Genomic DNA, 64,874 nt, shown 5'->3' on the forward strand with positions numbered 1-64,874 from the left:
GTAAAGTGTTAAGTTCTATAAAGGGTTAAATGTTTTGAAAAAAACATGATTAAAATTACGAACCATATTTAAATACAAAAGAAGTACTTGAAACTCTCTGAGACCCATATATAGTAAGAATTTCTTTGACATACCGAAGTTTTCCTTAGGTATGTTAACAGGCCTTAGTACACCCAGGTACTATGGCACCTTGTTCTGCAGCTCTAGATTAAGCGAGTTATTACATGTCAAGCACCTAGACCATTGCCAAATGCAAAAACTACCCAGTGTCTGCAGGACTGAAGTTAGTAGTTCTATGGATGACCACACAAGAGATACAATAGTTCCGGGCATCTGAAAAAGCAAGGGACATGCTCAGAATAACCAACTATTATTCTCAGAAAAGACCAAAGGCCTTGGTGGGTGGGGAACAAACCATGAAGGAATCTTGAAAATCAGAAAAGGTCAAGACAGGGAGTCTCACAAAATATAATATGGTCATGAAATAGATTCTGGAACAGAAAATACTAGAAAGGTAAAACTGTCACAAAGCCACAGATTAACGGAATGAAGTCATGAATATCCCGACTCTGATCACAGCAGTGTGGCTATGCAAAGGGTTATGTCTGTGGAACACGGGGCTTCAACTTTCCTCACTGTTTTCCCTTCTTTCCTATTATTCTACAACCATTTCAAAAGGAAAAAAAAGGCTGAGAACACAGAGGAGCCGCCTAAATAGAAAAGGAATAGGAAGAAAGCAGATACTCAGTGACATGACGGTCAAGTGGCCACGGCGTCCCCAAATCTGAGGGTTTGGTGAGCAAAGAACAGCAGAGAAATATCTGAAAAGTGATTCGGAAAAAAACAAAACAAAACACCAAAAAATGATTTCTAAATCTGACAACTATAAACCCCAAATTAGCAAACAAGCACCAAGTAGCCACCTGAACAGTCAGCTAGCTGCAACCACTCTGGAACAAACGTGACAGGAGAGCGAGCCAGTGCAGGTGTCCCCTCAGTGACAGTCACAAGCCACGTGACAGTGGTGCTGGGGACGAAAGGCACTGGTACTCTACCTGGGCTAACCAAGAAAGGGAAAATGATACAAATTGCCATCTGAGACAGGCGAGGGTAACACACACCATGGGCAACGTGTGTCAGAAAGTTGACAATTCTAAAAGATGTCACTAGTCAAACACAATTAGACTCACGGGCCACAAAATGGAAGGTGGTGAGAAGGCAGAAGAGTCTGTGTGAAGGAAAGACAAAGAATGTATTGGAGCAAGGGAGGGAGAGGGTGGGCATAATCCAAACCATTATATGCAGGGATAGAAGCCGGGTCCCAGTTATAACTAACGTATTCTAATAGGAAGGTCAAATTACTAAAACTGGCACACACACACACTTTCATAGTACTATGAAAATTAAAATGTAATTAAAGACTTTTTCAGAAATTCCTGGCCCAGCAGTCACTAGTGAATTCTAATATATAAGGAGAAACAAAACATTTCCTCAAATTCCTTCTGAAGACAAGTTATTAAAAAGTGTTTTTTTGGGCTCTTCCAGATGTCTGGAAATGTAAGCAAAATAAAACGTTCCCTCCTGCTCTGTCAGAGTCATACAGATGCAGCTGAGCACGCTTGCAGCTAACCATTGGACTGAACTCGGGTACCCCAATGAAGGTGGTAAAGAAAGGACTGAAGGAGCTGGAAGGGGTCACAACCTCATGGGAAGAACAACATTATCAACCAACCAAACCCTCCACAACTCCCATGGACTAAAATACCAACCACTGAGCACACATTGAGGGATCTATGGCTCCAGTTGCATATGTAGCTGAAGATGGCAGTGTCTGGCATCAATGTGAGAAGAGGCCTTTGGTCCAGGGATGGAACGTTTTCCCAGTGTAGGGGAATGCCAAGGAAATGGGGTGGAGAGAGTGATTGGGAGCTAGTGCACCTTTGTGAAGACAAATGGAGGGTGATGGGAGCAGGGTGGGGGAAAGGGATAACATCTCAAATGTAAATACAGAGTATCTAATAAAAAATAAAATTATAAAGATTGTCCACCAGAAAAAAAAAAAAAAAAAACAAACAAGCCTCCCCTCCCTAAGCTGTACCCTAAATCATAGCATTTTTATCATAGTAATAGAAGGCAAACTAAGACAGGCCAGTTTTATATCCTAACAAAGGGCAGATAAGCGCATCATATGTAAAGAAAACTAGTTGGTATCCCTCATGAACAGGAATATAAAACTCTGTATCAGTGTTAGAAAGTAAGACCCAGTACTGTGTGTAGAAAAAACAAATACAATCTAATCAGTCTAATCCTAGGAATGCAAGGAGGTTTTAACCTTTTCAATCCTTATAACTTTGATACTGAGGTATTTCTGTTAAAAGAAATTTCATGATCACACCAAAAGATACAAAATTTGATAAAATTTAACAGTTGTTAAGGACTTAAAGCACTAGGACTAGAAGAAAGCCTTTTCAACCCAACAGGGGATCTACAAAGATGAATATACATGTCCCGGTTCTCACTTAGAAATATGGGTAAGTTAGAAGTGTGTGCCCACTGTATACAGAGCGAATCGGTCCTAGATACAGACACTAACCAGCCACAGCCGTAACACTGGGCTCACCTTCTGTCTGGACAGCAGTTTCTAATTCCTCTGGGGAAAGGCTGAGCCAGAGTGATGTAGCCAAAGACGCTGTCTGCGGACAGAAGCAGTGGTGATGACCCGCACACTGCAGAGGCAGGAGAGTGGGCTGCAGGCAGCCCGTGAAGTGCCACATCCACAAAGAAAGCCAGGTGTGGGTGCACACATCTGTTGTCCTTGCACTAGAGCTGGGAGGGGGCAACAGGTGAGCCCTAGAGCTCGCTGCTCGAACAGCCCAGCCATACCAGTGAGCTCAAGTTTTAGTGGGAGTCCTGGTGTGAGAGGGCAAGACATGGGTAGAGGAGGATGCCTGATACCAACTCTGAACCTCCACAAACCCAAACACATGTGCAGCATATATACACACCCACAAACACAGGCACATACCTCTCTCTCTCTTTATCTCTCTCTCTCTCTCTCTCTCTCTCTCTCTCTCCTTCCCTCCCTCCCTCCCCCCCCACCAAGAGCAAGCTTGAAGGGTCTCTCACTGGCCCTTCTGGAACAAATGAACATCAGAGTTAAGAATATAAACCATTGGAAAGATAGGAAAATATAACGTCATGGGTAAAATTGGAGAGGATAAGTAAAAAGACATGTGTTAAACAAAACAGAACCAAACAGTAGATTCTCAAACTAGCTCATGCAACATAATGGAATAGATGCTTACAAAGTCCAGGGATATTTACCTGCAACTTACTTATTAATCAAAATGAATGCTGATAATAATTCACAGTGGGAAGCTTCTGGCTATCACCCTAAGTGACCGAAGAAAAAGAACAATTCTCTCTATGACAAAGACTATTGGTTTATGTGAAGATGTTCAACATTGTTATTTATTAAGACAATGTTTGTTAAAACCTTACTAAGGGCTGGTCAGTGGGGAAAGCTCTGGAGTTCAGATCCTCAGACCCATGGGATACAGAGTAGCCAACTCCTGTAACCCAGTGCTCGGCTGACAAGGCAGGAAGCAAAGCAGAAGGCGCTCAGGCCACCCAGCCTGGTGTACTCAGCAGGGAACAAAAAGGATCCTGTCTCAAATAGGGTAAAGTGTGGACCAGCGTACATCTGAGGTTTCCTCTAAACTCCACAAGTGTGTTGTGGTACATCTGTGCTAGAACTCATATATACATACACATACACAAAAATAAACCCTTTTGTGAAATGTGTTTCCACAAGTATATATACAAATTACACACACACACACACACACACACACACACACACACACACACACACAACTATTTTAACCAGTAAGCCTACATTTCAAAAACTACTTTTAAAAAGTAATAGAAGATGTGGACATATTTACATCTACTATGACATTTCAAAAAAACTGAAGGTTTAGAAAGTAAAGTTTTAAAAAACATTTTTTGTAATTAAATTATAACTGTATAATTTCCCCCTCCCTTCAGCCACAGCCATGCACCCCTCCTTGCTCTTTTAAATTCATGACCTCTTTTTCTTTACACACATACCCATTCCTAAGTCTCTAAACCAACCTGCTCAGTTGGTATCACCTTACTCGAACTCGTGTTCTCAGGGCTGACCAACTCGTAATAAATCGCCAGCTGTGCTCTTCCTTGGAAAAGACTTTCCCCAGCTCCCAGCTTTCCTGGACTCTCTAAGGCTGAGTGCCCGCTTCCCTCTCCACCATAGCACTGCTGTTGCCTTGTTTAGGTAGCTGTCTGAGGGTTTTACTGCTGTGAGCAGACACCGTGACCAAGGCAACTATTGTAAGGACAACATTGCATTGGGGCTGGCTTACAGGTTCAGAGGTTCAGGCCAGTATCATCAATGTGGGAACATGGCGGCATCAGACAGGCACAGTGTAGAAGGAGCTGAGAGTTCTACATTTTCATCTGAAGGCTGCTAGTGGAAGACTGACTTCCAGGTAGCTAGGATGAGAGTCTTAAAGCCCACTCCCACAGTGACACACCTACTCCAACAGGGCCACACCTCCTGATAATGCCACTCCCTGGGCCAAGCATATACAAACCAACATGGCAGCCATGCTGGTGAGACTTCATGGTGAAGCTCCCCTGTCATTTCTGTAAGACACAGGCTCAAGGCAGAGTCCTGCTCTTGGCTCTTACAACCCTTCTGCCTCTTCTTTCTCATAACACCTGAGCCTTAAGTGCAGGAGTTGTATAGGAAAAATGGTCATTCAATAATTAAATATCCAAATACTTAATAAAATTATACTGTAATTTTAAAAATCATTCGTGTATTTATTTTTAGCAGTACTGGAGACTGAATGTAGGACCTTAAGCATGAAAGGTAAGTGTCCCACACCCTCCCTATCTGAGCTGTAGCCCAGGCCTTCACAAGTCTGTCAGTGAACTTCCCAGACGCTGGGAAAAATGCTCACAAAATGACAGTCTAGAAAAAGCAACAAAACTGTGATTAGCATTCTTGAAAATATTTTTATTTTAAGTAATGGAAAGGTGAGAGATTGCTATTTTGTTTTACTGATGTTTTTAACAAAGAACATGAATTCATACAAAGATATGACTAATTATAAAATTCACCAAAATGCAGTTTAGCTGTCCAGCTCATTTCATCTGAGGCTATGTAGGACAGAGCAGGGAATAGCTGGGCACCAGTCACACCTCCCGGGGGAGCTGTGACTCTGTGACCTGTTCACTTGATGACTTTTCATTACAGCAAATGTTCCAAAGGCCCCGGACAATGGCTCACACAATCACTTTCCCACAGCGATTGTGTGTCAGACACAAAGTCACAGCCTGGCAAGTGTCGGCGGGATGTGAAAACACCTCGGTTCTCAGCGGAGTGACTTAGGGTTGGGGGCAGCAGCAAGAGACACGACAGAATAGGCAAGAGGCAAACTTCCGTTTCTGCTTCTCTGAGCTTTATTTTCAATGCTTCAAATCTTTCCAGATTTTTTATTTTTTGCACCAAAGAAAGCATCAATGCTTTTCATTCCGCTCTTGTCGACTTTAGCCAAAGCCTTCTGAGCTGCCGTCATTTTGCTATTTTTCTGTTAATAAAAATAAAGAGAGATTTGCAATATTTGTAAATCACCATACACGCAAATCACACGAGCCCGAGTCTGGGTTCAAGAGCACAAACAAACCTGCTACCCACTCGGAATCCAGACTTGAGAATGGGGTGCAGAGGAAAAGTACCCCATTCCGAGGAGCTGGGTGCTCCAAGGATGGTCCCCTCCGGGGATCATTTTGGGGGTGCACTAAACGTACAGACATGGCAGCAATGGTGACCGTCCGCGTTAGTGATGAATAATTCACAATGGCTTTGTAAATCATTCTGTGAATTCACAGAATGCTGGGAGAAAGCTATTTAGGCAAAATGTAAATTTAGGCTACCAAAGTCCAAGGGATAAAATTGAAAAAAAAAAACAACAACAAAAATTATATAAGAACCAAGCATTGTTAAATCTAAGTGGGAGTTAATGTGCCTTGAGAAGGACGAACATGAAGAAAAATGGGAAAATCATAAAAAAATGCAAACTGTACACCTAAACTCAGAAATAAAAGAATTAAAACCGTAAAAAAAAAAAAATCATGCAAAATGGCTAAGAATATGCTGGCAATTTTCTTGTGCCCTGAATGTGCCATGAGAACAGCTACAAGCCTTCATTTTGGAGAAATTCTCCCAGACCAACAGAAAAGCATTGCTTTCAACAGAGACAGGCGAGGGTCACAGCTGCGGTTTATACAGATGCAAGGGGACAGTGAACAAGCCGGAAGACAGAGCTTTCCACTTAAGGAAATGGCTCTCCTGGCAAGCAAAACTTTCAAAAACAAAAGCAGCACCCAGGACAGACACGGACGCAGGGAGGACGCACTGGCGGCACCCAGGAAGGCTTCCCTGCTTTCTAGGAAGCATCTTTGCAGTCTGTCTATTTCAGTTGCCTCAAGCTCGGACTCAGCCTCTTTCACGGTGGGTGATAAAGTGGTCAGAGCAGACAGCCGTGGTCACTAACCTGCATGCCCGACACAGGAAGTGGTAAGACTGCATGACTGCGTGCCATGCCCTACCCCCAGGTAGTGAGGGAGGTTTAGTGGCTAAACGTACAGAATTCTACAAGGGCAGAGCCACGGCATAGGTTATAAATGCATCTCATGACTCGTGACACACGTGTAACACAACCCAGCAAGGAAAGTTACTGAGTAGACAGCTGCAGGGGGATGCTGAGCGGTGAACTGAGACGTTTCTTATTTACTCTCATTCCTGAGAACCTTCTTGGCAGGAGGACTGCAGAAAATCTCCTGGAAGAGTTGCTTCCCTCGTATCCCCTGCTCTATGAACACACGGCAAAATTCAGGCCGGGTCTGTACGGACATGGTTTGTCTTGGATTGGAAAATCTAACATGTTCACTATTGTGAACAATTCTAAATTAATTCCAATGTCAGAAATGCAAGTTAACCATTTCTCCTGGTCAGAAGTGTAAGTGAACCAACCGTACAACCACCCTTGGAGACACGCCGCCACTGGGCTGTCTGCGTGCCTCAACGCCTGCACACGTACCTTGCCGGTCTTCAAGTCTTTAGAGTTAAACTTAGTGTAATCTTCTTGTGCTTCTACCGGCTCAGCTGATAACTTTAGTTTCTGCAATGTTAGAGCATGGAAGCACATCAGACCCATCCCCTCACCATCCTTTCAGAACAAGCACACCCCGGGACCCACGCTCTGCAAACGCCTTTACTTTCTGACGTGCCCCTCAAGAACTAAGCCACACATCTCTTCCAAGAAGCAGCCTTGGTGATGACCGGCCACACCTGAGTAGGTACAGACTCGGTTCCTGCAGCCCTTCACTGATATAAAACCCACTTCGTATGTGTCAGGCACTGTGGGCTAGTCTGTGGTTCGACTGAGTGGGTACAGTCAGGGGGCCGAATAAAAGGCACAGAAGTTGGAGACAAAATGCCCCACGGAGGCCCTGTGCCAGGCCCTGGCCTGCTCTGGTGTCCACTACTGAACACAGGCAGCATTAGTGTGTCTCCAGCTTTGCACAGCCTCCTGCCTTGCTTTCTCCTTTCCGTTCGGCTGCTTCCCCATTCATCCGCACAGAAACCACACAGCAGGCATCGCAGGACAGGGAGCCTGAACAAACACTCCAGGTGGAAACGGAATGGAGTTAGATCTCAAGTAAACTCTGACACCAGAAGAAACCTAATCAAAGTACATTTATTTATTTGTTCACTTATGTGTATGTGCAGGCACATACATGACATGACACATGTGTGAAAGACAAAGGACAACTTGAGGATCTTGGCTCTCTGCTTTTATTACATAAATCCCAAAGATCAAACTCAGGGCTGGCAGCGAGCCTCCTTATTTCCTGAGCCCTCTCGCTGCCCTGTTTCATATCTCTTTCTAAAATGACATCTACATACACGTTTAAATGACACACATATATATATATATACATACATATCTATGCGTGTGCATCTATGTATGTGTTAATCTGAGTCTTTGCACACGCATCCTGTCTATTAAGCCCAGTGCGGTCAAATCTTCACATATTTTTCACCCCTCACCAGGCCCCTTTGCACCAATGCATGTGAGACTTCTGTGACTAGCTGGGCTATGCCCTTAATATCAGGCGATCACAGTGTAGGAGGAAGCCCCACCACAGTCTATGCAGGGAAAGCACAGCAGGGTGGTCGGGCCTTGCTGCTGTGCAGAGGGCAGACTGCATGGTAGTCACACTTGGATTTGCCCAGACCCTCAGCTCTTCTGGAACTCCACACACATCAGCCCTGTTCCCTGAGAATGCAGACTCTTCCCCGTTCCTTCCTCCACAGCCCCCGGGACACCAGATAGAGACCCAGGACTTCTGAAATTCCTTGCCATAAAGAACAGAAAGAGGGATTTTCTTGGCCACAGAGAAGTCTCTAGCAGAGGAATTTTCAAAGCAAAGGTAGGCTCACTGTACAATAATGACCGACCAGCACAAAGTAAATGGCTGCACCCCAGGTGTGGTGGCACATGCCCGCAATCCTGGAGGCTGAGGCATGTGGACTGCCATGAGTTCAAGGTCAACCTGGACCACAGACTGAGCTGCAGTCCACTTCAACTCTTGACTCAGACTCTGTCTCAAAAGATAAAACAAAAGAAAACACCTTCCCAGGTAAGGAATGGAGGTGCACATGAACCAAAAGAGCTGGGCTGGCGGCTGGCAATATTCAGACTGAGCATGAAGTCATGAAGATGGCTGTGTCCCTTCTCTATGGCAAGTATTTCTCTATCGACTCAGGGTGTCCAGCTGCTCAGAGACCTGGCAGAGGCTGCAAAAGCCAAGAACATGTCAGAGATGACTCTAGATTAGGGCTGCCCTTCACCTTGACCAAAGAACCTTCTCCTTAAAGTAATCATGGTTAATGCAGAGTCATGGTTCTGAGTCGAGGTTCTGAGAACACACGGCTATGGAGTGTTCAGCCTTCTGTGAGGCACCCACATTCCTCTAAGGCTCAGAGAACATCACTGAAAGGGGAACAAAAAGAAGGAAGAGCCTGTCTACCAGGGAAGACCGTGAACCGCTGCCTCACATGCAGGAGACTGTCACTCAGAGGAGCAGCACAGCTCACAAAGGGACTGGAGAAGATGGAGCCAGTAAGGTTCAGTCACAGAGTGGGGCTTGTAGGTCCCAGTCCCACCTAGGCCAACTAATGGCAGTTGGGGACTTTGAGGAGAGAGTAAATTATTGTCATTGCTTAATGTGCAACTGGTGAGCTACCTAGGTTCCAGGGGACAGCACCCCGCCCATGCCCACAACACTGGGGAGTGCAGGTGGGGGAAGGAAGTGGTTAAATCCGGCAGGCCACAAAGTAATGCCAAAACCAAAGTAAAAGGACAGGAGAGTGGGGTGGGGATTGGTAGCAATGGGGGAGGCAGAGAGGCTGAAGGAGTGCCAGCAGAATATATTACATACATGCATATTAACTATACACATGCAAATTAATTTTAAAATGTATCACAGAAAGATGGCATCACAAAGCACTTGACATGCCTCATTCCACCAGAAAGCCAAACACAGAAATCTACTGCTCACTGATGGCGCACTTAGGTACAGTACCAAGGACACGTCGTACAAATGTTCAACATGCAGTAAGAGGAAGAAGTTCCCATCCACAGGAACGAGTTAAAGTATCTAAAGGGGACAGGAAAAGAAGAGGAAAGGATGGGAGGGAAGCAAAGTGGAGGGCAGTAGGGGGAGGGGAGGGGAGTGATGGGAAGACACAGAGAGAGGTATCTTCTGCATGTGACAGTTATTAGCTAATTCTGGAATAACTCTTCTAGATACACTAGGAAATCAGAGAGTGTGGGATTTCTGTTATTTTGGTAAAAGTCTGAATCAGCATGGGCTGTGCAGTTGCTTCAGGAGAACCGAACAAGTGGACCAGAAGGCCATACAAAGAGCAAAGAACTTGACTGAGCAAGTATGTTCCAGGAAGAGAAGGAGGCAGTGGTCCCTAGACCAATGTTCTCTGGCCTTCAGCCCTTACAGCACAGATGTTACGTTCTATACGTCCCTTTGTAACCACATGCGCAGACTCATATCTTATTAAAACCAGACAACTCTTGGACACAAATAGGAAAGTCAGCAGCCAGAGACAGCCGGTGCTGTTTAATGTTCTTTAGGGGGTGTGATGGGGCTGGAGGTGGTCCGGACAGGGTTTCTCTCTGTAACCCTGGCTGTCCTCAGACTCACAGAGATCCACCTGCCTCTGCCTCCTTAGTGCTAGGATTAAAGGCATGAGCCACCATGCCTAGCCGTGTTACACACAGTATGTCCTCCAGTACAGGGTGCCCCCTGAACACTGGAATCCCTGGGACACACCAAGTAGGTGACAACAATCTAGAGACTGAGGCTCAGAAGCACGAGATGCTGAGATTTAAATATTTTGGCAAACTAAGGCCCACAAGCCAAATCCAGCCAGTCCTGGGTTTTATGGAGGAAATGTTCTTGGAGCACAGCCTTGCTGTGTGTCACAGGGGTTGTGCTCTCACCGACACCAAAGCCGGGTAGTCTCACCACGGTATAAAACAGTAGGTCTCAACCTGTGTGGGTCCAGACCCTGTGGGGGTTGACCAACCCTTTGACAAGGGCTGCCTAAGACCATCAGAAAGCACAGACAGGGTCACAGCATCAGGAAGGTTGGGGACCACTGCCCTAGACTAACACTGACACATTTCTACCTTCCCGGTGGAATGCTTCTAAAGCTGCCACCGCCCTGGCCCAGCAACCAGGCCATGGAAAGGTTCTGAGCATGCTGGCGATCCTGAAGGCCAGAACAGTGAACACAGGGGAGTTGTTAACCACAGCATGCCATCCCCAAGGAACCTCTGCTGTCGGTTTAGACACTGAAGGGTGTACACTTGTTCCCATCTTGGAGTGGCACACAGGGACCTAAGATGTGGCCAGCTGTGAGGCAGGCTGCAGTTCTAACCAAGCATAGATGACACCTAGCGTCTCCACTTGGATCTGGGAAATTAACACTAGAGGTGGGAGGAGTCAGGGTAGCAATTCTGAGAGTATCTGGAAAAACGGAAATAAATGCTTGCCATGCTAATAAGAGAACCGGAGCTCTCTAGCCCCTCATAACCGTGGATATAGTGACTTATGCTTGGAATCCTAACATGGGGATGGGGGGCGTGGGTGGGAAATAGAGGCAGGCAGATCCCCTGAGTTCGGAGGGCCAGCCTGGCCTATTTGATAGGCTCCAGTCCAAGAAGACACAGCAAACAAGTAGGAAAACATAGTGGGTGGCGCTTCCTAAAACACTGTCCCTTGGCCTTCGCAGGCATGTGTGTACGTGTTCGAGAACACCCTGTGTACTCGTGAACACAAACACAAAGAATTCCTATTAGTAGAAGACAATCATACACAAGAGTCCAGGCCGTCCTTTCTTCAAAGGGGTCTTTATGTTAGAAAAATCATGCTCTGTGCCCCTTTGTGCCAATGACAGTTACATTTGGCAAAGTGACTTTCATGTAGAGTCAATGCAAAAAGATTTCAGTCAGCATGGTTGACAGACACTAATAATCCAGACCTGAGAGGCTGCGGCAGGACTAAGACTGAGGCCAGCTGGAGACACATGGTGAGAGTCTATCTCAAGGAACAAAAATAATGATGATGATGATAAATCTGTAATATATTTTAAGACTTATTTTATTTTTATTTATGTGCATGTGCATGTATACAAGGGTGTGTGCCAAAAAGGGCATCAAACCCTCTTGGGCTGGTTAGGTGGTTGTAAGCTACCTATCATAGGTGCTGGGGACTGAACTCTGGTTCTCTGCACAAGGGGCAAGCACCTCAGTTTTTGAGCCTCCGCCTAAGTATGTTAATAGAGGTACCTTGCAAAAATCAACTTGGTTTTCACCATCCAGGAAAAACACACACATGAAGACAGTCATACAAGCCAGAGTTCAAGTGATACCCTGTCATGTGAAGTACGATACTACACACTTTAAAACAGATGGAGAAGCTGAAGTAATGGGTAAATGTAGCGTTTTTCTAAATCCCTAAAGATATCTTAGTCCCAGTGTCGTGTCTTACCTTTGATGGAGGGTTCGGCGATGAAGCTGGGAGTTCCGGAAGCCTAAGGAAGTTAGAAATAAGAATCATGCTCACGGGTTCTCAGAAACAACAGAGAAGCTGGGCCAAGGCATAAGGACTCTCAACTGGTGGAGAGTTCTGACCTGCACACTGCCTGCTCACCCCAGTGAAGACGGAGTCTCACTGATGGACAGACGGAGGTGTCTAAGAGACATCGGGAACCCACCATTGGACTGAGCTGCCTTGCCTTTTCCACCATGAGTGCATTTGGCAGAAGGGCATTTTTTCTTCATAAATAACAATGCTATCATTTATTTAAAAGTGGAAAGTATTTAACTGTTGGGAAAGCCACATGAACGCCTTCCTTTCTCTACCAAAAAAGTGTTTATTTTGCATTATCTTTCAAACAAAATATCTGACTCAAATTTTGGTGGAAAGAAAAGATCAATGCAAAGAATGGAGAGGAAACAGCAGCCTTGACAAGACGTGGGAATCCAGAGAAACATCAGGCAGAAAGTTGGAAAAGACGGCTAGAAAAGCAAGCGTTTCACACCTGTAACTCGTAGAGATTATGGAGTAAAGAAAAAGGATTTAATCAGGATCAGGAAGCATACATCAGCACACATAAAACCAACTACTAATCCTTGAAAATTAACAAGAAAACGTCTTTAGAACATGTTAAAAATATTTTGAAGGAAGATACAAAGCACATCATCCCGAGACCAGCTACCCATGAGCACTCAGCACCGTGAAGGTACTTGGTAAAGATCCTGTAACTGTCAACTCTGACATGCATTTTTAAAACTATTACCATCCATCTTTCCCGTCCCATCTCTCTTAAAATGACCACAAAGAACCAAATTAACTGTCATAGGGATAAAACTTCAACACATGGCTTTTTTCTAAAACTGCACAAAATAATAATTTTAATGTCAAATTTAAGTTGCTACAGTCAGTTTCTACTTAATCAAATCATTCTACTTAATGTCCATTAGGAAAATTTCCGGCTCACACAGTATGAGACAGCCCATGGTTAACAGCTCATCGCAACCTGCCATACCACGCCGTGCCACAGAGAAACTTCCTGTCAGAAAGAGGCACAGAGGAGCTCGTGAATTAGGACTGAAGATGAATGATACTTACTTCAAGAACCTTGACAAAGCATCACTTAATTCTTTAGGGATGTAATCAGAGATCAGACCATGGGCATATCGGACATAATCTTCTGTAAGAAACAGGGTAGGAAATGAATGAAAGATCATTAGTAATAATTATGGTGGCTTGAGTCAAACCGAGTCAAACTCAAATTCTTGCTCTAGGCAGCTTTGGAAAGTCACCTAAACTTTAGTTTCAGTTTCTGCACTGGAGAAACGGGTACTAAGACCTGCCCGTTAGTGAGGGAGACATACAGTAGATGAGAGGCAATGGGACACTGCCACAGATGGGTGGGCCTAAAACCACTACACATGTGAAACATGCCCACAGCTTGCTTAGCTGAAGTCCCACAGGTAAGCAGTCTGGTCTTTAATCAGAGTTCAGTTGATGCAGAACTGAACATTTTCATCAGACTCTCTTTAGAACGTGCTGTGATTCTGGGCAGCTCACTTGCTGCCTCTAACGCTGTGCTGTTGGGCTGCAGCCGGAGGTGTCCATAGGCTCACGTTCTGGGTTCTTGTTTGGAGAGTGGACGGTATTCGTCTGAAGGCAGAGGAGGGCTTTGAAAGAAATGCCTGCTCTTGGTTCTGGCTTCACTCAGCTTCCTATTTGTACCATGTGGCACGAGTCCCTGCCATTGTGGATGGATTTTCCCCATCACAACCTTTCTCGTCACGACGGCACACAGGTAACAGATGCACATAAAGGGGCAGGGACTGGAGCAGCACAAGGCATAAGGCAGCTTCATGGTGGAAGAGTGAGAACAGGCCAGCCAGAGCCTCTGCTGGGGAGGCAGCTGCCAGCTCTGCGCTCAGCGAGACTTGTCAGCCAGGAGAAGTCGCCTACCTCTCTAGGACCACCATTTTTAAAAATTAGATCCAGCTCAATAAATTTTAACATCCCTCCTTTTTTTTTAACCATCCTGTCTTCTTAAAAAAATATAATTTACTAATTGATTGATCTATCCATCCATCAACCAATTTGACTCAGTCTTCTGTCTGACTTGGCTTTCTTAGACACTAAAGGTACTGTCTACTGGTATACTGAGTCCAGCTAGCATGCTGGCCACAGCAAGGTGCTGGAAAACTGACAACTTCTCGCAAGCGCTGTTTCTTGTGCTGTCTCGTGCACTGACTTCTTAGTTTCACACAGTGCCTGGGGACTCCTCCCAGGGCTTGTGTGTAGGCAACACCTGACTTGTGAGCTACATCCCCAGCCCATGGGCCCACTTTGTTTATGGCTGATATGAAAATTATAACTCAGAACAAGTAAATGCTGACTTGGATTTAAGGTCGGAAGAATGTGAACCACATCACATAACTGTTTGTATTTAACTGCATGTAAAAAGACAAGGGGTTTCTACGCTGGAAAAAGCAAACAAATGCTCCTCACTAATCTATAAGAAAATGTGTTTCTAATGAGATAGAAGGAACGGTGAGGATGCAGGGCAGGGGTGGAGTCTGCCCAGCATGCTTGAACTCTAGGTTCAGTTCTGATGGATACAGGAAAGGAAGGGAAGGAGGAAAAGACAGAAATAGAAACCCCCCCACCCCAATTTGCCAAGTGAGTTAATTTTCATACAAAGAACCCTCTCAGGAGACTTGAGATACTGGGAATGTAAAGAGCCACTTTCCACTGTGGCCCTGAGGCAGGATGACCTTCAGGCCAAAGGCCAAAGGCTTTACTGTTTGCTAGCTAGGAATTTGGCACAGCCTTACCTCTTATGACATGCCTGGTACACCTGTCATGTTATAAACACTTTGAAAGGTGTTCAGAGACACCACCCCATCAGTATAAAACACTATTCACCAAATAAGTGATTCAAGAATTTGGTCACGTTTAGGTGTCTGAGATTAGAGGACCTGCCCACATCTGTGAGTCCACAGGAGAACAGGAAGCTCCTGCAGTTTGAAACCATCGGAGAGCAGACACGGGTAAGTTGGTGGCAACCTGTTGCTTACCTTCCTTGTCCTTGGAAGCCTGAGCACCAGGGAAATATGCAGAGGACTGTACCCGGGCTCCAACACTGACATCATTGGCTTTTAGTGCTGCCACAGTTTGCTTGACCTAGGAGGCAAAGACATTTTGGAATGCTGTGGCTTTTCAGAGTCCACCTGATAACCAGGAAACATTTAAATACCTAGATCTTTGCCAGCTATGGTAGTTTAAATAAGAATGACCCCCACGGATGAAAGCTTAGTCACCAAGCAGTGAAACTCTTGGAGAGAATTAGGAAGATTGGGAGCCATGGCCTTGTTGGAGTAGGTATGGTCTTGCTGGAAGAAGTACGGTTTCAAAAGCGCATGTCAGGCTTGCTCTCTATTTCTCTCTGTGTGTGGATCAGGATGTAGTTCACAACCACTGCTCCAGCGCCATGGTCACCACCGTGATGATAACGGACTAAACCTCTGAAACTGTCAGCCAGCCTCCAGTGATAAGAGTTGCCTTGGTCACGGTGCCTCTTCACAGCAAGAGAACAGTGACTGAGACACCAGCTGTCAGAGGGTAAAATGGCTGTACAGTTAAAGAAGGGGAGCCGAGCGCTGAATGGTCAACACAAGGTCCTGAGACTACACCTCCCAATGGGGCTTGCTGTGAGAATGGAGAGAAACAACTTTACAGTTAACCTGCCCCACTCTGCTTATGTGAGCAACATGTAACAGTAAGAGCTGCTGGCACTCAGGGACGGGGCTATGCACTCAAAGAGAACCGGGTTCTGCTCAGCCGTGGCTCTCTACAGGCATTTCTCCTGCATGTTCGAGGCGGTCCTGGATCTGGTTTTATTGTTAGTTTGCAAAGCCACACACCTTCTTCTCCAGCCACTCCAGTGTCCTCTCTGGGCTGTACTTATAGTACCTCTTGCTGTTCACCTCTGCATTAAATTAAACGAGAAAAGTAAGAACCTCAGTATAACAGATTAAACTAACACACACCATAAACTTCTAACACAAGTACGTACACAAGTCAGTAACCTAGACATCTCACAGTGTGTGTTATTCAAAAACTCAAGATATAAACTTGAACACATGCTTGAGATAGTTTAAAAAAAAAAAAAAAAAAAAAATCCCAAGCACAGTTGGCTGTCTCGGAAATCAGCCACCATCAATCGAGCAGGAACTAAAGGATTCCTCAACTCAGACACACAACCGGAAGAGAACAAATTTTTAAAAGGCAGCCCCAACTAACATGCTAAGTAATCTTAATTTTTTATGAACAACTCACTTCAATATTTTCAATAAAACACATCCCTTTTCAATAAGAATGGAAACCCCAAGGTTTGGGTGGGAACCAAAGCCAGACAGGCAGCCGGGAAAGTCACTGTATAGATTTAAAGGGTAAAAGAATCTTCATGGCTGCTGATGCTTCCCTGGTGGGAATAGTGGTGCCTAAAAGCAGACACATCTGCCTCTTGATGGATTACCAATATAATCAGGGGATTCAGACTCATGGTGACCTCAGCGTGGTCCTGGACAGAGATGAAAATTCTACCTCTTATAAATGATACTTCCTTTCTAACCAAAGCACCTGGCTTTATCCTCTGAGTCGTTAAACCAGGACCTCCCGTGTGACACACTGTATATTAGGCTCTCTTCTTCCTCCCCCTGGGCCTTCTCTGTAGCCATGTAGGAGCCATGTTTATAACTACTGGGAAGCCTGTGGCCAGCGCAGACTTCACGGGGAGCCGCACTTCTGGCTCTGGGCCTTAGGAAATAGAAACTGCTTTTCCAAGGTAGTTTACTGAAGTCTATTAAATGATCCTGAGCCTCATGTCAGTGTGTCTCCTCCCTGGTGCAGCGTGTGGTCGACGGCATGAAGGACCAGGGCTACTGGCCTGGACTACACTCCTCGGAGGCCATCTCTCGCCCTGTACACAAGTCAGACACTGAGCCCTCAGCCACTCAACAAAGGCATAGGTTAGTGACTTGTTAGAAGCTCCACTCACGCCCTAAGAGACTTTGCAGAGACCCTCAGTGTTGAAGACTCTCATGAAAGACCCGCCTGTGCTGTTCACTTCTTTTGTCCTGACTTCCAGTATCCTAGAAGAACCTTCACAGACTATATTAAAAGAAGAGAGAAGAAAAGACAATGGCAGCCGAGAGCAGCAGCAGTGGGAACGACATGCTTTATATCTTCCCTGAGGCAAGCGCCTGCTGTGTAGGGGAGCTGACACCTGACCTCCCGAAGGGGTCGAGGAGAACCACTGCTCTAGAGCTCACAGAAGTGGGTCACAGAGCACGCTCACAGTCTCTGAGAGGTATATGCACGCTGGGGCCTGCGGCAGCTCCTTCCTGAGGGTACTGGCTATGACAACTACCTGTACTGACCCACCAGAATGAGCCACTTTTTCTCCATTTGGGCCTTTTTGGGATGGTCGATATTTAAAACAAAACAGAGCAGAAAGGTCACGCCCCTTCTTTAATTTTGTACTGACACACATTTTAATATGCCTAGAAAAAATGAACGAGGAGAACTACTGAGTCACATAAAACTGTCAAGTGTCATAACTGTGCCCTAAGAAATATTTACTAGATGAAAGACAAGATAGACTTTAAAATGGTGGTTCTGTGTCTTAAGAAATACTGGAGTTCTTCAGGATTATACAACCTTTTGTCCTTTTTCTTCTAGAAGTTAAATCACTTTTACTTTTGCATTTAACTCAACAGGGTACTTTGAGTTTCTATCAATGTCCATTATTTTCATATAGACATATGGTTCAAAAGCCCTCTCACACTGAACTTCATAGCACACACACATACACACACACACACACACACACACACACACCCCTAACCCCCACACTCACACATACTCACATAGACACACACACCCATACACACCTACACAGACACACACACACACACACACTCATACACACTCACACACACACACACATACACACACACACACACACACACACACACACACACACCCCTAACCCCCCACACTCACACATACTCACACAGACACATACACACCCATACACACCTACACAGATACAGACACACACACACTCACACACACACACACGTTATCCATAAGTGGCCATGCATCCCAACACCTTGCTTACTCTAAGTCCTGCTGCTTTGTGGGTCCCTTCAGGTTTGTACACACACAATACTGTCTACAAGGAAAGACACATTCCCAGTGGCTCTTCAAGGACCTGCCTCTTCCTCATATGACTACTGAACCTTCTAGACTTCTGTCAAGATGAAAACAGATGGAATTATCAAACTGGTCTACAGGAGAAGGTATGTTCGGTCTTTTACCGGATGGTGTAAGGGTGTGTCACAGACATCTTTATCAGAGTGAGACAGTTCACGTCCGTACTTCACAACTGCATCTGCCAGTTACCTTTTCTGTAATCATGACTGCAGCTTTTCTTTTACGATATACGACTATGTGAATTACCCAAACTTTCTAATGTCCATCAAACTTTATATTCCTAATCTATTTATTTATTTTCATATTCTGTTAGGCTTTTTCAGTCTGCGGTGGCCAAAGGCATTCGCCTAATTTTCTTTTTATAACAACTTTGATTTTGGTATTGGGGCCATTTCTGATCTCATAAAATTTTAGTTTCATAGATTTCCGTCCTCATCTATTTGCTGAAAATGTCTGAGCAAATCTTCTTGTTCTGAGTATTATTTCTACAGCAAAATACAATTTACCATGAAGCCAACTAGTCTCTCTATCTAGAAAGATTTTACCTCATAAATGTAGAGGTTAAATTCCTGCGATAGGCTATCCAATCCCAAGGTATTGATTGGTCTTCAACACATAAACATATTAGCAACATCAAAGGCCTCAACTGGCCATATTCACTATTCATAAGTGTATGTGCATATACATATAAAAGAGGAGGATGCTATGCATTTGAGAGGAGAGGAGAGTGTTGGGTAAAATAAATACAGTACTCATGTATGAAAATCCAAAAAACAAAAAAGAAAGAATAATAATAAAAAACAACAACGCATGCACGTACATCCTAAACTTAAGCCTCACGAGTCAGTGAGTGACAACAGTTGCATATGGTAGAAGGGCTTTGACCGGTCTGAAGCATCTTGAGAGACTGAGTTTACAGAACAAAAATGAAAACAGTAAGTTCTGATGATGTAACACATTCAGTACAGTGTGCAAACCTGAATCCCCCAGTGGTTTACTGAACAAACTGCCTAGGGCACACCTTCATTTCTACTTTCTCAAGGTTTCTCACAGCCAAGACGCTCACAGGCCCTTCCCTCCCGGGTTAGAGCCTCAGTAGTTGTGTGCTCTGTTTCCAGTGTCTGCTGCCATCCCATGCCCAGCACAGGGCAGCTCTGGCTTGTTCTGTGAAAGGCTGAGTCCACGACCCTATTAGTCCTTCCCCGTGTCCTCACTGAGCTTTCTATTATGTAAATTCACAGGCTATGTCATTACAGGGGGGTTGGTTAGTAAGAAACCCCCAAGTATTCTCTGTAAATGACATCACGGAGGATCTGTACTGGGATGATTCTGACAATCTTGGTACCACATACCTCTCAGAGCCAAAATGGATCCTAAATGTGGCCACATAGGGATTAGCAGACCCCTCGGATGTAACAGTTAGTGCCCCTCCCCCCACGTGGATGCTTATTCATCACTTTCTTGGTTCCAGAGGAGCTGTCACAGTTGCCAGACCATCTGTAACCCTACACTGCCAATCAGCATGTTCTGTCTGGTACCCACACTTTTTTTTTCTTAGCTCTGAAACCATTAGGGTGATTTTTGAGATACTGACACCAAGTTTGCATAGTGCTTCTAATTCATGAAAACACATTCACAGAAGAAAATGAAAACATGGTGTACCAGAAACTGGGGGATCCAATAAAAGCAGCTAGAGGGAAGTTTATAGCTAAACATGCTTATGTTACAACCAACCAGCCAACAAAAAACAACCCCACCCAGATCTCAAGTACATAACTCAATGGGGTACCTCATGTCCTGAAAAAAGAGCAAGCCAAAATTAAAATCATTAGACAGAAAGGCAGAATAAAGACAAGGGCAGGAACCAGCTAGATACAATGAAAAGAGCCATATAGAGGACCAAGGAAAGAACTGGCCTGAAACAACAAGATGATGAGCAGAGCCTTAGCCAAACTAACTAAAGGAAACGAAGAGCCAAAGCAATAGAATTAGAGAAAATACTGCAACTGCACCAAGGAAATTCAAAAGATGGCCACTTGGAAAACCTATATCCCAGCGCACTGGAAAATCCTAAAGAAATAAATTTTTAGATCTGCAGGACTTTCCAAAATTAAACCAAGATAACAGATCTACAAGTAAAAATTAATTTATTAGCAAGAAATTGCAGCAATAATAAAATGTCTCCCAACTGAAATGCCCAGACGATGGATCAGTTGCTGAATTCTCCTGCAGGGCTGAGGAAGTAGCTTCACTGCCCCTCACATTACTGCAGAAGACTGAAAGGAGAGACAGTACCAAAGTCACTTCATGAAGCCAGCACCTGCACCCAAACTGAATAGGAAATACAACAGAAAGTTACCAAACAGCCATGAGCGAGGGCCTAACAATTCTCAATGAAACACTTGTGAACCAACAGCATATTAAAGGCACCATTCTCATGGCCAAGTTAGCTTCATTCCACATGCGAGCTTTATTAAACATGCGGATCGGTAAGTTTAATACCAACATATAAATAGACTCAAGACTAGAAACCACGTGATCTTCTCAACAGATGCAGAAAGGGTCTCTGACAAATGCAGCGTCTTTCCATGAGGGATAAAGAAGAATCTAGAGACGGGACATATTCCAGCACAGAAGACGTGCACGGAAGACGACAGACAGCCAGTATTTCCTCGGGTGGGAGTGAGGTGAGGGGGGAGTGAGGTGAGGGGGGAGTGAGGTGAGGGTGGGAGTGAGGTGAGGGGGGAGTGAGGTGAGGGGGGAGTGAGGTGAGGGGGGAGTGAGGTGAGGGGGGAGTGAGGTGAGGGAGGAGTGAGGTGAGGGGGGAGTGAGGTGAGGGAGGAGTGAGGTGAGGGGGGAGTGAGGTGAGGGGGGAGTGAGGTGAGGGGGGAGTGAGGTGAGGGGGGAGTGAGGTGAGGGGGGAGTGAGGCGAGGGGGGAGTGAGGCGAGGGGGGAGTGAGGTGAGGGAGGAGTGAGGTGAGGGGGGGAGTGAGGTGAGGGGGGAGTGAGATGAGGGTGGGAGTGAGGTGAGGGGGGAGTGAGGTGAGGGAGGAGTGAGGTGAGGGGAGAGTGAGGTGAGGGGGGAGTGAGGTGAGGGGGGAGTGAGGTGAGGGGAGAGTGAGGTGAGGGGGGGAATGAGGTGAGGGGGGAGTGAGGTGGGGGGAGTGAGATGAGGGTGGGAGTGAGGTGAGGGTGGGAGTGAGATGAGGGTGGGAGTGAGGTGAGGGGGGAGTGAGGTGAGGGTGTCTACTCTCTCTTCTTAACACAGTGCTTGTGTCTCAAAGTGCATGACACACGTGAGTGGAAATCACCTGTGACAGGACCTAGACCTATGCCTCCAGCCTGCTTCTCGGGTCCACATTCTGTCTCCTGGAAGCCACTGGTGTCTGTTTCCTGGGCTAGGCTGAGGCTCAAGTCCAGAGTCATCCTTGACTCTCACCCTCATGTGAGCACCAGTATATCACCAGATGCAGATGGCTCTCCGTCAAAGCAGCTTCCCCCCTCTCGCTCCCCCCCACCCCCCAAGCTCGGTGCAGTCTTCCAACCTTAGCTTCTTTAGAACATACTCCATTCCTCAACTCACCCTATTGGAAACCTCACAGGTCCACTCGACCCCAGCCTGATTTCAAAGGCCTGTATGCCATACCTTTTTCCTCCGTCACATGCCGAAGGGACTTCTCAAGCCCAGGAAATCTCAGTAGCAAGGTGCAGTCTGGAAACATGTCATCCACTACAACCTGATCCAAGGGCTGATACTTCCCCTGAAAGGAACATCTGTGTCAGTCAGGTGGCCGACAGCCCACACAGAATCTTCACATAGAACCCGAGCCCCTCATTCCACTGAAGAGCCTCTAAACTGGGAATGGTTCAAGGGTCAGGACTGAGCTCCTCTTGTGAGGAGGGGGTTCCAAACAGCAAGCATACCCCCTTGATGGTATGGTCGCTGTGTGGAAAAACAAATCCCAGGAAAACAGAGAGAGAGAGGATGGAAAAGATGGTGGGGACATCTGAGGATGGTCCAGCTATTCCACATAAAAAAGAGCCAGCTGAGGACTCATAGCAGAAGCTTAATACAGGCCTAGAACAAGCTCAGACCAGACTCAGAATATACATCTGCTTCCCTGTCTCCACTCCAGGGCCAATGAAGGAAAAAAAAGACTCTCTATCCCAAAAAGAGTATTTCCCGAAGTGAATCCATCCCTCTGAGAGCCGTCAGCTGAGGCTTCCAAACTAGACAGTTGAGACCTAGGTACCAGGAAGGCGCAGGCAGGCTAAGACAGGCCAGACAGACAAGCTGACACAGCCTGGCTGTTAGGAGCCGCACAGACATTCTCAGGTGCGGTTTCTTGGAACTTCACCAGTGGCAGAGGAAAGAACATGTGATGAGAACAGTCTGATTAGGGAGCCAGGCTTAGGAGCGCGAGCACTGTCTGCCCAGCTCTCTCTCTGCCTCTCCGTTTCCCAGACCAAACTCCTGGAGACAGACGTTTGGTTTTTCTCTGGCTTTCAAGGCCAATCCTCTTCCTTCACAGTACATGTGATAGCTTGTTACAGTTAGGCTAAAAGGCCAGAAATGCCTGACCGCCATCTTCTGCCATCTAACCCAGGTCCCGGAGTGACATTCTTTAAGTCACTACTTGAAAGTTTGTTTCCCATGACCAACCAGCATCTTTACACTTAGCGGCTCTAAATAAATAATACTGTAGTATATTCTCCATCGAAGTTTCATTATTGCTGCTATAGTCTTATTTTCTTTGCCACATATTCATGAAAGAGTAAAGCAAATTTGTTCTAAATATAAAGTTAATGAGAGTTTGTGAATTGAGAATTTAATATATAAACCTACCATGAAAAGCAAAAAAAAAAAAAAAAAAAAATTGGTTTAAGGATCAAATTGGTCCCCAAGTTGAAATCTATATTCATAATGACTCTGAGAGGCTATTTGCAGCCCCATCATGTTGACATGATTCTGGTACCTGAAATGATGCTGAGCAAGATCGGGCTCTTGAGCTGGAGTTAAGGCAGTGACACCAAAGTGCCCCAGCTTATGCCGTGTTCTGTTTTTTTTTTTTTTTTTTTTTTTTTTCATTAGAGATTTTCTTTACTTACATTCCAAATGTTATCCCCTCTCCTGGTTTCCCCTCCAGAACTCACCTCCCCCTCTACCCCTCCCCCTGCGTTTATGAGTGCTCACCCACCCACCTACTCCCTCCCACCTCCTTGCCCTGACACTCCCCTACATTGGGGCATCAAGACTTCACAGGACCAAGGGCCTCTCTTCCCGTTGATGGCTCATAAGTCCATCCTCTGCTACATATGCAGCTGGAGCCATGGGTCCCTCCATGTGTACTCTTTGGTTGGTGGTTTAGTCTCTGGGAGCTCTGGGGGCGTCTGGTTGGTTGATATTGCTGTTCTTCCTATGGGGAAACCTCTTGGCTCCTTCAGTCCTTTCTCTAACTCCTCCATTGGGGACTCAGTCCAATGGTTGGCTGAGAACTGCCAGTTTCACTTGAGATATCCCTGCTCCGTGGGGCTAGAGAGATGCTCAGAGGTCAAGAACATTTGCTGATCTTGCAGAGGACCAGAACGATGTGGGAGCTAACAGTTGCCTATGGCTCCAGTTCCCAGAGCAGTGATGCTCTCTTCTGGCATCCATGGGTACCAGGCACACATACACATAAAAGACATCTACTTAAAAATCCACACAAACAAAGACAAGAAACAACTAACCAAACGAGTAAAACACTCGATGTCCTAGTAAAAGCAATGAGTTGTACTTAACTCTGGACCCTGAATGCAGGGTCTTCACTGCTCTGTGTGAGGAAGTACACATACCAAGATTGTGCTGTACCACCTCAGGCACAGACATCGTCAAGGACAGCCCTAGACTGAGTGCTGAGAGAAAGGAGCTTTTGCTCTGGGTCCTCAAGTCCCGACCGCACACACACGTACGTTAATTAGTCAGCATTTACTAGGCAGAACCCAGTTTACCTACTTCTCAGATGCACACCTAAGAAGGTAAATCCTTCCTTCCTAGCCACATTCTTAACAGTCACAGCTAAGCACTTAGTGATAGGTTTTCATTGCTATGCTCGGCTACTCTGAGGCACAGAGTGGCAAGCTAGGCCACTGAGGTCACAGGAACCCAAGCCTGATGATCATCAGGGTGCTGCTTCTTGGGGACGGCAGGGTACCCTGGCACTCTCTGATATATGTGGGGCACCTAGTCTGTGACTGAAGCACACCTTAAAAAAGAGAAGAGGTCTGCTTCTCCCCTCCCCCCCCCCACAAATGCCCCTAGTGGGAAGCTCACCTCTTTGCCAGCCTTAATGAGATAGTGAAGGAACAGAAATAAAGGATCCATGGGTGTTGCAAAGTGGAGAAGGCCCCCTGCAGGAGAAAAGGAACAAAAGAGAGGTGTATGCCTTACAAGGACCACTGGGTCATCTCACCCCTTGGGTGAGCTGTACCTGAAACCCCACCCTCAGACATTCCTCTTGCTCTTGCCCGTGACATCTGCTCCTGTGGCAGCACATGTAGCAGCTTGTGCTTTGCATTAGCAAACTCTGGTGTCAAGAAATATCGTGGTCCAAGAGCTCTCATGTCCCGCAGTTAGACTGCCTTTAGACTAGACCCCCAGGAGCTTTTACTTTAAATGGCTTCAAATCCCCAAGTGACGAGAGCTAAAATGGCTTTTCATTTCAACATTACAGTCATTTTCTACAGGTCTCACTGGAGAGTAGAAGTGTGGGGGCACACATGCGGGGAGCATGGAGAACTGTGAACCAGAGAGCGCAGAGGGCCATGTCAGTCTGTGAAACTACAGAGCCACCACCTCCCGCGAGGGTGAAGCCCTGGGAAGGCCCGGGATGCCCTGGAGCGTCTGCTGTGGCCACGGCTGTGGACTGCAGGTAATGAGCCAGGCTCCCTGTAGAGAGTCCACCCACATGACGCCCTGCCTCAAGAGACAGAGTGAGCTACACAGGCCAAGCAAGAACCCCTCCTCTCTCAGCCACAGAGCCCTCCTTCCCACACCCCTAAGGAAAGGTTTGGGCACTAATGCAGCTCTAAGCAGTTCTCTTGCCTTCCCCAACCTTTTAATTTTGGTTTTAGAAAGACACATGCTTATCTTTAATATCTAGCAAAGCAACCTGTCTACACAGGTAAGAAATCCTAACCTAAGTTGTGTTGGGGTGCAGTAAGCAGATAATTAATGTTATGAGAGCATTTGACTGCTCTGAAAAGCTGGCCGGCCAACAACCCATCAGACTCTGAGCTCATTTCAAGTGACACCTCCATTATCTGCAGGAAGTGGACCCAATTTCTGATCTGAGTAACAACCTCCTGGTAGCCTGGACTAACAAAATGAAATGAGACGGTCTTTAAACGTCGCTGAGAAAGAGTGGTCTGTGAGCCAGACTGCCTCGGCTCCACCACTGCCTCCCTCGTTGTCCAGCCAAGGCCGCTAAGTGTGCAGGGGCAGGAGCTGGCGCTCTCATGCACTGCCTCAGAGTAGGCACAGCTCCAACAACGGAGAGGGACAGTGTACTTCCCACCTCCAGAGCTATGTGCAAACCACACATCCAAAAAAATTAGGTTTTTCCTTTATTTTTATTTATGTCTCTGTGTGTGCGTGCACACCCATGCATGTACACTTGAATACACGTACCCATAGGGGTTCAAGAGGGCAGCATTAGATCCCTTGGAGAGGGAGGGACCATGCCCCCCCCTTGGTCCTTAGCCACAAAGTGAGTGGTTTTGCTACACGGTGCCACCATTAATTCATACCACAAAACCAACTGGCACAAAGAACTGTAGACTAAAACCTCCAAACTGTGAGCCACAGAGCAACTTCTCTCCTGATGAGTGGGTAGTCTAAGGTGTGAGTTTATTATACAACAGTGACAGGAAGACTGGTTAAAAGAAGGCACCCAGCCTACAGAAGAAACCATACTTAAAAAGTTGTTACATTCTAGCATGTTTTAGAAATTGTATCAGTTTGCTCAAGAAGATAATATGTTAAAAATTCCTCTAAAGGAAGTGTTTCCGATCAACCCAGCCTGCATTCAATGGCACACACACGCCATCTGGCTCCTGCAGAGGATGTGTTGGTGTTTTAGGAGATAAATCAGAATTGTCCATTTAACATGTGACAATCTGACTCAAGCTTCACTTGATCCAAACCCTGTCTGATACCCAGGAAGGCTCCCATTTCCACAGTCCAAGGGGAGACGAGAAGTATGTGTTTAGTTAATGGTTGGGGGGAAATATATAATATATATATATATATATGTATGTATGTATGTATAGTTACGTACCTGACTGAACGGACTGATTGATAAACCAAGAATGGTGTTTTTCCTTGAAAACCTTTATTTCAAACAGCTGCTGTAGACACATATCAATTAAGTAAGTGGCTCCTTCCCCTGTAACACAGGTGAATTTAGTATTCATCACTTTTCACACCTACACACACACACACACACACACACACACACACACAGAGAGAGAGAGAGAGAGAGAGAGAGAGAGAGAGAGAGAGAAGATGCACATCAAAAATCTATCCAGCAGTTCCAAGGAATGTTGCAAACAGGAACTAAACACAGAGTCAAGCTCTCTGCCCGCAGTGTGCCCAGCAAGCCGATGAACATTAGGCGCAGACACTGAATTCAGCTCTATAACCCTTACTGACCTTAAACCATCAAAGTGAAAGGCACAAGTCTGCTACTGGTTCAGACACGTGTGGGAGCTAGTGCCTGCGTCTGTCCTATGCCAGCATGTAACTACCTACACAGGAGAAAGACTGGGAAAAACCCTCAGATGTCACCAGCCACTCTACTGAGAAAGGGAAGGACGCTCTTCAAGTTTAGTGAACTGGATGGGATTTTCCATTTTATTCTTTTGAAACTGGGGAGGGGAGGGAATAGGGGTCAGCTCAGTTACCGGGAGAGCACTTGCCCAGCATGTGCCAGGTCTGGGCTTCAATCCTCAGCAAATCAGCTGTGTGGGAACAGGAGGGGTGAAGCCTGTGCATGTCTGAGGACTTACCCCTAACTCAGAGCTCACGTCTGCTAACCACAGAGCCAGCCATCTCTGGAATCTCAGCATCCCATGCTGAGTGTGACGTGAGAAGTTACGGAACCCTTATTACACCTCTGCTGCTGGTCTGTATGTGGAGCAATCCTGAGTTTGCCCCAGAGGGGTTTTGTGAGGACTGAGGAAAATGAAAATAGCCTGCATCTCTCAGAGCACTACCCACGGCAGTCAGTGTTCAGCCCAGCCCGTGTCTGTGGGCATCTCCATGGGATCCGGGATGCAGGCGCAGCTTCTCTGGCTAAGAGCTTTAGAATGGGATCACCCAGAGCTCCTCCCAAACCCCTCCTCCCAGCTCCAGCTCCAGCCCTGCAGCTCAGCAGGCAGACTCAGTTTCACTTTGAAGAAAAATGCTAGAGGAAGGGGCAGTGTGTTTGGCTTTCTTCTGTTGTTTCACTTTCTCTGCTTTCCATATCTTTCCAATACTGCCTCATTCACTGTGAGGTCACACAGTCACGGGGGGGGGGGGGGGGCAGCTGTGATTTAGTGGCAGCAGGGGTTTACTCAGATCCGTACAGGTCAACGGAAGTGGAATCCTTTGTTACCACATGGCTGAGTGCACTGTAATACTTTCGCCTTGGAATTCGAAAACACAACTGAAAATCTGCTGAATATAAAACTAAAATGAACTTACCTACCAATAAAACATAAAGCTTTCCAATATGCAATGACTTGAATAATGGGGGTGGGGTAGGGACGTCCTCTTTTGGTCAGAGTGAAAGAACAGCTAAAAAGGAAGCAGCCAGAGCAGTGACATGTCAAAGGCCACCTTCTGCGCTTGTCCCTCGGGCTCTTCACTGCACGCCACGGCGTGAACACAATAAGTGCAGGCTAGTGTTGGGTGAGCACCCCTAGAGAAGCTGGCTTGAGAAAGCCAAGGAAAATGAACCCATTCCCAGGAAGGACACAAACACGCCGCGTTTCTAAGTCACCAGCGTTTCTAACGACAACATTCTGTGGATGAAAACCAGAAAAAAGATATTCTTTGCAGTGTTTAGCGTGATTTATCTTGGGAAATGCATCCCTGGTGTGTTTCCCTGCAGGAGGCCGCCGTAAGCTAACCCACAGGCACACAAGCAGGTGAGCACTCCACGGTCTGCGTGGTGCTGGAACCGCTGGAAGCCAGTGGGGAGGACAGAGGGGAGGAGACCCACCTGAGTGCGGGTTGGCCAGCTTTACGAACAGGAGGCCGCTCTTCTTCTTCTTTGAGGCATCTTTTAAATATTCTGAAAGTAAACGGTGAGTGGAAAGTTTAAAGGCAGCTTTATCCTGTTTTTCACTGTTCCGCTAATTCAATTTTTCCTTCTAAAAACTTTGCTTTATCATTTATGAGCCATGTGATCCTCAGTAGACAACTGTTTCAATGTCAGCTACAGTGAAACTTGAAGTAGGTTTGATTTTCCTCTAGGGGAAGGGATGAGGGGCTGTCTCTAGAGTCAGCAGTCCTAAGCTTTGTTACCTCAGCCAGTGCCCTCCTCTCATGTCTTAATCTCCTTTTAGAAGATGCTGATGACACTATCTTTTTCTCTTTACACTTAAGCCAAGTAGTCACAGGCACTCAACATAACCAAAGAGAAATACAGAATAAACCCTACATATCAGTATGAATATTTAAAATCTCTAGGTTTAATTCCCGGGGCCAGTTAATCTCATCCCTTGTCACCTCAGCGGTGCTGTCATTTAAGAACACGTCCTTTATCCGCGAGACAGTGACGTACTTCAGCTCTACCTTATTCCCACTCTCAATATGGAGAGTCTCCCTGTAACGGCCATGTGTGTGCTGTGTGCCATACTTCAGGACGCCTCTTCCTCGAACATATGTGTGTTCTTGTATTTTCTGTGGATGTGTTCAATTTATATCTAGGCAATTCAGAATATACTCGGGGGATAATGGACTGTTAATAAATCTAACTAGTTTTCAGTGGGCTGGTCATCTGCATTGAAACTCACCGAGTGGAAACCTTCACAGTAGCCACTCGGAGAGAGACTGTAGACATTCTACGCGGATCCACTCATCTGTCTGTCATCCTGCCAGACCTCAGGACTTTAGTTACAATGGATTTACCTTACTCTGTGGAATCAGGTCGCTGCACTGTTTCCTCTACAGCATGTGACTGTCAAAGTCTTAATTACATAGATGAAAACATGAAAACTAAGATGATGCCACCTTCCATAGACCGAGCAGCACAGTCAAAGCTCAACACAGACACCAAAGAAACCAGCGACACCAGGCAGCCAAGGAACACAACCCATCTACACAAGAGCACCCCAGGAACATAGTCTCGGGGCACACCTCGCCTACACAAGTGCACCCCAGGAAGGTGGTCAAGGCACAAGCCCATCTACAGAAGAGCACCCAGAGGTCTTGGTGAGGAACTGAGCCTCCTCCCTTTGTCCCTTCTGTATGCACACAGACACTGCAAGCACGTTCCAGCACTGGCTTAGCCAGAAACAGAACACAGCTTCTTCTTGAGCTAACAGGAGAGGGCTCACTGAGAATGTTCCGGGGCCCTGGGGCAGACGAGCGAGGCAAAGTCTGGCTGCCTTGGAGCAGACACGAGAGAGCAGAGAGCTCCAAAGACGGGAGGGTGATGGAGTCCACGTGGAACAAGGGTGAGAAACCTCAGACCAAGCGTGTGCAGCAGGGCTTCTCTGAGTAGTCCTTGGGAAACTGCGCTGAACTTTCCCACGCACAGGAGACGCTCTCCACAGAAAACAGAGATCCCAACACACACCCATTTCCCCTTTCTTCATGATCCCAGGGCATTAAATGGTAGGACATTCAACAGGTACTTGGAAGGAAGCAAGGACTAGTCGTGACTGACAGCTGCTACGATCTTGTCACGGGGAAGACTTTTAAATGATCTCAGTTGAAATGCTAGAGAAGCAAAGCCCAAAAGAAAGAACGAATGGCAGAAGATACATGAACGTGAAGATCTGGTAACAAAAATGCTCCGAAAGCATAACAACAAACAATTCAAACCCAATAATAAAAAGAAAAATCTTAAAGCAACCCAGGGAGGTGGTGTGTGTGTGTGTGTGTGTGTGTGTGTGTGTGTGTGTGCATCATAGCATGCACAGAGAGGCAAGGCCAAGGATGACAGCTAAGCACGTGAAAACGACACACGCCAGAAGAGAGTCCAGAGACATCCATAAAGTCAGCCAACATAGTTGTAAAGAAACTAGAAAAGGAGGGTGGAAAATGAAACTTCAGACACACAAGAGCTGAAAGGAATATCCAGGAACACACACGTGCACGCACACACGCACTCACCACAAGGAATGCTAAGGGAGGTCCTGGTGCAGAAGGACCAGATGCAGGAATCTAAAGAGGAATCTGTGTGACCCAATAAGGGGAGTGTTCTTCTCCCTTTACACTTTCTAAGGACTGTCGACTGTTTGTTCGGGTAATTCAGAGTGCTGACACCACATGGACATAGGAAATGCATGACATCAGCTTAAGTCCAGAAGAGATGAAAGGACAATATCTGCGAGTTCCTTATGCCATTTGAGAGGTGGTAAGGTAGCCACACCAATTAAATATGGACAAGAAAACCCATTGCAGTCACTAAAATTACAAAACCCCGAAATTGTCGCAAATAAGACAATAAAGGAGATAAAACAGAATTGTAAAAAAGTCCTTTAACTAAAAGGAGGTTGGATAGTCACAAAGAACACACATGATAAACTAGAAGCAGCAGGACAGACCCAACCCCAGCTACACCAGCAGTCACATGCACGTGTCGATGGGTGTGACTGCCAGGTCCCAGTGATAAGCAGGAACCCAGACGGAATCAAATAGCCAGAGGAAAACTGTTTGCTGCCCACAGGAAGCACTTGTGGACATAAAGATGGGAAAAGAGCAGTAATAAAGAAAAGCAGATGCTAACAGACCTCACCAGGGAACTTAAAGTCACTCTGACAACGGAAGGGTCACTTAACTAAGAAGGCGGGACTTTCCCAAATGCTTCCTCACCAAACACAGCAGCGGAACAGGAAAGCACACGTGGACAGGAACCTCTGGACACTTCATCCTGGCAGGAGCTGACCCGCCCCCAGCTCCCTGAGTCTGTTGTAAGAATATCACAGAAAGAGAGGGGCGCAGGTTCACCTGTCAGAACTGGGTATGATTCTTTCTGGAAGGACACCTCTAGACTGAAATGTAAATTAGAAAGTTTGGTCGTGTTAGAACTTTCTAAAATACCAAAGTGTCTCCTATCCCATGTTTCTTGCCTAGCGAGTACGACTCTCTGTCCTGTGTCTGAGGCACGGGAAGCTGACAGCCTCCCCACACAGCTCCCTCACGCCTCGGCACAAGGGCAGACCCTTCACTGGGGACTTGAAGTATTTTGACTACTTATTTTTATCATGAGAAAACTGTATTGAGTGTTTCTCTTCGAGCTTCCCCATTCCTCCAGAGCCCCAAATAATTAAACATTAGAATGCCAAGTCAACTAAACAAAACCATTTCTAGAAGCTCTCCGAAGGCAACAATGTCTTTATCTTTGAAGATCTTCGGGACATCTGCAGCTATGCCACCCCCACATGCTGACATTCTTTCTGAACAAAGCTGGGCCGCACAAAGATGTCTAGTTGGTGGGGGGAATGATATTTCTTCACACAACAACTGGCTGCTGGACTGAATCAACATGAAATTAACTCCAAATGGGCTAAATGTTCAAAGGTGAGATTACCAGAAGAAAATACCTGTGTTTGGGGCTGATTAAAGACACTCTGGGGTCTAATTCCAAAAGAACAAAGGCCAAGTTAACAGGTGGGATTACATCACACAAAAGCTTCTCCACAGCAATCAGAGAGATCAAAAGAAGAGACCAGCAGTCCAAGGAGATGTTAATTGTGTGTTCCCAAAAGAACTCAGATGCTGATATAAAAATGAAGTTCTTTTATGTACTACAGAGGTTTCAAAGATAAATTTGAAAAAAATCAGGCAATGATTTTTTTTTTCCTGACCAAAAATCCTAACAACAAATTTCCAATGACAAATGCCACCAGGACCCAGCCTCTTTGGCTCCCTTTAGCATCCTAATGGGACAGTACCAACCGCCTACTGGGCCTCCTCATTTATAGACTGCATGCAGGTACAGCAGCAGGAACACCAGCCCTCAGTCCTGAGCCACATCTTCCTCAGCTCTTCTTTGTTCTCTCTTGCGCTGGTTCCCGCTGGGAATGACACACAAAGCTTTCCCCCAGCACATGCTTGTCCCTTGTCTACTTCTCAACTTCTGCCCATCCGTCCCTCTGGTCCCTCACCCTGTTATCCTCTAGTCCCCGATGGCCCGTGAAGGACTCTCCTGCTACAATCTGGCGGCCCTGGCACAGAACTGCATTATCCAAAGGAAATGGAGAGCATTCCATACATTTATTTTCCTTAAGCACAGGTAAAATAAACTTATTTGGCATACATTATTTACCCAAAATACTTCCACTGCACCACACACATAAGAAACACGCTGCCACAATGTCGTCTGTGGCTTTTTATCAGACGGAGACAGTTCCCTGTTCTTAAACTGCTGAGGACGTCGTGCACGAAAGGGTGTTAGACTTTCTAAAATGCTCTTCCTGTGGCTGAAATGATTGGTCTTTATCAGCAGGACATATTTTACAATTTGACTCAGCCCTTTCTGAATAAATTCTACTTGCTCATATATATTTTTTCCTCCTGGATCTATTTGCTATTTGTTTAGGATTCTTGCATTTATGTGCATCAACTATAAACTGACTTTCCCTGTAATGCCTTTGCCTGCTTTTCAGGGTAATACTAGTCTCACGGACTAAACCGGAAGTGTGCCTTCTTTTCCTGTTTTGAAAAGCCCTTACAGTACTGACCTTACTTTTCAGTGTCTAATAGAATTCTCCAATGAAGTGAAGCTGTCAGGAATCAGGCTTTTTCTGCAGAACACAGGCTAATTTAACCTCTTCACTGTGGTCTCTTGAGATCTCTTTCCTGAGACCTGATTCTGTAATTGTTCTATCCAGGAATCTGTTGGTCGCATTTACAATACATACACCATTCCTATAGTCCCTTCCCATTTCTGTGAGGTCAGTAGCAATGTCCCCTCTTTCACTGCTGTCTTAGACTCCTTTCCCAACCCTGGTCAGTTTGCCTAACAGTCTGCTAACTGTTTTCCATCTTTGGAAAGGAGCTAACTTCTGCTATGCTGATGTTCCCGTGTCTGACTCTCCTTTTCTTTCCTGTGCCCATATTTACTTCCTCCCTTTGCTTTGCTGTGGGGCTAGTGAGCTCCCCTATGGTGGGAGGTGAGGTTCCCTATGGTGGGAGGTGAGGTTCCCTATGGTGGGAGGTGAGGTTCCCTATGGTGGGAGGTGAGGTTCCCTATGGTGGGAGGTGAGCTCCCCTATGGTGGGAGGTGAGGTTCCCTATGGTGGGAGGTGAGGTACCCTATGGTGGGAGGTGAGGTTCCCTATGGTGGGAGGTGAGGTTCCTGGCCCTGAGGTCTTTCTACTTTATTAATTTCATAATGTTTAGCTCTGTATCTGTCTAAGCACTGTCATGGGCATTTCATAAGTCTGTGTTTTATTTTTTTTTTCCTCAAAGTTGTTTTTTTAGTTTCCCTCATATTTTCTCCCTTGGATTCATTGGTTGTGAATGTTTAATTTCTGCATATTTGTGAACCCCCCAGATTTCCTTCTGTAATTGTCTTCTATTTTCACTGTTCCTACAGAATGTATTTGGTATATTTTTGATCATCTGAAATGTGTTTTAGGACCTGTTAGGTAGGATTGACTTACAGTGCTGGCTAAGTCTTCTTTGGGGGAAAGCTGGGAGATCTTCATGTCTGATCCCTTATGAACACCTCTGTGTGAGGTTTCAGTTATGTCTTCACTATTCAGACGGTTTGCTTAGTTCTCAGGATAAATTCCTGAGTTCTGATTAAAACCTTGGTAGAATAAACTCGGCCTCCTCTAGGGCCGGCTCATCAACTGCTTGGCTCACCCTCAGGACATAATTTCTGTTAATGCACATCTTGTGTTTTTAAAATAACTAACATTATGTTAGATAAAATATAGTAAACGTGGCAGTTCTGGACATTATCTTGTCCTCCCCTAACTCCTGAGAACTGTTGCTGGTTTTAAGTCACCTCAGTGACTGTCCAGTCTGTGTTCTCTGCAGCCAGTTAAGATGGCTCTGTTCAGCTACTTCCGTGGTTAGCACTGAGCTCCAGTAAGTCTTTGCTAAGGCACCTAGTTCTCCACATGTTCCCTATAAGGTTTTGTCCAGGCTGTTTGCTGGACTTGTATAGTCCTTGCAGAAACTATGATGATTTTACAAATGACCTAGGGACTAGGACTTTTCCCAGAGAGCAAGCTCTGAGCACCAATCAGGTCAGATAGTAACAGCGTCCTGAAGGGGAGTATTTTCAGGAAGCCACAACAAAGGTCAGATAAGAACAACGCTCTCCAAGTACGGTTTTGTCCTCTCTTTTCTTTTCAGCTTCAAACCACAGCTGGCCTGTTCCTTTATTACAAGGCTGCTGGTTTTCCCTGCAGACTGGGGAGATGGGAACAATTTCCAGCTGTCTAATGAGACTCAGCTGGGAGAGCCTGAAAGGGCATTTGTTGTCCCACCTGCGCTTCTTCCTAGCTTCCAGGAGGCTGGCTGTCACTGCAGGTGATCTGACTAGGTAGGGCCCCACAGCCTCCTGCGTTTGAATGCTTGGCCCATAGGGGGCACTATTAGGCCTTGTTGGAGTGGGTGTGGCTTTGTTAGAGGAAGTGTGTCACTGTGTAGGTGAGCTTTGACGTCTCCTATGCTCAAGCTACGCCTAGTGTGGACATAGTCTCCTTCTGCTGCCTGTAGATCAAAATGCAGAACCCTCAGCTCCTTCCTTAGCACCATGTCTTCCTGTAGGCCTGCAGGCCGCCATGTTGATAATGGACTGAAGCTCTGAGACTGTCAGCCAGCCCCAACTAAATGTTGTCCTTCATAAGAGTTGTCATGGTCAAGGTGTCTCTTCACAGCAATAGAAACCCCAAGGAAGACACTGCACCTCAAAGGCCAGGCATGACAAAGACCTATACTGGTGCACATCCCTTATGTCTGGAAGTCTCACCTTGAATCCCACAGAGAAAACTGCTTCTGCCTGCAGATGAAAGGCTCTATCACACCTAAGGAGTTTTTGTTTAAATCTGGAAAACCCTAAGTCATGCCACAGCTGGTTCTTTGTCTACCAGACTTGGAAGCGCCTTGTTTTTCTCTTAAACTTCTCTTTTACTTGTATCCAGAAAGATGAAAAACATGTAAATTGATAAAGAAAAAAAAATAAAAGCCCACAAGTACACTAAAGGACTGACTTTTAGTGCAGAGGGATATGGTGAGCAAAAGGGCTCTGCAGAGCCCCAACTGTTTCTCCAATGATGTCAGCAGAGAACATGGGGCCTGGACTCATAAATGTCCAAGGTCAGTCTCAGACCTTCTCATCACCAAGTAGTGTGGCCTTGGGCAACATAGTGAACCTGCCTGTGTCTCAACTGGTTAACAATGAAATGGGTGTAACAATTCATTTAGAGGCATTTGTCAGGCCAACATATGTGTGTGTGTGTGTGTGTGTGTGTGTGTAAGTTAAAAGCCACAACTTCCAGAGAGCTACTTGGCCTAGAAAAGGTTAAGTCGGAACCAGGTGGGTCTTGTTAGACTATGTAAAACCGAAGATAATGTAGTTTCTTGCACACATTCTCAGTAGATCTAGTGTGCACTCTTCAGGTTTAGAAAAAGCTCAGTAAGAAATAGCAAGAGCAAGTTTTCATACTTAAAGTCAAACCTCACTTTTCTAGAAACTGTCACCGTGTGAAACGCCTCCCACCAGGATTAGGAAGAGCGGACGCCACTTCTGCTTCTGGGCCTAGAGCTGCTGTGCTAACGGAAGGTGGGTCTGATACAATGCAGGACTGACGCTGCAGGGCAGTGGTAGCTACGACTTCACTCCTGTCCATGATCGAAATAACTAAAATGCCACAGGCTGAAGCTTGTTTCTCCTGTAAGTGTCAAGTTGTCTGTCTCCCTCTTGTCATGCCACGCCAGTAGATCAATACCAGGAACGGCAGAGGAGAGGAACTTCCAGGAAAGCGGGAAGGAAATGAGTCAAGATCAAATGATACCTTAGGAAGATGGCGGCAGTCTGCTCTGTGACGTAAGAAACATCTAAAAACAGTCAAGTTTCACTGATAAGAAAACCAGTGTCTATTAGGAATTCTATTCTCATCTACAGAAACTCCGAGTTACCTGAGGCACTTGGAGAGAGCATGGTAGGCTCCGACACAGATGTCAGCGCCCCATGACACCGGGTATGTGACACAAACCAGTGTCATACTCCAGGGTCTTGCAGCTTTCAAGACACTAACTTCAAACGTAACTGTATGCTCTTCTTCCCAAGATGCCAGGACTACCATCGGCAAGACCAAGCCCAGGCTCCTGGCCTTGAAGCCGTTTCTTCACAGGCTAATGAAGAGCAAAGGTACATTCCCAGAGGATGCTTCCCACTGATGGGCTTCTCTGAATAGAACATCCCCGAGGAGCTTCGGAGACAAAAGGAAAACCAGCCTCCGCCAAGACCACAGCAAACCAAGGCTGTGGTTCATCAGCAGCAATGTTTCTAGGACTGGCCGGTCGAAGGAGAGGAAGCTGGTAAAGAATTCAGGTCCACAGCTGGCTCGGAGCCATCGAGACCAGCGACATGTACAGCAGGAACTTGAGGTATGTGGGATACAGGACAATTCTGGAGAAGATGGGGCAGATCTGACTAAGGTGGCTCCAGAAGAGAGTGTTCTCTGGTCATCAAACAGAGCAGAGGGAATCCTGTCCCCACCCGCCACCTCTCTTGTGAAGCTGCAATGCCACCATGCAGGCAGAAAGGCCTTGGGCAAAGCAAAGGCCCTGGAGAAGAGCTTTCGGGAGGTGACAGTCTGTGCCACTCAAAGCCTATTTGTTGACCAGATGATTTGACTGTTGAGTTTTGGTTTCTCAATATGTACGGCAGCGATAATAAGGCTTTATTTAAACTGTTGCCTAAGGTCATTGTGAAGGTCAAATACCCTAACATGTAAAAGTATGTTGTAAAGTTGCAAGGGCGTTTTCTAAATATGGTGTGATCCCTGAGAAGATGAGGGTGAATTAAAATGAGTTCTTTGGGTCCACACACTCTGTACAGATAGGAAATATCCGGGAGAAGACTGCACATGTTAGAGTGTGTGGGTTTGCTTCCTTGTCATTATCCTCTAAGCAGTACAATGTAAAATGAAGCTACACACCCTTCGTACTTTGTTGTGTGATAATAATCAAGAGATGAATTAAAGCATATAGGTGGATTCTGTAGGTTATGCAAATGCATAAAGGATTTGAGTTTGGTGTCTACAGGGCCTCTGGAACCAAGTCTCCTACTCATCCTGAAAGACAACTCTGACTTACTACCACAACCCTATTCTCCATACAAATAAAGCTCTGGCACCCTTACAGGAACCAGAAAGACTACCCCTCACAGACATTCAAAGGACAGGCCACATGGGGTGTTGGGGCGTCAAGGTTTCTGGTGACAGTGGTGCCAGTGGCTACTTCTGGAGCTATCTCTACAAGCACCCCTCCTTCTAGGAGAGCCCACACACACTTAAGTCCACCATCTTGAACCAGAGTTGCTGTCTCCTAGCTACTGCCATGGGTGGTGGGAGGTGGGATCACAGAGACCCTTGGGGTTAATCAGACGACTGTCTTAGAAAATGACAAGATGGTGGTACCCTGCTGCTCTAGTTGAAGAAGGGGTGGACTTGGTTTAAGAAGTTATTAATGCTCAGAGAAGCAGAAAACCAAGGCTACCTGTTGCTATAGCACCCAAGTGCGGTTCATCCTCACCTGCTCTATTCAGCTGCCCTGCCACAACACAGGGCTGGCCCCACCTGGGGAAATATGAAGCTGCCAGGAGGCCCCAGAGAAGTTCGTGTCTAACGTTGCACCATGGCAGAAAACAGATGTTTCCATACAAGGCAGGCTCAGACCATTCGGACTAGTACCCTGCTCGTGCCAAGAGCAGAGGGAAGTTCGTGCAGGCGGCTGATCTCACATTCAACATGTTTTGAAGGCTCTCACACATCGGGCCTATCACAGTTCTGTGCACTTACACCTTTCTTGCAGAGATCTGATTTTCCATCTTTCTATTTCAGAGATAATGCACCCACAATGCGTACGGTCTTCTGGATGAAATGCTCCTTGCTTGTTATAATACAAACCACGCCCCTCACCACCAAAGCATAACTTGTAAAGTATGAGCTTTGTTTATCTCATGTACCACCACACGGGTGAAACAACAGGGCTTTCTCTGTTCCCTCACAACCTCAGAGGCCCTGAGAGAGTGTGAAGAGTGAAGGAAAGACAAACAGGAAAAGAAGAAAGTATTCATTTTGTGATCTATACAACAAAAAGACTGGAAGGAGAACTCCCAATAGTTCCTGGCTGACAGAATCACAAACACCGCATTTCTGTCTTATTTTCCTTTTCACTGCTAAAATGCCTGTACTAGCTATACACTGTTCTTAGTTTTTAAGTTATTTTTTTTAAAGCGTAAAAATTGTAACTGAAAGTTAAGGATAAAAATGAGATTAAGGAGTTAAAACAACAAAGTCAACTTTACAGTCAGTGAAGTAGCCAGGCCTGGAGGAGCACCAGAGAAAGACAACACCAGAGCTGTCATGAGCCTGTCTGGGCTACAGTGTGAGGCCTTGTCTACTGACTCCCCCACAATAAAAAAATGTAATCAGAATAAAACAATTCAGTGGGCAACCCCACAGTCTTAGCAAACCGAGGCCTTCAAGAGGGTTTGCTCTCCTTGGCATCAGCCAGCTACTTCCTCATGGAAGGCGCACGGGAGGACTGGGTGCCATGCAGCTCCGACTTCCTCACCTGCCCATCTCTTTCTTCTTCAGCACGAGGCATCCAATGGAGTCACAAAAAGTCTGAACAACTTAAAGCAGCTTCTGCCTTTCAGAGGCTGAGACAAAGGTCACTGCTGACGAGCTGATGGCTATCGAGGAAGAACATGTCTGGATTCCCTGCAGCTCCTGGATTGCTCAACACCTAGTTATTTATACAAAACTGGTAATCACACGCATGGCTGGCAGAAAAGGTACCACTAATGGGAAAGGCCCAATGAGGAGGCGTCCGTGTAGAGGTTACCTAGAAGATGGGTTTCAAGAGTGCCCTAAGCAGAGAGAGTGGAGATAGGATTGCAGGCAAACAAAAAGCCACCAACATTCAGAGAAAGAAAAGTTGGGCTGGAACACATAGCTTGGCCTTGTGGGAAAAAAAGTTGAACCTTGAATCCAGAGTAGAATCTGACCCAAGAGCGAAGACGGTGTTAGGGAAAACAGCACAGGAAGAAATAGAACTAAGGTGTTTTCTGAGTGAAAAACCTACTCAGTCTCTGGCCCTGCTAAAGGTGGACAGAGTGTGGGCATTAACACTAGCCCACCACCAACCAGCCCACTGCAGAAATGAGGAAGACAGACTACATGAGAGCAGCAATGTGTCCGAGGACACAAAACGGACAAAGCACACAGGCCACACACACCTGACAGTGTTGTTCATGATAGCCAGGCTCAGGCAGCACTGACTGAGCAGTCGCCCAACATCCCCGATAAAGCTCATGGCAAATCTCATAACAAAGCTCATGAAAAACCTTTGCTGTCCCTAGGATGCTATTCAAATTTTAAGACTGTGGCTTGCTTTCTTTTATGATTTTAAATTCTGCCCTGGAGGACAAATCTGTGGGAACCATAGTTGTTACTTGATGTCCCTGTCTCTTGGAACAATCACTAAGAGGACAAGATTACACCAACAGATTACCAACTGCCTGATTCCATCCATCACTTCTCCAGTCAGAAGCAGATCCGGCAGTCATCTGAGAAAGATCAGTGGGGCCTCATCAAGAAATGCTGTATAAAGACAAAGCCAGATTCGTGTGGAAGATGTTAAATGTGCTCTGTGCTAGACAGCCTAGAAACTGCCTGCAGGAAATGATGCGCAATCTTCCAAGATATGGATGGGCTATGTCCTCTACTACCTGCCAAGGGAAGGGCAGCTCTCACCACAGGCCTCATTCTAAATGCAAATGTGCATGCACACAAAAGGAGAGAAACTTACTTCCACTGCTATCCTGAGTTCATGTGCCAACCCTTAGGAAAGAGGAGAAAGTCATTGGTTTCCTGGGGTCCCTGACAAAGCCTTCCTTTATCCTGTATTTCACTCTTCTCTTCCTTTCTTGCCTCCAACCCACAACAAAGATATGTTTATACTAAAGTCTCTCCATCATTAAACAGGAAAATTAGCTCTCCCTTCTATGTCAGGTTTTTAGAAAATCTTTTACTGAGAACATCATTCTAAAATGAGAACCCTTACAATGGTTTTAATTCTTGTTTTGTTTTACATTTAGATGTCCTTTGTGGTCATCATGGCACCCCAACTAAAAAGCTACTGTCCACGAATGGCCAGGAAGGCAGGCCTGGGATTCCCCAAAAGGCTACTTGTCCTGTAGCCTCCAAAAGAACTGGTCATTACGCCTGTACTGCCTTGGAAATGACAAACAAGGATGCTTCCTTTGGAGCTTTGTAGTATCCCAAGGAAACTCAACAGAACTGAGGATTGGCTCTAAAGCCCCAGTTTGATCTGGGGACTTCTTCACTCAGAGGTGGGAGGATGGGGTGGAGGTGGGGGTGGGTGGCACTGATTAAGGACGGTTTTACTAAAGCTATGTGGACCTATATACAAGAGTCCTACATGATTTTCATTCTTCTCCCCCGCCACTCCCATAGTACCCTAGAGTTTCTCTATCTGTAGACATTTCCTGGGAGGTGAATCCTGCTAACAGTCCCCCATAACAGCCATAGGCAGTCTCCTGCCTACTCTATAGTCTGCGGATGTGCTCCTGGTTAACATTCACATCTGACCCAGCTCAGTAGAACTGACAGGTGAACAAAAGTTTGACAACAAGCACTGAGACTGTGGCCTACCATTTACCTTCTCTTTTGGCACAGGAGGGAACCTGAATGTAAATTAAATGTCAAGGGAGCATCATTACAGGTTAGTTGGCTGTGCCCTGAATGATGAATACAACACTCTGCTCACTTTCAGAACAGTGAACCCTCAAATAGTAACACCTCAGGCAGACACCACAGCAGCTATCAAATGTGTTTCCACCCTTAGAGCCTGCAGGTGGCATTAAAGGCCATCTGGAAGAACAGAGGACAGGAAAGGGTGAGAGGGTAAAAACAGGAGAGAGGACACCTTGGCTTTAAAGAGAAACCAGGCAACAATGAATGCCTCTCACCCCACCCCCAGTAGATTTAGCATGCCTATCACTTTGAGGGAGGCATGCAATATTGAGTTTTTCCAGTTTTGTGTCTGCTATGATTGTGACACACTTTAAGAATGAAATTGTCAATGAAACAGCCAAGAAAACAACAACAAAACACAAGTTTTGACCAACTACTGTTTGTATCTATATAGTATCAACATATTAAACTGCAGAAGACTGATTAAGGCTCCTACTATGAAAATCAATTATACTGATGTAACAGAAGGGTGAAAGGAGGCTCTCCCCTCCCCCATCTAAAATAAGGTGCTCAGCTAGCCTTCTGATAGATCACCGAAACCATGAACTCTAACTAGCTGCTTGGCTAAACACCTTCAGTGAGGAGGGTGCAGCTTAACTGGAACTCTTCATGGGCAGCTGGAGTCAGTCTGAATCAGTATCAACGGCTTCAGAAAACCATTCTCAGTACTAAAGCTCAACCAACGAGCAGCTTCACCCCAGGATACAGGCTCTGAAGAAATGAATGTCTATGCCCCCCAAAGGCCTCAAAAGAACACCGCCAGAGGTGTAACCCCAATAGCTGCAAACCAGAAACACCTAATGTCACCCATCCTCAGAACAGAAGTGGCATACATCGAACCAGAAGCGATTTAAAAAAGCAACCAACAAAACCCACGGTACTGACGACATGGACAGATCTGGTAGCCATGATACGGAGGGAAGACAGACAGACGAAAGACACAGAGGGCCAAACAAGCGAAACAAATCTGCTGACAGAAAGCCTGGGGTTCTCTAGAAGAGATATGTATGGGCGGTTAGCTTGAAAGCTACTCTACCTGACCAGTAGCATACCAGGCTCACCCAAAGTCCATACACTTGACTGTGTTTAACGCTGTACACAGAAGAGAAGCTATGCATTCAAAGTACATGTCAGGTTGCTACATCAGGATTATAAAACTCTTCATCATTGGATAGCTGTACCCTGGTGACGTGTATCTGCCGTAAAAATGCCCTGTGTTTGCTGAGCTAAAACTCAAAATTGAAGTGACTGTGGATCTTTCCTCTTCACCCATATTGTAACATCAAACGCATCATCTATAAAATGACAGAATGTTTCTGGTTTGCATTCCTTAACCTAAACTTATTTCACTTGCCCTCCTCCTAAGGCACCGGCTGTCCCATGTCCCCCACATGGCCTGATAGCTGGTCACTATCTGCAGGGATACAGAACGGCTTGGCTCTGGGATCTTGACTGTCACTACATTCTGTTATTGCTTTAAACCACGCTCAGCTCGACCCCATGCAGGCTCCCTTCCGCCTGGCTCCAAGGCCTTTTCCGAGCAGCAGAGCTGCTCAGCGCGGGACTACAGGACCTCCGGTCTGGGGCCGACGCTGAGCAGCAGATACCCAGTAACTTCCCGGAGTAGCAGAACCCCGGAGCTCCGCCGCCCTCCGCAGGCCGGGTGCCTAGACCCGCCCCAGGGACTCGGCGCAAACTTTCCTCCGCTTCCGGGTTTGGAGTTTCCCGCGTGCTGGGACACGTGACCAGGATGCGGAGCAAAGTGCGGGGCACCGAATCCCCGCCCGCCGGGAACTCGCGGGCGGCTGCAGACCTGCGCAAAAACCCCGCGCCACCGCCGCCACGGGCGCTCTCGGCCCACGCGCCCACCGCCTTTACCTGGAAGTAGGAACACTAGCTGCCTGGCAGCCAAGTCCCCGCGGTCCCGGCCTCCGGCCATGTCGCACGCCGCCGGAAGTGGCGCGGAGGGACCCGTCAGCCGGGGCCACCAGCCTGCCTTCGTTTCCGGGCCCGCCCGCTCGGCTTCCTCTTTGAAATCTGCGCGGGTCCTCGCGGCGGTGTAGAGTGTGCAGCTCCGCGGCTTTCTCACTCTCAGCCTGCGGGCACTGCACGTGGGTGTATTTCACACATTGAGGTTACTACTGCATGCGGGCAGTCTTCAAATTGGGCTTGGGCCAATTTGGTAGTTAAGGTAATTCTTTGAGACACAACCCAAAGTATGTTTATAACTTGGGGTTCAACATACGAACTTGTAATTTAGGATACAACTTTATATGGTAACAAGACTTAATTTGGCTGTGGTGTGGTCCGGATTTGAATACTGGATCAGGAATCTCCCAAGTACCAGAATGGTCTTGAGCCAAAGTGGTTGTCTGGTTTTTGTCTTGTTGCCTAGGGCTCATCTAGGGACAATAGAAAAATTCAGCCCTAGGAGAGGGGATTCATCTCTCAAAAGGCCAGCTAACATGAGGAAGCTTGTCCTTAGCTGTCTTTCTGGCTATATATGCCCCGTGTGTTTTTTGTTAGCCAATCTAGTAGCCTTTTGTATTTTTGTAGAGGGAACACGTGAGACACAGGCGGCATACATGTGGAGGTCTGGGTTATGATCATATGCAGGTTCTATGATTTGTTACAAATGAAATTTAAAGGATTTTAAATTTTAAAAGGATAAAATATTTAAATTGTGAAAGGATTGCCCCTGTATATATGACCAAAATATTTGCCCCTAAACGTTGACAATGATCAACTAAGTTGTCTAAAAAATAACTAGACAGGGCTGAGAGATGGGTTAGTTGGTAACAGTGTATCTGGATTTAGTCCCCAGCATAAACTGAAAATCGAGGGCAGTGTTGGCACCTGGGTTGGGCCAGGACTCGAGGGTCTCTGGGGCTTGCTATCCCAGTCAGGCCAAACTGAGACCTTGGAAGAGACTGAGTAAGGAAGACACCTGACAGTACACTCCACAAGTGTACATGTACCCTTGCACATGCATGCCCCCATGCTCATCCACCACACACACACACACACCAAAAAGGGAATTTGTAGACAAGTTAAAATGCCATTTCATTTCATTGAAATGAGGTTTCAAGAGGCATGAGGCTTGAGAGTTATGCATTACACTAAAAGGAACATTACCTTACTGTTAAGCATTACACTAAAAGGGACATTACCTTACTGTTGAACATACGTTCAAAATGCTCAGCCTGTTAAGTACCATTACAGAAAGGAAGTCTGGCATAGCATAAGCTTTAGAATAAGAGACCAAACGTTAATTTCAGGTTCTTATAGAATTCTACAGGTGTGCAAAACAACCCCCAGCTAAGGCTGACTGAGAGGGAGCTACTGTCCAGCCAGTCCTCACTGAATTCTTGTGAAAGATTTGTTTACCCGAATTTGTATGTCATCACTCCAGATGAAACTGCTTCTTTAAAAATTATTTTTGGTATCAGATTGTGTTCTATGATCTGGCACAAATGACGTTCCTAGGTAACTGTTGTATCAGGACCTCAGACCTTAGCAAACGGGTGTTACAATGGTAGCATTACTCAGGCCAGGAAGCACATGCTAACACCAGTCAGAATGGACTTGGGAAAGTCTCTAAATGGACTGACCTTGCCTTTGGCTTTTCTAGTTCTGCTTCCGGCTAACTGTTCTTGCTAACTTAGGTCTGTCAACCCAAGATAGGGTAAAAAGGAGAAAGCTCACTCTGGGAAATCCCAATGTTACATTGGGATTCCAGACACCCAGTATAGTTGCCAGTTGGCTAATAAAGACTTGGTTTAAACCCGTGTCAGAGTGGCTTATCCCACAACAGTAACCATGCACAACACAATACTGAGTCCTACCATTTTATCTAGAAATAATTTCTCTACCTAAGAATCTCCAAAACCTGCATCTGCTTCAGATGGTCCATATATAGCAACCCAGCCTGGGCTTTCTGGTGAAGGAAGGATGTTGCAAGGGATTTGATCACAAAGTAAAACCCGAGATTGTGTTATTTACTGGGAAAAAAAAAAAAAAAAAAAAAACTGCTTTTTGTTGTTGTGTGGTTTGACTTTAGCATACACCTTTAATCCAAGACCTTTCTTCTTGAATGTTGTAAACAGGATTAAAGTCAACCATAGGTCATGAGACAGCAAGCAGCCAGTTGACAGGAAGTGAGATTGGATTATTGAGAAACATGGAGAGTAAGCGTGAGTCAGAAGGACTGATAAGACACACAGAAAGCAGGAGGGAAATTTGATTTGAAGGAGACTGAGAAAGAGGCATTCATTCCTTCTGGCACAGCCGAGGATGAAAGTCAGCTGGGTGCTTTCTCTGCCTCTGGGAGCTAGAGGGCTTTTACCAGCATCCAGCTCCCGAGTCGTCAATGGTAAAATCAAATGGTTGAGATTTTGTTAGAAAATCAAAAACAAAGAAATGAACAAACAATAACAGAAGGACACAAACAGGACTGGTATCACAAGGTCTAATCCTGTGCCTGTTGGAAATTTCCAGACAGGAAATAAATGAGATGTCCTAAGCAGAGAATCCCCCTGACTCAGCATCAGAGCCAGCTCTATCGTTAACTTAATTCCCCAAACTGAGTGGCCTCCAGGGAGAAAGGATCAGGGTCCAGTACATGAATCTTACTTTTCCCTCTTGATTTATGTTGTAAACCAGCCAAGCCTCAGATATATCTTCTGACCTCCTTTACCATTTTTTCTTCCATGTTGGATAGGTAGGTTCAGCAGAGGCATATATATTTTGCCCAGATTAGCAATCATAAATTGTAACCAGTGCCTCATTTATAAATGGCAGTGCATCCTCCAGGATGGAATTCGAGGAGTTAACTGCTGCCCTTTATATCCAGTTTTGTAGAGCCAGATAAAGAACAGACCCTAGAAAAGGAATGTGCAGTGTTCACTGGCCACGCTGATGACATCATTTTAAAATCCTAAATTATCTTCCTAATTTACAGTGTTAAATGTAAATCTGTTTTTCTTAAAGAATATAACGGTGGGGCTAGAGAGAAATTACAGCAGTTATGAGTACATGCTGCTCTTGCAGAAGACCAGAGTTTTGTTCCCAGGACCCACACTGAGCAGATTACAAATGCTTGTAATTCTAGCCTCTGCAGGCGTCTCACACACACACACACACACACACACAGAGTGTGTGTGTGTTATGGTCTTACAAATCAGTACCCAAATGCCTTGTGTTCAAGTAACTCTTAAGATTTTGATATTATTCTAAATCTTTCAGGTTTCTACCCTTTATTCTACACTAAGAGCAAAGACTGTTTTGATTCATAACTTAATAACGAATTAGGACTTATAGTTTCCAAGGAGTCACACAGCTGCAGGATCATCTTGTATACACTGGGTAGCATAAGTAGCTTCACTGTCAACGTATTGGACACTTAGGGCAGAAGGCCATTTGGAAGCTAATGACTTTGCACAGGGAACCCCCACTGGGATGCTAATCTAAGTCCAATGCATATACAGCATAACTCCACTTTCATGACAACTGCCATGCTGTAAATGTGGGGCTGGATAACCAGTCGGAATGTGGACTACATGAACTGTGGGGGCATAATTCTGATAGGCAGCAGAGATTTCACAGGTTTGACATAAAAAGCTTAGATATACTCCCCTTGGTGAATTTGATAATGGATTTCTCTTCATTTTCCTCATACCAAACCTCATCCGTATTTGTCTTTTAGAAAACAGCACAGATTTTGAAGCATTGATGTTTTGAGAGACTTTACAAATGATTTGCATAGTTAGATATACAAATTGGTCTTTTGTACTGTTAAGCTGATGTGGTGATTTAAATAGGTATAGCCCGTAGAGATTCATGTGTTTGAATGTGTTTGACCCTGAGTGGCACTGTGAGGGGGTGTGGCCTTGTTGGAGGAAATGTGTCACTGTGGGGATGGGCTTTGAGCTTTCCTATGCTCAAGCTACATCAGTGAGTCACCGTCTCCTTCTGCTGCCTGTGGATCAAGATGTAGAACTCTCAGTTCCTTCTCCTGCACCATGTCTGCCTGCATGCCACCTGGCTTCCCTCCACTGATGATAATGGACTGAATCTCTGAACCTGTAAGCCAGCCCCAATTAACTGTTGTCCCTTTTAATAGTTGCCTTGGTCATGGTGTCTGTTGACAGCAATAGGAACCTAACTAAGACAACTGTTCTTTAAAAACTCAACATTTTTTATTAGATTATAGTTTTAACTGTTTTCTTTTCCTTCTGAGGAAGGTCTTTGGATCAGGTGGATTCAAGTGTCAGAATATACCAGAACCTTCTGTTTACTTTCCACACAACAATGTTCATCATCATCCAGGCCATCCACTGAGCCTACTGTTATAATGCTGTGTCTCTTGAGGTTAGTCACTAAGCAAATGTGGCTTCTGATCATTTGCTATATTCATGATGTGCCTGGGACAGCAAATTGTGATTTCTGGGTATTTTCAATTAGTTCATATTTAAATATCCAGGTGGGGCTGGAAGCTGCCCGAAGGACAGCACAGCTAAAGTGAAGTGGAGCATGTGACCACTCCTGTGACCCCCAGTAGCCTGTCAAGCACAGCATATACCCTCAGCATGGTGTCCTCAGCCATAGGCTCAGTGCCACAGCTGCGTGGCCCATGTGTTCCAGTCTGTAGGACATTCTTTCTATCCTCCCAGACATCAGTTCATCCTCGGGAATTGACAGGAACCTTTACCTCCACTGGGAAACCTTTTTCTGTTCCCTTTCACACTTCCCTCAGGCCCCACCTTCTTGACCAGTGCCTGTTCTTTTTAGTTCCCCTGATTCATTTGCAGATCCATTCAGCAAGTCTTTGTCTAGCTCTGGTTATGAGCCAGGCTGGGAAATGGTGGGGAGGAGAAGAGCAGGGCAAAGCACAGCAGTGCCCACCCCTGTGGAGCTGATAGATACCTGGGACTTTTTTGAAGTAAACATGTTTTTAATTTATGTTAAGCCTCCTCCAGCCAGTGACACACTGTATGAAAATATCAGAACAAAAGCCATTATGTTGTTGGCTGACTAAAAATAACCCTAACTTTAAAAAGTTGTGGTGAGCATCTTGGAATGAAGGGCTGAGTTGGACTGACAATGGTAGCAGACAGGGAGGAGGATCTCAGAGAATCTGATTTGCCAGCAGGACCTGTGAGAAAGAAGGGCACCACAGAGCTTTTAAACAGGAGACAAAGCAGAGAAAGCGAACTGTAGAAGATAAGACCGGTGAATTTGATGCCTCCCACATCTTTAGAAAATGAAATCTTTTTCCATTGAAAAAATGGATAATCTTAAAGTTAACCACAGACTAGCAGAAGATTTTTTTGAGGTGGATGGTGTAACGGAAGCGGGGAAGGACCCTTGGAGACATGTATGACAGACGTATCTTTCTATTCTGTATTACAGTGCTTGGTACATAATCAAAGCTAAGTAAAGTTTGCTGTTGTTGTTGCTTTTTGTTTTTGTAGATGTATGCCTAAATTTCTGGATATCTGGAAAAATAATTACTGTGAAATACAAATAGAAAAGCTCTTACTGATTATAAGTTATATATGTTGGCTTATAAAGACCAAGTATCTTGAGTCTTATGTACAAATAATGCTAAGATATCAAGAATTTGGTCAAGAATCGAATCATGGCACAGGCCCATAACTCTGTGGAAGAATGAAGCAGGAGTTTCAGAACTTAAGGCCCTACCTGCTCTACCATGGTGAATGGTTTTCAGCTGCACTGTTTTGTGCACACAGGGAATCATATACATGTACCCACCCAGGAGAATGGAAAACACACACAACACACACACAAGTTAACTTTAAAATGCCTTGGCTGATTAAATTCTGGCTACTCCTAAACTTTTCCCTGCTACCCCAGGCCCAATCAGGGAATTAGCCAGTGGCTACTTACCCAAAATCTCACAAGTCCTGATAATTCTCCCTGCCCCCATCTGTGCAACTCTGAATGTCCTGCTCCATGTCCAGTCATTGACCACTGGCATCTTTATTGATAGATCAAAACCCAATTGGGGACAAGGACCTTGAGTGTCTGGACACGCAGATTCAAAGCATTAGCACCAATCTCCAATATCCTACATGGTAAGTTCTCCCTCAAGGATGCACTTGATCTTTAGGCAAAGAATATGAACACTCAAAAGTGGTGTGTAATATGATAAACAGGACGTGCTGGATAGTTTTTGTTATTTCGTTCTTGCTTTGCCAATGGGACACAAGTTGGAGCCATCTAGGAAGAGGGAATCCATGAAAGAAACTTCTTTGTCAGATCACCTGGGTGGCAAGTCTTTGGAGACATGTTCTTGATTAGTGATTGATGTGGGGATGGGGGGAGCCCATTTTGGACAGCACCACCCCTGGGCAGGTGGTCTTCGGTAATGTAGGAAGGAGGCTAAGCCACAAGGAGAAAGCCAGTAAGACTTGTAGTCTGTGCTTCAGTTCCTGCCTCCAGGTTCTCTCAGAAATAGACTGACCTCAGAGGCATAAGCTTGTAAATCCTTCCCTTCCTAAACTAGGTTTTGTTAGCATTTTATCACATCAATAGAAAGAAAAGTAAGACATGGGTTATATATTTGGTAGCAGATTATGTGTATATGTATATACATATGTATATGTATAAAATTTTCAATCTGGCAAGCTCGACCTAGCTTCCAAATTGTAGTCCTTATTCTTCAAGAGTGGAACAGGCTATGTTGCAAAGGCAACAACATCCATATTTATGATATCTTAATTAAAAGTATTAAAAACAAACATCACAGGATTTCTTTAGTTTCTCTCTGTTTGGAGACTTCAGTACTGGCCTCCTCATAGCCCTGCACACAGCCATGTATTTTAAAACCAAGGCCAGTCTTAAACCGCAGCAAACCATATCCTTAACTTGTCAAAGAGATAGGATGATTAGTGCATTTTTAACAACTGTTGTGTGGTGTGGCAACCGCTTTCAGCAGAGAACAAAAGAGAAACAAGAAGAAACAAGAGAGAGGGAACAGACTTGAGCCGCAGCTGGAGACATTTAGATGAGACCTCAGGAATGACAGACAGCCTGGGGGTTTCCAGTACAAGACTGTACGGAAGCCGCCTTGCTCTGATTAGAGCTGGAACTGGAAAGGATCATGCATGTCATACACCCTTTGAAATCTGAGGTTCTGTCTGCCCACAGGTATGGAGAACTTCGTTGCTCCGCAGAGAGGACAGTGTAGACTAGAACAGGGAAGCCTACCTCTCCATCTTCAAGAACCTGCCCTACTGTAAAAAGAAGTTGGTACCCTAGCAGGCCCAACAGGAAGGCTTGGGATGTAGAAATAATCTATAGTCCAGTGCTTTTTCTCCATCGTAGATAAGCATCAGCAGGCAAGCTTTCAAGTTTCATGGCAAGCCAGGTACTCTGTAGTGTAAATATTAAAAGACAGCATTGTTCATTCTTATACGGCAGAAGACTTATACAAATGAAATGATTGGAAAAATACAACAGGGCAAAGTCATGAACCCTCTGGCAAAGTAGAGCAACAGCAGGAGGGCTGGGTCTGTCTCAGAAATGGAGGGTTTTTAAGGAGACCATCCAGTGGAGGGATTGGATCAGTTATTGGAGGGATTTGATCAGTTATTAGAGGGTCTTGCAGATGCTGGCTGTCTGTGGGGAAACCCCAAGGAGGAAGGTTTATGAGTAGCGAAGAGTGTATTACATGGAGAAGCTGACTTCAGTCTACCTGTGGGAGCGAACAGGGGGGTGGTAAAGTGAATGGCTAGTGGTGTGTGGTCTCAGAATTCTTTGAAACTCAGCCAGGGATTTCTGGATTTGAGGATGAAGGGGAAAAGCCATATGCCCCTTGAGTAGGGTGGTGTACACTGAAAATCCCATTATAGATTCATTTGGCAGCAGTCCCCTAAGGAAGTTCAGGTACTTCAGAAGGGTTTGGTATATAATAAAAGATCAGCCTCCCCTTCCAGTTTTATGTATCAGAATGTGGTGGCTGAGCTAGTGTTCTTAAATCACTACTCTGGTGTTTTAGAGAATGCTTAAGAAGAGATGGCTAGGTAAAACAAGACAGGCTAGCCTCCTCCTCCTCACACAGATGTGCTGACCTGGAACCATCACTAGGAAGCCATGTTGACCTTGATCTTCACACTAAAACCCTTTCCTCAGCTTTGCTCCCGTTCCGTGTTTTCACGGTGGGAGTGACAGCTGCAGCCAGAAATGCCGGCAAACCAGACGCCTTAGCTGTGAAATCCTTCATGGTTTTGCTTCAAGCACCCAATATAATGATTGTAATAGGCCCAAGAGCCATTGAAAGGGGACTTGGGAGAGCACGGGGTGTTGTCTCCATGCACCAGGGCAGTCTGTCTAGCAGAACTGAGAAGTCAGTCCTCTCTGTGTCCTTACGTTTCACTTTAAACGAGGAATAAGCTGGAAAAATGCAAAGCATTCCCATAAAAGCACCTTTATTTGTATATACGCTAGAAGCTGGCCTGGCATTCTAGGGCAGTTTAGATCCCGTGGCAGCCGAGTAGGAAAATTCAGTTGCCTAAAGATAAAGTGAACTGGGTGTCGTGAGGACGTTCATCCACACAAGAAGTTTTGAAGGTGGAACAGTCTCAGCCCCATCCTAAGAGGAGTTTTCATGCTCACAGTGTGGCCGCAGCAGCAGAAGGATGTGTGCTTTTTGCTGACATAAAAACATAAAATAGAAGTCTGTCTTTCTGCTCTGCCATGTTGTCTCAGATCACATGCCCATGCTTGATGTAATGTCAGCATATGGGACTACTTTTGACCTGAACAAAGCAGATTTTGTCCCAGTGAAAGCCTGCAGAGCCAACTGTTCCCCAACTGTGGGAAATAGAAGCAAGTTCCTGAAATGCCTGGGTGTTTGATTACTAAGGGATGATTTTCAGGTAGCAGACATTGCTTATGACCTTGGTCTCAGGTCTGCACTGGGGTGAGCAGAAGGTGAATCAAGCGTGCGTCCTCAAGAAATATGGGGATTGGCGAGCATAGCAAATGGACAAATCATGAACTCACTGCCTGGTTGGAGATGAATGAAAAGTCAAATCTTGAGGTCAGTTCCCAGGATGCACATAGCAGCTCAGTGCATCTGTAATTCCAGTTGCAAGGGATCCAACACCCTCTTCTGATTCCCAGGGGTACTTGGCACATGTACAGCACACATACTGGCTCTGCCTACAACATGCCTGTTACCTCTCAGTCTCTAGTCTTGGCTCCTCCTTTCTCTGTGTCTGGCTATTGACTCCTGGTGCCTGAGATTCCGTCCCAGAGTCCCTCTCTTGCCTCTTGAAAGGTCTCCTCTCTTGCCTCTGCTATTCGCTGTTTATCTCTTTATTTAACCTAACAGAACAATGTTTACAAAATATGGAGGCTGGAGATGCTTTATAAAAATGACAATACCAAACAAAGTCTGGCCTGAAATAAGATCTCTGCCAGTACAGAAACCAGTGTTTGGATCAAAGAAAATTTTTACCCAAAAAGGATTAGCCCAATATAATTTAACATAAGGGAAGACAAAATCTTCATGGACTCCACTGAGTTCTGACCCAAAAGGCCTTTTCTGCTACCAGCTTGAGTTTCCTGCCCTGATGCCTGTCAGATTCAGGAAATATGGCTCCCTGGCATTTGAGAAAACAGAAATGGGACCATCTCTCAACCTTTTCCTATGAAACACTAATGAAAGAATTCTCACCTTCAACAGTGAGTTCCAATATTGTCCTCAGAGACGTGTTCCTCCAGTGTCCTCATCAATATGTAAAGGAATGTTCATATTTCAGAAGATACAGACCCAAAGTGGCTTAACCTCCCAAGACACCGGGAAATGCTCTCAATGAAGACTAAGTTAAGAGTTCCTTATTTGCCCTAAGTCAAGAGCAGGCTCATGCCGGAAATAACTTTTGACCCTGAATCTAGACGGGAGAGGGTTTATAAAGCCCCAAATTGTAACTATATCACACCAGAGGTAGGCTGGTCAGGACAGAATGGACAGAAATGTCAAAAGTCTTACATCAGTTGACTAAAACAGTAGGCTTCCCTAAATAGTAGGTACGGCTGCATGAAGATGTTCTCAGCAGGGTTGGCACACAATTGCACTAGCTACAGCCAGGACAGAATGGATTTACTTTGGACAGTTCACAAAGAACAGTCTGAGCAGTATGGTGATTACCATCAGCTCATACCCCGTTGTCCCCTACCAGACTTCTGCCTGTCTGTCCATTAAAACAGTTTTGGTGTTCTATTTTCATTCAGGCATGGGTCCCTACTTAGCTGCCTCTACCACCCCACTTCTTACCCAGACTTCCCACATCCTCATCCAGACACTAGCCTGGCGAGTAACCGTGAAGCCTCTTCTGAAACCCACAAGGTTTACCCTGGGTCCCACAACCAGTGCACCAGCCTCGGCTGGCTTCCCTGCTTTCTGCAAAGTGGCTCTAGGCTTGGGCCAGGATCCTCCAACCCTATTCCTTAAACCTCGGGACTCTTCCATGTCATATCCAACCTTTCCACCCAGACAGATCTACACCGTCACTCACAGGAATAGCAAACTCAGCCTGCATACTATTGCAACGCCATCTGTCTGCCCGACTTCATTTCACCTAAGCCATTCCCAACCTCAAGACTACAACCAACCCCACATTTGCTGTATTTATAACGTCTAGTATGGGATCTTTCCAATTTCTTTGTGAGGGCATTTAGGGCTATGAACGTTCTTTCCTCTTATCACTGCTTTCATTGTGTCCCATAAGTTTGGGTACGTTGTGACTTCATTTTCATTGAATTCATGACAGTTTTTAATTTCTTTATTCCTTCTCTGACCCAGTGATCATTGAATTGAGAGTTGTTGGGTTTCCATGAGTTTCTAGGTTTTCTGTTGTTGTTGAAGTCCAGCTTTGATCCATGGTGGTACAAAGAGTTATTTGAATTCTCTTGTATCTGTTGAGGCTTCCTTTGTGACCGACTATGTGGTCATTTTGGAGAAGGTTCCATGAGGTGCTGAGAAGAGGGTATATTCTTTTGTGTTTGGGTGAAATGTTCGGTAGATATCTGTTAGGTCCACTTGGTTCATAGCATTGGTTAGTTCCATTATTTCTCAGCTTAGTTTTTATCTTGATGGCCTGTCAGTTGATGAGAGTGGGGTGTTGAAGTCTCCCATTACTAATGTGTGGAGTTCCATGTGCAATTTAAGCCTGAGCAAGGTTTCTTTACAAATGTGAGTGTCCTTGTGTTTGGGGCATGTTCAGAATTGAGATGCCATCTTTGTAGATTTTTCTTTTGATGAGTATGAAGTGTCCTTCCCCATTTCTTTTGATTAATTTTTGTTGAAAGTCTTTTATTAGATATTAAAATGGCTACTCCAGCTTGCTTCTTGGGTCCTATTGCTTGGTGTTATAGAAGTTTTCTCTCTAACCAAAAATACATAATTATTTTTACTTTTGAGTGTATGTGTATGAAATATATACTAGAGAAGGCATATATCCCTAGAGCTGACATCTTCTCTAAAAGCAACAAGGGCTCATAACCAAGCAGTGTTTCCTGCACCATAACCAGCCATTTTAAAATTATCTGTCTTCTACATAATCAGCCACATACCCTCTTGCCAATCCAAACAATAATTAATTAATGATTAGTGTCATTTGGGAGAGAAGATTGAAGTTTGGAAGAGAGAAGATAAAGAGTGAGTAGAAAATAAGGACAATAAAATGCAGTTATCTCTCTGCCTGGAATCATCAACTTCATCCCAGCTCCCTTTTCCCTGTGCATGTGGTGGGGGAGGGCTATTGAGCAAGCTTTAAAGACCAACTCAATAAAAACTTCACCAGGTCTCCCTTAATGACTTCAGCAATGTCGACAGCATCCCTCCCCCGTTACAGGTGCCTTGCTCAGGACAAAACTGTAGACTTCATTGAGTCCCTCTAAATTTTTGTTTTCCATCCCTTCAGCCATTTGGGAACAGTCACACTTTTTTCTTTGTCTGTTTCCCCAGGCCTAAGTAAGACATGATCAACATCAGTGCAGACTGAGTGAATGTCACTGATGAATATGAAATGTCCTTCCTCATCTCTACATTTCAAGGTGTCTTTGTCTAACCCTTCCACCCAGAGAAAACCCACCTACTACAGCAGTCCATTGGGAATTTTTTCCTAACCACAAGTAGACACAAGGTTTTGATTAGTTGATATGACACTCAGCCATAAATTCCATAATCTCTGTCCAGAAATGCTTACATGTGAGGTTGTATATAATAAGCGGAGAAGAAGGCGCTTCCCCTGCAGCAAACTGGAAGTCAAACCACTGTGGTCAAGTCATTACACCTGTAATTTTTCTGTCCTGGCTAACGACTACTGGAGCTCCCCGCAGGTTAAATGAAGCAAGCTGCTTGCGATGTTACTAAACCTTCTGGAACACAGCTGGCCAGTGTGTTTACCTACTTTGGCTGCTTTCATTTTCTTTTAGTGGAGTCTGACAATTATCTCATAAAAGATTGTACAGTGAGCAGAGCCTACACCATAATCTAAGCCCCTGGAAAATGTGCTAATTTCTTTCTACAGTTGATAAGTTAAAATTTCAGAAGGAAAAATGATTTTGTGTCTTATGTCAGATGAATAGCACACTCCTTTAATTTAAACTATTAATATTATTATCAAGTTTTAAACCTCGAAGTGCATTTTTTTCCTTGCCTATCTTCAGTTGGTTAAGTAAAAGAAGTGCTCCTAGATGCCCCCATCATAGACATGTCCCCTTTAAAATTATAGGTGAAGATTCATTTCTGTTAAATTCTATTAAATTGCTTATTAAGTAAGAGTTAATGTCTGTGGCCTATGAAAACCTTCCACACAGAGAAGAGTGTAGTATCCTTACTAGGTGAGGGTGGTGTCCCAGGCTAGACCTACACGTGCACAGGGAAGCTCAAATCATGCTTCCCCATGTGTGTCTCTGACTTTGCTGAAAAAGCCCTAGAAGCTGATGGGGGTGAGACAGCTGCCAGCTGTGTGCTTGTGTAGAACACAGGGGCACTGCTTGTTTCAGAAGATCTGGAGTAAATGTTCACCAACACTTTGGCTCCTAGAATGGCTGTTTTACATGATGGTAGACCGTGATGAGCTTACATGTGTGACATGCTGCTTAGTGCTCTAAGAAGTCCACCAGAGTGCAGGCTTTGGCTTGAGTCTAGATCCCAAAACAGACCCCAGAATACAGTATAGCCTTGGGATGTTTGCTATGTGCCCCTGGTGGTTTGAATAGGAATGGCATCCACAGCCTCATGTGTTTGAATGTTTGGTGCTACTTGTCAGGGATTGAGGGTGTGGCCTAGGTGTGGCTTTGTTGAAGGAAGTGTGTCACTGAGAGTGGGCCTTGCGGCTCAGTGGCTCTCTCTCTCTCTTCCTGCTTCCTGTGCACCCAGAGGTAGAACTCTCAGCTCCTTTTCTCATACCATGTCCGTCATGCCTGCCACAACGCTTCCTACCAGGCTCATAATGGACTAAACCCCTGAAACTGTAAGTCAGTCCCAATCAAATGCTTTCCTTTAGGAGAGTTGCCATCGTCATGGTGTCTCTTCACAGCAACAGGACACGGCTTAAGATAGTAAGCTTTTTATGTGAATTTCTTCATAGGTATGGGGGCTCATGAAGGCAGGATTTTGAAAGTCAAGGAAAGTTTATGTGCTACAGATGTTAAAGGAGTGGCAAACATTACTTGGCCACTTTCAAAAAGTCCGTGTTTGTGAACACACATTTAAAGTAACTTAGTTTGACAGGTATATAGAACATACAGTGCAATGGTTCTCAGGGTTGGCCCATGAGAAATGACACTTTAGGGAGGTCTGGCCTTGTTGGAATAGGTATGGCCTTGGAGAAAATGTGTCACTGTGTAGTTGGGTTTTGAGGTCTTTTAGTACTCAAGTTTCAGTGTGGGAAAAGAGTCTCCTTCTGGCTGTCTTAGGATCAAAATGTAGAATTCTTGATTCCTCTAGCACCATGTCTGTCTGCAGGCTGTCATGTTTCCTGCCATGATGATAATGGACTGAACCACTGAAATTGTAAGTCAGCCCCAAGTAAATGTTGTCCTTTGTAAGAGTTGCCTTGGTCACGGTGTCTCTTCACAACAGTAAACTCAATTAGTCTGAAGACAGTATATAAAACCTGAAGGGATAAGACTTCACTTCTGTACAAGATGCAGAAAGTGACTAGAACCTGTCACTGACAATGAGAACAGGACACAAACACTATAAAGCCACAACTTGCTTCATTTCATGCCCACCAAACAAGCCAGAAAACAAAATCCATGGAAGGAAACCTGGCTGACATTGTTATTTAAAGAAGAAAATTGAAGGGCTAATGCTAGTCTGTGTACTGGATGCCATTGAGGAGAGATCTGCTGGAAGGAGTTGCACTCTCTGAGGGGGAGAGGGGAACCAGAGCTAGGCAGCTGCTGCTCTCTTGCACAGCTGTGGATAGAGCACCAAGACACTGCTATGTGGAGGGCCCGGCATGAGCAGTGAAGAGAAGTGTGTTGTTCCAGAGCAACCAACAGGCAGCTCTGGTAGCAGATGAGGGGCAGCAGCTAGGTCATGACAGGAAGACACCCTGGTGCGCCAGCAAAGAAAGCTTCAGGAGAGAAAACTCATCCCCAGGGACTGTTACAGCTCTTGTGAGACAGAAGCTCTCTGGCGATCCTTGATGGAGTAAGTCTTATACCTTTATTCCTTCTGAATAAGGTCTTATGTACATTTGGGGGTGGGTTGTGGCCTGACAGCAGATGCTTTCTATTGGTTCGACCTGGGATGTTAGGGATGTCTCATTTTCATGTAGAGGGGCTGCAGGCACTGCCCCATGTGACTGATTGTCACAAACCTCTCTGTGGGGTGCGGTGGTCACATGACAAGGACCTGGTTGGGGAGCAGAAAGAGGACGTATAGTCCTCTGGTATGAGGTTCCTGGGATTCCAAACCCACTCAGTCTTACCAAGTTCCCTGGCATAGCCCACTGCCCCACAGACTAATACAATGTGACTTGACATTTGCCATTGAGGTACCCATAGGCACAGGGGCAATACAGACACTGACTCTGCATTCTGACAACTGGTTTGTACAGGACGGGCAGCAGAGAGTGAACCACTCTGACCATCAATGTGCAATTCAACTTTGGTCCACATAAGCTAACTAAAAGCATACTTCATATGTAAATGTTCAGTGTGAAACTGCAAAACTTCCAGACACAAACACAGGAGAGAATTGTTGGGCCCGGATTTCTGAAATGTGATAATGAAAGAATGCGTAAGTCTTCAAAGAAAAATAAGGTAAATCGAATTATGTCAAAAAATAAAAACCATTGCTCCTGAAGAGACACTGTTAAAGGAGTAAAGGCCATAGGCTATGAGAAAATATTTGTGTATTTGATAAAGAATATGCAAGTATCTATAGCACATATTAATGACTTTCAAGACTTTCTAGTGTGGAAAAACTAAAAATTAGGGGAAAATTTGAACACTTCACCAAAGGAAACATGCAGATAGCAAACTAGACAAAACAGGCAGTCAATGTCATAGTCTTTAGAAGAAGGACAGTCACTGCCATGGTGAAATGATGTCCCACATTTACCAAAGTGGACAGAGTTTAAAAACAAGCCTCCAAGTGTTAGCACAAAGCAGGAGACGTGCACCTCACACACACTGCTGCTGTGAACATACAATGACAAAATGAACAAGTCACTCGATAAGTTTTTTTTATCATTTCCTAAGGAGGTCAGCACACCTGGGAAGGTGTCACGGAGACAATCATGAGCTGTCTGTTACCTTGGGTGTGTCTTGGGAAGTGAACTTGAGGGAATGAAGCACAGGCCCTTTCAGTGAGGACAGTTTATCCATTCAAAGTGTGACTAGAATAAAACCAATGAAGAAACAACCCTGCCAGTCTTCAAGCCGGACACCAGCTTTGTCCTCCTTTTGGCTTTGACCTTGACTGTGGTTCACACTTTTGTTTCTCCTGGGCCTCCAGCCTGTCAGCTGCAGATCTTAGACTTATGCTCCGTCATTATGTAAGCCGATTACTTCTAGTAAAATTTATGTATGTCTGCACATATATCTCCTATCCCATTGGTTCTGTTCTGGGCACATGGACTAGTACACACTCCTATGTGTTTGCCTGAGAAGAACGAAGGATATGTCTACCTTTACACAGATGATTAGAGCAGGTCTACTCCTAACAGTAAAGAACTAGAAATGACTCGGAGTGTCAACGGGACCGGCAGGGTGTGGCATATCCATATAATTAAATACTACCAAGCAGGGTAAAGAGGGATTTTTTTTTATGCACACAACCAAAATGACTCTCAAAATGCCATGAAATTAAGAAGCTGCACAGGAAGGTTCATGTGCGGTACATGTACCGGTGAGGCATTCAGGAAAAGCCAATCAATCTTCGGTCACAAATGCAGGCCAATGGCGGGAACTCTGGGAGTGTGCAGGGCATGAAACAGCCTCCCTGGGGAGGTGATGAGCTCCGTGCTCATCTTCCAAGCTACTGAGGTGCACGCTTCAAATAGACGTACAGTGTCATAGCCTTTGTCAGTTAAGCTTCAGTGAGAAAACAGACACGCCTTTACACACATGCAAATAGCAGAGAAAGCAGACAGTTGGGTCCGTAAGGAATGTGGAGATTTTACACTTTCTTGTGTTTAGTTTCAGAATTTAAAATAAAGATTTTAGTTTTAATTGTGTGTTTTATGTCCAGGCTGCTATGAACTCAGGAGCCTCGGTGGCACAAAGTGGGCTCTGGAAGGATGGTAAACATATCTAAGCAGTGGCCATCTCTCCATCCCTAGCTCCACATGCCCTAAAGCAGACTAATATATTTCTTTCCTATGAGTGTGTGTTGGGGATGTTTGCACCTGTGTAGTATGCTTACTCCTGTACACACTTACAAAGGTCACAATATCTTCAATGGCTTTTCCACTTTATTTTTTGAGACCTCAATGGAGCCGAATCTATGTGTGATGTCTGATCACCTTGCCCAGTTTGAAGTAAGACTCTTACTGTGTCTGCTTAGCGGTCCTCTCTCTTCTCCACGATGTCACTTTCTGTCCACTGAGCCCTGCTCTGCCTCTTAGCTACATTCTGTCATTTTCCACTGTATGCTGGGTTCAGAGCTCAGCCAGTTTCTCTAGGAACTCGATCTCATGGAAGCATATGATCAGTGAAGAAGTAGAATAGGGGTGAGGGAGGGGGAGGGTGGATGGGGTGAGGGAGGGGGTGAGGGAGGGGGAGGGTGTGAGGGAGGGAGAGGATGAATGGGGTGAGGGGTGGGGTGAGGGAGGGGGAGGGGGAGGATGGATGGGGTGAGGGGTGGGGGGAGGATTGATGGGGGTGAGGGAGGGGGAGGATGGATGGGGAGGATGGAGAGGAACTCATTGTTATGGGTCCTATACAACAATAACTCCCAAATATAACAATCTTCACTAAGTCGTTTTTCTTTAATGAAATAAGGAATGCTTTCAGCAAAATGACAAATTTTTTTATAGTCTGATACCTTAGCAAACGTCTTTTCAGCATTTTGATTAAACCTAAGCCAGGACCACATGTGTGTGTACTTGGCAGTGTGATGGTTCACGTGCGCACAGCTGAGCTCACTCTGTTGTGAGGTTTGCATCCTGCTTTTCATTAACTATCACAGCACAAGGATTTCCAACTATCTTAATTTATTTTCTTGGAAACGTGCCTTTTATGGGATCAAGATGTCTGGGACATTGAAACATCGTAATTTACAACCAATTCCTTATGGTTGGATATAGGATTTATTTACCATTTTTAAACAAAAAGTAATTCACCAACAAATCTACTTACATCTTTGAATCTTGTATCTAAAAATCAATGACTACATGTGGAATTGCCAACCTTAACATGCTAAAAATGCCTCCCTTGCCATGTTCTAATATGACTACATTTCTGTTACACACAGCACGGTGTTAAGGAAGGGCTGCAGGCTGCTTTCAGGGTTGTTAGTGCACAAGGCAAATCGTTCTTTAAAACGTATGCTTATTTGCGTCTCCTTGGCAACTGTACTGCATCCCAGCCTGCTGAGAGCCAGGTGGTCCAGGGCTTTCTTCCATGAAAGGATAAAGGAAACCAAGTTCTGTGTTCTTGCCCTGGGCAAGATTTGGCAAGGTCTGGTCTGGGGCTTGGGCCTCGGTCTTGAAAGAGTTAAGGTCTTGGTTTCTGGGAACTTGGCTTTTCCTGAAGAGACTGCGGTTATCAGTCCCAAGGCCACTGTGTTGGTCCCTGACAAGCTTGAGACGCTCTGTGTCCCCTTTGTGCAACACTGTTTGATTAGCTTCCTGCTGACTTCGTCCCCTTCCTCCCCTAAGAACGGTGTACAAGACGCTGCACTTCTGAATTAAATTTGCTCTCGTGGTCCATTGGTTACGTGAGAACTACTGACCTCAAGCCTTCTTCCCATTCTTCTATCTTCTTTATCTTCTCACCCCTGCTCACCAGCCCCCTGAGGACCCTGTCACTGAAGAGAGAACAAAATAAAAAATGACCTGCTGGTTCTGGTCATCGCACACATGAATAATTTGAGTTTAAAAATAGATCTTAGAGGCAAAAACATAGTATTTAATTCTTATTAGTTGTTTCTTTTATTATTAGAATGACAAGTCTGTTACATGCTTCCAGATCATAGGTATTTCCCCCTTTATGAACTATAAACTGCTTTAAATTTTGAAGCAAAATGCTCTGGGGAGGCAGAGTGGGCTTGTATGATACACTACATGCCTCCACGATTGCTCAACATAACAGCTTTGGATCTTTAGAGTGGCCATAGTGTGACGTGAGTCTCGGGCTGTAACCAGAGTAGAGGCAGTGAGTAAGTGCTCCACAGAAGTGGAACATGGTGCAGAGGCAGGAGGAAGCCCATGAGTTTGAGGACAGCAAAGACTGGCTCAGTGAGTTCCAGGCTAGGGAAACACTGCTAAAGTTAGAAATAAAGTAAGTGGGGAAAGTAACCCAGGAAGTTTGAGTGAACAGGTAATTGTAACTCAAACTGTTTCTTAGCCACACCATTCTCCTCGCTCTGTGAGAATAAGTCACTGTCTCCTGCCACAGTTATCGGAAGCGCGTGTTCCAGGTTAATCAAATATTTATGAAATAGGACAGTTCACTATCTTCACAGTCAAGGTCTGTTTGCAAGACAGAACTTCTCATTAAGGATGGACTTGAGACATGGCTTAGTCATAAAGTGGCTTTCCCATAAGCGTGAGGCCCTGAGTGCTTACTACTAGCACTCGGTCAAACAAGACCTGGTGCAGTAGTGATATCGTAACTTCCCCCAAAGCTCTGTCTCAAACACTCAGTGAAAAGAGCCCGAGAAAACTACTCTTGGCCTCCGGCTTCTGCACACCGCACACACAGGCACATAGCTCACACATGCTGGGGAGGCCTAATGTGACCAGCCTGACAGGCATTTGCTGAGATAACCACAGAGAGACCATCAGATCTTGTGGTGCTTTGGTTTGCGATGAGAGCGGGAGTTGGACACACAGGAATCAACCACTCAGCTGCGGCAAACTGTCACTAAAAAAGCCATCCTCCTGCTTCCTCCGAGTATCTGTCTCATTCTTTGAGGTGGAGGTAGGCTTGCCAGTTAGTACAGTATAGAGATCCTAGACATTCAGCCTGAAAATTTGCTATTTATTCGCACATCATTAACATCAAAACCAAAATATAGGATATTTTTATTAGTCTAGGAAGCTCCTTTGTGCCCTCCTCCAACTAACTATCCTCCCTTGGAGTTCAGAGGTCCCAAATTCTGACTTTTGTCACTGAGGATGACCTTTTACTATTTGATGGCTTTGTCTAAATTGAGTCAATAATGTACATTTTTTCCAGCAGAGGTTATTTTATTAAGCATAAAATATTTTAAATTCATTTATTATTCGGTGTTGTTCCCTTTGTTACTGAATGGGATCTTGGTGTATGGATATCCTGCAATTTGTTTCTACGTTTCCTGTTGATGAATTGGAGCATGGTTTGGCTTAAGGCTATTATGAACAAAACGATGATGGACAGAGCTACACAAGTCTTTTTGTAGATGTAGATGCTTCTCTTATATAAATCTCTATGAGTGGCACTGTGGCATTATGGGAGGAATATTTATCTGTTGTATGAAGTGGAAACTTTAGGATTCTTTGGAAAGTCAGTTGGTTAGTGCTTTGCTGGAGTAAAAACTTGAAGGAATGTTTTGTTAAAGTGGACACAGGTGTGAAAGGGAACGTTTCAGTGAAGCCGACGGGAGAGAGGATGTTCTGCTAAAGCAAGTATGTGAAAGGACACATGTATTGGTCCGCCTTACGTTGTGCAGTTGAGCTGCACTTGTCAGGACTCCCTAGAAACACACCAAAGAAACTGGTGGTGTGCCACAGTCTCTTGCTGCTTGTGCAGACTGCGGCTGAGGCAAGACACACGGAGGACATGTGATGTTTGGAGAGACTATAAATAGGTGTGACAGAGACAGAGCTTGGCTTGTTTGTGGGTCTTGAGTCTTTGCTGATCTTTGCTTTCCTGAGAGAGGCACGGCTGAGAACTTCTCCTGGTCCCTCCTGCTGACTTGAGCTGAGGCTGAGGCCTGGCTGCCTCTGCTAGGTCCTGTCACCACGGTTGCTGACCTGGTTCTACTGAGCTGGACTGCTGGTGTATCCGTGAAGTGTTTGCAAGTGGATTGAACTGCTGCTGTCTGCTGACCTGTGAACTTGAATCCCTGAGACTCCTCCTGTAGCCTCTGATTTTAAGAGCTCCTATGATGAATAAGGTTTATAAGTTTACCCAGATTATTAACTTATGTCCACCCTTGATGACAATTACATAGTCCCTTCTGCATGTTTGCAGGTGTTACAACACAGCAGCTATCATGGACCTGGTTTTCCAACCTAAAATGAGCGATGTTTCTTCATTTGCTGCAACCAGAATGATGCCTGCAAGCTTCAAGTTTGCAATTATTCATAGTTTTAAACTTTTCCTGGAGAAATATCCCTCCATGAACATGTTTCATAGCTTGATAATCCGCTTTCCTACTGAAATCACATGGTTTTCTAATTTTGAGCCATTATGAATAAAAATCTTGTGGAAAAAGCAATTATTAT

General features: G+C 45.3%; 1 protein-coding gene across 1 annotated transcript; it reads right to left on the bottom strand.

Annotated features, from left to right (window-relative positions):
* Nucleotides 1-5,225: 5,225 nt before the first annotated feature.
* On the bottom strand, nt 5,226-43,681 carry RNASEH2B (ribonuclease H2 subunit B). Its single transcript, XM_080926429.1, has 11 exons — nt 43,609-43,681; nt 28,752-28,823; nt 26,823-26,930; nt 24,818-24,894; nt 22,151-22,265; nt 16,149-16,213; nt 15,303-15,408; nt 13,330-13,411; nt 12,187-12,229; nt 7,149-7,229; nt 5,226-5,636 (listed from the first exon to the last, which is right to left on the bottom strand). The coding sequence occupies exons 1-11, from the start codon at nt 43,667-43,669 to the stop codon at nt 5,523-5,525; spliced, it is 924 nt and encodes a 307-aa protein (XP_080782555.1). The 5' UTR covers nt 43,670-43,681; the 3' UTR covers nt 5,226-5,522.
* Between the last annotated feature and the right edge of the window lie 21,193 nt (nt 43,682-64,874).

The sequence above is a fragment of the Micromys minutus genome (assembly GCF_963924665.1).
Source record: "Micromys minutus genome assembly, chromosome: 12".
Classification (NCBI taxonomy): Eukaryota; Metazoa; Chordata; class Mammalia; order Rodentia; family Muridae; genus Micromys; species Micromys minutus.

What these genes read in the sequence shown, in the direction of transcription:
- RNASEH2B (XM_080926429.1), bottom strand. Translation starts at nt 43,669, where the DNA reads ATGGCCGGAGGCCGGGACCGCGGGGACTTGGCTGCCAGGCAGCTAGTG. An exon ending in GCATGTGACGGAGGAAAAAG is followed by an intron (nt 16,214 to 22,150) that starts GTATGGCATACA and finishes AATTTAATGCAG; the next exon opens with AGGTGAACAGCAAGAGGTAC. An exon ending in GCTTTGTCAAGGTTCTTGAA is followed by an intron (nt 12,230 to 13,329) that starts GTAAGTATCATT and finishes TAACTTCCTTAG; the next exon opens with GCTTCCGGAACTCCCAGCTT.